The sequence below is a fragment of the Pezoporus wallicus genome, unplaced genomic scaffold (genome assembly GCF_028554395.1).
Source record: "Pezoporus wallicus isolate ANWC-B61680 ecotype Strahan unplaced genomic scaffold, APGP_CSIRO_Pwel_v1 scaffold_3294, whole genome shotgun sequence".
Taxonomy (NCBI): Eukaryota; Metazoa; Chordata; class Aves; order Psittaciformes; family Psittacidae; genus Pezoporus; species Pezoporus wallicus.
This window is the reverse complement of record NW_026635478.1, coordinates 8,213,432-8,285,520: the sequence shown is the minus strand read 5'-3', so window position 1 is coordinate 8,285,520 and position 72,089 is coordinate 8,213,432. Positions and strand designations below refer to the sequence as shown.

The 72,089-nt window shown below is 38.3% G+C and overlaps 2 protein-coding genes across 5 annotated transcripts; one reads left to right on the top strand and one right to left on the bottom strand.

Annotated features, from left to right (window-relative positions):
* Nucleotides 1–17,487: 17,487 nt before the first annotated feature.
* On the bottom strand, nt 17,488–51,328 carry SMC1B (structural maintenance of chromosomes 1B). Of its 2 annotated transcripts, XM_057426899.1 has the most exons (26): nt 51,114–51,328; nt 49,284–49,472; nt 48,642–48,754; nt 47,443–47,646; nt 46,849–47,087; nt 46,115–46,370; nt 44,595–44,735; nt 42,256–42,338; nt 41,050–41,257; nt 38,360–38,545; nt 36,214–36,393; nt 35,042–35,188; nt 34,295–34,432; nt 33,682–33,798; nt 31,324–31,430; nt 29,294–29,435; nt 27,722–27,867; nt 26,402–26,555; nt 24,879–24,977; nt 24,003–24,159; nt 23,118–23,272; nt 20,773–20,924; nt 20,452–20,521; nt 18,602–18,667; nt 18,145–18,255; nt 17,488–17,870 (listed from the first exon to the last, which is right to left on the bottom strand). In XM_057426899.1, the coding sequence occupies exons 1-26, from the start codon at nt 51,220–51,222 to the stop codon at nt 17,766–17,768; spliced, it is 3,774 nt and encodes a 1,257-aa protein (XP_057282882.1). In that variant the 5' UTR covers nt 51,223–51,328; the 3' UTR covers nt 17,488–17,765. The 2 variants fall into 2 exon arrangements, with proteins under 2 accessions (XP_057282882.1, XP_057282890.1); XM_057426907.1 differs by lacking the exon at nt 18,602–18,667.
* A 206-nt stretch (nt 51,329–51,534) lies between these two features.
* On the top strand, nt 51,535–69,305 carry RIBC2 (RIB43A domain with coiled-coils 2). Of its 3 annotated transcripts, none has more exons than XM_057426885.1 (7): nt 51,535–51,668; nt 55,436–55,559; nt 56,991–57,335; nt 57,986–58,104; nt 66,258–66,485; nt 68,036–68,202; nt 69,157–69,305. In XM_057426885.1, exons 3-7 carry the CDS (start codon nt 56,999–57,001, stop codon nt 69,236–69,238), a joined length of 933 nt encoding a protein of 310 aa, XP_057282868.1. In that variant the 5' UTR covers nt 51,535–51,668; nt 55,436–55,559; nt 56,991–56,998; the 3' UTR covers nt 69,239–69,305. The 3 variants fall into 3 exon arrangements, with proteins under 3 accessions (XP_057282868.1, XP_057282851.1, XP_057282859.1); XM_057426868.1 differs by having other exon boundaries at nt 51,541–51,668; nt 55,436–55,517; XM_057426876.1 differs by lacking the exon at nt 55,436–55,559 and having other exon boundaries at nt 51,541–51,668.
* The last annotated feature ends 2,784 nt before the right edge of the window (nt 69,306–72,089 follow it).

Genomic DNA, 72,089 nt, shown 5'->3' with positions numbered 1-72,089 from the left:
CATCACATGAAAACCATGGTCCGCTCAGGTGCATAAGTGTGCATTTTAGAGTCTGGAGAGAGGAAGGTGCGTTCTCTATTTCTGAGACTTACCCAGCATTCAGGTGAGGGAGATCCCAGTGCAGTGATCCGGACACGACAGACCCATGTAAGACCATGGTGCCCTCACCAACAGATGGAGCTAGCATGTTGACTGCTGGGGCTCTGTTTTGTGGGCTGGGATGCCTGGACCCTTGCCCTGGGTGGTGTGACTGCTGCCACAAAGCAGAGGTTTTTGCATTGCTGGTGATGAATATAACAAGGCCGGAGCATCTTAGCAGTTCTCTTTCTGCTTAAAACCTAGGCCCAAACTCTGCTGTCCAATGGCTTAGTCACTTAAAAACTGCCACAGTTAGAATATGTGACCTTGGTGAAAAAACTACAAAGCTGATGAAAAGAGAAGGCTTTCTCCCACAGATGGCAAACAGAAATAGGGCATAGCAAAGAAAAAAAAACTGAAGATAAGCCAACTAATTATTCTGGATAAGGAATGTATATGCAATAATATAAGGAAACCCTAATTTTCCATGAGGGGGTGAAACACTGGTACAGGTGTCCAGAGAGTTTGTGGATTCTCAGTCCTCGGACATATCCAAAACCTGACTGGTCAAAACCGTGAGCAGTCTGACATAGCTCTGCTTTGGATGATGGACTAGATCTCCAGAAGCTTCTTCCAACCTAAGTTTTATGATATCGCACTGTTTACATACCCATATATACACACCAGGAGCCAAGTGTGTTTTGCAACACAGAAATAAACTATTCACAAATGCACAGTTGTACAGTAAAAAATACATATAGGATAGAGTATATAAGCTATGCAGTAGAGTTGCCACACATATAAACTATAATACAAAGTACATCCTCCACACAAGTACTATCACAACATGGTAAGTTTTACTTTTCTCTGAAGACGATGTGACAGGTGCCTCAGCTGCAGGGTATTATGACAGGCAATGCTTAAACTGTCCTAGAAGTCAGAATGCACTTTGCACAGAGTTCATCTCTAAAGGGGCTTATTTCTGCTTGAGTACACAATTACACTTCCAAGGAACTATGAAGCGACACAAGGCATCAAGAGTTGACCCACTTGTGTGTATACTGTTCCTCTTATTTGCACTGTGTAACATTTAAGAGATCCCCTCTTGCAAAAAACAAGAACTCATTGTGCTATCTGGTCTGCAAACAGACAGCAAATCTTGCTGAGACTAGGATAGCCCAGTGCTGCTTTGTTTGCTACCACAGAATCTGTTCCACACAACAGAGAAAAGATTGAGATCCCATACATGGAGAAGACTGATTTTTGCTGTGCTTTTATATACCACGTTATTAGCATGAAATTAAATATCATAAAAGGAACATAGGATTCCATTTATATCATTCAAGATGCTTTATCCCAGGATGAAGAAGACATGTGCTTGAAGGTAAACATTTCTATCATACATGTTATTACTTCAAGCCCATATATTCCTTTTCTTTATTCCTCCGTTGTGTTTGAAACTTGAGGTATTGCACATACCTGGCACATTCCCAATGTTATGCACCGTTTTCTAAGAAATGGAATATTAACATCATTATTTCCACCTACACTGAGCACTGAATCATGTGTAACAGAACCACTGTATATTGTTTCAGTTACAATGCCCCCTGGGCAGTCATCCCACAAGTCCTGGACTTCTGCCTAGAGAAGCACTGGCTTCTGGGAGAATTTTAAAGCCACTTCTGAGCTGTTGGAAAACAGACAACCCAGTAAATCTATAAACGCATTTAATCAACAAGATAAAACACCAGGAGACATTTATGGTTTTCTTACTGTTAGTGTTCTAGTTTGACTTAGAATCATAGAATCATAGAACAGTTAGGGTTGGAAAGGACCTTAAGATCATCTAGTTCCAATCCCCCTGCTGTGGGCAGGGACACCTCACACTAAACCATGTCACTCAAGGCTCTTGTCCAACCTGGCCTTGAACACCACCAGGGATGGAGCATTCACAACTTTTCCCTGGGCAACCCATTCCAGTGCCTCACCACCCTTGCAGTAATGTTAATCATGTTAATTTTTAATTAATAAAATTGTTAATTTTCTCCTAGCCACAAGTCACATTATTGTCAAAATAACAATTTTCTCATAGTAAGTGAAATTATATAGAAATAAAGATACAATGAACTCTGGTAAAGTTCATTGAATATCTATAAGAAAGGTATAAAAATTATCAACATTGTAAAGAACTCATTGCCTCTCTATTAGCTGTTTCCAGTTAAAAAAGCCCTCCAAGAATGGGACAGTGATGTCTACTCCTCTCTTCCTCTTCAAAGAACTGCCACCCCTACTACACTGTGTTACACAAATGGTTTGTGTGGCTGCTTCAAACTGACAACTGGGAGCTGCCAGCAAAGGCTGAGGGGTGTTATTCAGGCTTCAGCCTAAAATACCCCAGTTCCTGCTGTTCCTGAGGCTAAAGAAAATCAAGGGATCAAGATGGAAAACTAACTTGGATCTGCCTTTCCTCCAGGAACAGCTAGGAAAGAAATGCAGGATTCATGGGATCATATGCTGTAGCCTAGTGTGGGGCATCTGTTTAAGAGTAAGAAGCCCTAAATACCCAGTGAGTTATATCTTGCATCAGCTCCATGTACTACCTGTATGTATTTTCAGTACATACTATGTATAATATTGATCATCTGAAAGTAGGAGTCAGGTAAAATATTTCACTGTTTCTTCTTGACTGAAGTTTCTTCACAAGTAATTTGGAATTTCTACCATGTCTCTACCCGGTGTGCTATCTCTTTTATAATAGCACTGACAATAACACACCTAGTTAAGTTTTCCCACCATTTTCTATTAAAGAAACCTGGTTTTAGCTACATTATGATCTTCCCAACATCCAACCATTCTGGCAGGCTTTTTGCAACAGACTAAAAAATTCTCGATGAAATAGACTTAAACACACGTTCCAAGATCAAGGCTAATGAAAATAGTTTGTTTTGTCCCATTTGTTTCTTCCTTCAGTGCCTGTGGCACAGGAGCTTGAAATTTCATGTTAGTGAGCAAGTGAAAAGACATAGCATATGTACAGAGCACAGATTACCTCAGGTTATTCTCCTCATAAAAGCAAACCATAACAAGCTAAACCATATTTTAATGTATTTCTATGTGGGAAGGGCTAAGCAAGCCCCCAGTAAGACCCAGCAATCTCCCATCCCATCATCCAACTCTGCTCTCACCTTTCAAGTGCCCCCTCTCCAAAATGGGGATAGAAGAGCCAGCTGGAGACACCAGAGGTGCACTATGGCTGTCACATATAGCGCTGGGCACAATAAATCCAGCAGCCCGGGGACTGAAGGTGAGATGGCTCCTCTATATGCCTCATGCCAGGCTGCTGCACGACCAGCTTCCACTTGATGGTCTTGGGGAAGCTATTTTTCTGGTGTTTCGGATAAAATACCAAAACACTTGTCTTTAAGAAGCAGGGGTGGAGAGCTCAGGGGCTGCAGAGGAGGCTGGTGGGCTGACAGGGACATCGATTCCTTCTCCCAAGATGGCGGCACTGTGGCTGCACAGGGGGAAGATGGCTCCTGCCATCAGGCTGGGGTGTGGGTGCTGATTTTCAGGCAGACCAGTACAGAAGCAGTGAAGGGACTAATCTCGTAAGAGAAAGGCACCAAGAGTAGTTACCAGCTGTGATGGGCAGCCAAGCTCCAAACCCACAGATTCTGCAGCGCTCAGTTCAGCTCCAGAGCCCCTGGCAGTGCCCCTGAGGGGCTGGCTGTTGCGGTGGGTAGCTCAGGACCACTATGCCCACACCTGCCTGTGGCCTCCAGCTGCGGACCAGCTGGAGGCCACATATCAAGAACATATCAAGACATATCAAGAACAGCTGAACCCTGCTGAGGTGAATGGTCCCTGCCAATACCTGGGCCAGGAGCTTAACTCCACCTTTATTTTTCAGCTTGACCACTTGAGGAAACAGGCCAGCTCCTCCAACAGCTCTTGGAGCTGTGGGGTACCTCCAGCCAGATTTGGGTGAAGCATGGTAATCTCAAAGCTAATTACGATTCCATTTAATTAGCAGCCATGGATGCAGTTGGGTAGAGGGAAGTGTTCTGATAGAGGGAAATTGTGTTTTGCCAGAAGCTGCTGTTGCTGTTGCTGTTGCTGTTGCTGTTGCTGTTGCTGTTGCTGTTGCTGTTGCTGTTGCTGTTGCTGTTGCTGTTGCTGTTGCTGTTGCTGTTGCTGTTGCTGTTGCTGGTCCCCTTAGCAGTAGAAGCAGCATGAACCTAGCTTTAAGCCAGTGGCTGTAACTACCCATTGGAAAGACACTTGTTAGTTGCGCTGATTAAAAAGTAATTTACTGCAATTTATTTTCATTTGGTTCCCAAAAGGATGGGGGAAAGAAGTAAGTATTCTTATAAAGAGGTGTCATAATGCAAGTCCATGGTGAAGCAAATCAGGGATGTACAGGCAATATTTGCCTTTATATTTTCTGGCTTCTTAGTGTTTGGGCTTAAACCTTACTGTATTGTTCTTCTAATCTTTATGCAAATTATTTATTTAAATTTGTTTGTATACAAACCTTGCAGTAGGTTTCTTCAAGTCTGTAATGCTCTTCCAGCCTCTAGTTAAATCATTTGTTCTCACTTTCAGTCACTTGAAAGAAATGACCCTTTTTATATTAACAATGAGGCTATTTACATAATGCTTTCATTGCAAAGCATTTACGTCGGAAAGCAAGTGCTATGCCCATCAGCGCAGCTCAGATTTCTACTACTTACTAATACAGCTAAAATACAGAACTGGACTTGTAAACCTACTATGTTCCTGTATAAAGTCATGGAATGGTTTAGGCGCACAGACAGGAGCTATTTAATTAAAACTACTGCAGGAAGCTAAACAGAACTAAACTATTAAAGGGATTTGACCACAAGTATTAATACTTGTGTCAGTTAAGTTTCTGTGTTACCGGGAGAATAGCACCATTTTTTTGTATTCCCTTGAATTTTATTTTAGTATGGGCAAAAAGAAGATCTTACTGACTTGCCTATTCTCCATATACTAATTGTTGTGTTTGAACCTGTTGCACAAATACCAGTTTCTGTAGTATAACAGGAACACAGCCCACAGCATGATGACTGCAGACTGAATTTGAGCTTTTGTGAATAACAGCCTTGCATTGCTACAACATATTCTGATGCCTTTCTGGGAAATATTTCTGGGAAGCCTCTTTGTAAATATTCTTTATATATGTTAACCAGACCGGTATTTGTGGAGTGTATACCCTTATATTGTCTGGTCTAGTGATAATACAGATTTTTTTTTTTGATTCTACAGATTTTCTGTTGTGGAGAAAGACTCAAAAGACTATGGGGTTTTGAGGTTTTTTTAGTTTGCTGAGAAGTTGAAGAGTGAAGTAGAGAAGACAATGGCTTTTTGTACTAAAACTCTTGAAAAGCTTTAATCACAATTCTGGTTCACTTCAAGACACCAAATCTTAGCTTAGCTTTTTATATAAGAGTGCCAGTGCACAGGATTTCTAGCTCTGGCATCTCCTGGTGTGGAGTATTTGCTGTAGCTAGCAGGTGAGGAGATACTGAGTGAAAATGAACAATGAGCCTGAATGAGATTGAAATCTTGGGACATTCCTGTTACTAAAACCTTTTAACTATCTTACCTCTCCACAAAAAAAGGGACTAACACCTAGGTGAAACTATCTGTAGGCATCTGCATTTTCTCACAAGGAAATTTTTCAGCCTGAAACACTCTGAGAGGTAAATTGGGTTTGATTTTTTTTTTTTATTTTTGTTTTAATTTTTTTTTCATCTCTATTGCTAAAGAGTCCCAGGAAGGGATATAGAAGGAGAAGGCAGCCATTTATTAGAAAGCTGACTCATAAAAAGTTACCTACAAACTAACTAGCAATTTCTATAATTAAGATTGCATTAGCAGAATAAACCCAGTTCAACTTGTCTCTTCATAAGAATGAGGAATTCCAGAGAGAGACATATTGCAAAGTGAGTCAGTACTGGAGTTGATAACTTGCACAATAAATCAAGTAAAACTGGAGATTCTGGAAACTCTTATGCCTCATCTAGTTAAACTTCAATGCACGTAATAAAATAACATTGAAAATTTCTTACAGAAATTTCCTATTGTAGTATATTCTAGTAAAATATTAAAACTAAAAAGTAACCATATAGCTTTTGTTTTTTCTCTGTAAATGCAGGACCTTCATAATATAACTTTTCAAGCATTTATGGGTTACACAGTATTCAAATAGTTAAAGCTGAGGCCTGAAGGCATTGCTATGATAATCCTACATGAATGTCTTCTTTCTTGTGAGTGTTCTGCATGAAGGCCCAAATTCCCGGATGAAAAAATACAAGGTAAGTGTTCTAATATTCCTGGGCCAGGATCTATAGTCTTTATTGGAATGATAGCATACATTATAGTGAAAAACTTTGTTACAACATGCGTTAAATAGGATCTGTAACTGAGATCTCACACCAAAAATCATATATGATATATAATATGGTTCTCATCTGTCGGTGATATTAATCCAAGCAAACATAATGTAAATGTTCTATAATGCCTCATTTCCTTTTAGGCATACTGCAGTATACAAGGCATAGCAGCTGGCTGGATAAAAAGAACATTGCTGCTTAAGTAAGATTTAATTTGGCTTACATCCCTGGACTTAAGTGCTACATTTGCAGCTTCCCTTGTAGACTTGATCCTGACTTCACATGAATTACAAATACACATAACCTCATCTATACCCCTGTCATGCTTTCACCCCAGCCAGCAGCTAAGTGCTGGGCAGCCACTGGCTTGATTCTCCACAGTGGGATGGGGAAGAGAATTGGGGAAAAAAGGTATATAATGTGAGTATTTGCAACTTCCTGTCTGGCTTCCTCTCTGCCCATTCTTTATAGTAATATGCTTGATTTAAATTCATTCCTTCCAGTCTTTATAATATTTCATTTAATTTTACCTTTTCTCTATTCTCTCTCTCCCTCCCCCCCCCTTTTCTTTCTACTGTCTTTTCTTTGGTTTTGTTTCTCTTCTTTCCTCCATTACAGTTCTGCCTCTCCTTCAAAATGGCTTATCTCCCTTTCACGCTGCTTCACACACTGTTGCTGTTCAGAACAGCAACAGAACAGGACCTTGTGACAGAGCTCCTTTGTTTTGTTGGGTTTTGGTTTCGATATTTTTTTGTCAGAGAGATGCAAAAGACAACTCCTTAGTTTTTCAGAGCAAACTCATATATTCAGACTTTGTTATAAACAGTTCAAACTAAATTCAAGGTCAGAAAGACTGCAGCTAACAGAGCTAATTTCCCACATCATTTAACCTTTTTAATACATATTTTTCCACATTTGCCTATACAGAAATGAATACACTCTTGCTGATGCTAATGTTACTTGGATTTTATTTATAAAACCATTTTATTTGTATGAACTTTTATTACAGGAAAATGAATTTTTATTACAGGAAAAGGGGGCTTATATTCATTTATGATTATTATTTCAATAATAATTTAATAACTGTTAATTATTGGAATAATTTATTGTGGGGAAAAGCAAAAAAGCCATGGTAAATGGATTGAACAGGTAGTATGCTTCCTTTTAGGGTTAAATACAATAATTTATAATCTGGCATTTTGTCCTGTGTTCTGTGTAGAGTAAAATCTGTTACTGAAACCTTTTAAATCTTGCTACTAAATATTATTTATTAAATAATATTTATTAATTATTAACTATTATACTATTAAATCTTATACTACTGTGCAAAAGAGACCTCAAAAAACTTCCTGAGAAGCTGTAGCTTATCATCCCTTCCCTGTGTCACTGACAGCAGCAAGAAATTGTACACACAGAAGAATACTGACTGCAATTCTGATGGTGTGGGAGGTGGCCACAAGGTAATGCAGAACTTGCCTGTAGTTAAAGCTCCTGTAAGTAGGGAGAGGCCTTGTTGGTATCTGTCACTGAAGATGTGCTTGTCATTTGGCCGTTTTAAAACTAATCTCTCTCTAGAGTACACCTGCAGTTACATACCAAATCATTTTACAGATCATGTCACTCTACAGGGCTTATACACAAACAGTACTGGAAGTCAAAGGTTGCCCTTGAAAATTAATCTCCACATTAATCATAGGTAAACTCTAAGTGAACTGACACTAGCCTTTGAAAACATACTTTAAATTTCTGATAGTATCTTTGTTCTTCAAGACATTTTATAAATTATTCTGTTTACAAAGATGACAAATTAGTAAGATCCAGTCAGCTCCAAGGTAGAAAAAAGTAATCACCTATCAAGGAGTAACTAGAAATTCCATTGTTCATGTAAAAGGAATTTCATCTCAATCAACAGTGGCAAATCAGCTTCCTGCTATGAAAAAAATGAAGATATGAGTTAGTATCTTTAAGATACCTTTCAGCAAGCTCAATAAACTTTCATTACAAGTTTTACTTGCTTTCTTTCAAACCAGCAGGTTCTGGCATAATGTAAACTAGGATTTACTTTATATTTACTTTATCATAACTTATTAAAAAGCAAGATGTGAAAAGTAAATCAACATCACATCTCAGTGCATAAAAGCACAGACTAATAAATCAGATGCGTTGCTCCTTCCAGCCAAAACCCACCAGCTGCATTTCTTATCCTGATTACATCACTTTGAGTAGTATTTCCAAAGTCTGCAAGAAAGCCCAAAATAAACAACCAAATTAACTTATTGTTTAGTATACTTAAGAGAAATATCTGAATTTTCTATAATGTGAAAGAGAAATCTCAGGTTGAATAAGTGGTAAGATTCTGTAATGATTATATTTTTCAGTGTAGCAACAATACTTGCCTTTCTTTATTCCTTCTTGAAAGAAACTCCTTCCTATTTCAAAGCTTACAGGTTTCAACACACTGCAGCATCCTCTTCTCCCTGCCACTTTTGCTACCAAACTTTATGCTGCTTTTCTTGTAATGGTTTTTGGTTGTCTCTGTCATATATATTTCAAACAATGACAAGGAAATATAATAGAAAATAATGTTGTTACCTCTTGTTGTATGTTTGGAAAAGCATGGCAAACCTCCTTTTTGATTGTATTTTATATGGTTACTTTTGTACCTTATTTGATTGGCAAGTGATGACAATCTTTGTCCTTAGTGACTTTCTTAACCCCTCAGAAAAGAATCCAGAGCTTATATAATTTATTATTGCTGGGGACACTGTTGGGGTTTTAAAATAATGGTTATTGTAGTCTAAGGATATGGAAGAAGCAAGACTTCCAGGAAAAGGTAATAACATTTAGCAGAGGAATTGATTCAGACTGAGAAATGGAAAAGCTTTCAAGGGCCTTTCCTCACAAATATTTCCTCTCATACTACTTCTAAAATCTGTGTGAAACAAGGAAGGGTATTAGGTACTGTAAATCTACAGGATGAGTCTGACCTTGAGTCTCAGGCTCAGCAAAATATTTAGCAAGTCTTTGTGACTCCTATCTACAGCTGAAAAAATATTATGAGTATTCAGTAAATTATTTAGTAATACATTCTAATGTTATTACAACACAGTGTCAAACGGCATTCCAAGCTGGATTTCACACATAGTTACTGGGGCTTAACTAGAAGAATATCATCTGCTGCTTCTAAAACATCTTTGACCTTCAGGTTTACCGCACCCTGAACGAAATACCTCGCTGACTGACTGGCAGGAGTGAAGGGTGCAAGGCAAAGAGCTAAAAGCATCGCAGAGCCTCGCTAGCTCAACCAGACTTCGGGTCTCAGGTGAGTTACGTTTTTTTTATCTCCTTTCCCATTCTCTCTAATCATATTCTTCATCTTCCTTATCACTATGAGTCTCCAAATCCTTATGAAGCGTTCTAAGGGACATGCAATATATTAATGTAAGAAAATATGACAAAATGAGAAGAGATGTCTAGGGAGTATTACACGGACAGTTCACAAGGACACAATGTTCATATGCAAATTGGAAGTTCGTGAAGTCAGTTCAGCCAGCACAACTATTCCTGCCAAAATTAATAGCGAATATGGAGTAAAAACAGCGGGGTTTTGTTTTCTCTGCAAAACTGGCCATCCTCACCAAAACTCTTCCTGAAACTATACCATTATATCGATAAAACACTAACATTTAATGAACAAAAGAGAGCAGTCAAATCTACCATTCAGGCATGCAAAACCTGTGAATCCTGATTGCATCCCAAAACAATTGAAGTAACTGACCAGAGAAAATAAGAAAATCTTTTAAGATCTATGTTTGGAAAGCTTAGAGATATGCAAAATCATATAAGGTTTTGGATTGGAAGGGATCTTAATATCATCTTGTTCCATCCCCTCTGCCATGGCAGTGACACCTTCCACTAGACCAGGTTACTCCAAGCCCTGTCCAACCTGGCCTTGAATGCTGCCAGGGATAGGTGCAGCCACAGCTTCTCTGGGCAACCTATTATGCCAATAAGAACTTCAAGTCCTCAAAAGTCTCTAAGATGGTACCATGAGTAGTTTTGAAAACCCCAGTTAAGAGAATGGCGCATTTTCAACACAGTTTTGCAATTGGAATTTGGGTGTAAGCAATTAGAAGAGATTAAAAACTAACAACCCTCCTCCCCCTCCCCCCCCTAAAAAAAAAACAACACCCAACCAACCCTCTCCCCCCCCCAAAAAAAAAAAAAAACCACAACAAAAAAACAACAAAAATCAACCAAACCAAAAAGACAAGCAGTTTGAAGTAGAAGAGAGCTTTGGCTATTGGCTCTCAAAAGTGAATTGCAAGTAAAGGGCTGCTCTACTGTCACTGCGAGTCACACCGTTAGCCCCCGATTACGCCTCTATAAATCCAGGCAACCAAGCCCAGCGTGCTGTAGAGCCACAGAAGGTAGCTGCAGTCTCTTTTTGCTGCTTATTTATCTTTTCATGTGAGCTTTGTTCTGCTTTCTCCTTACCCTAATAATAATTTGTCATCTTGAATGCTGTCAGCTGTAAGTTTTCACAGCACTAACACCACTGATCTTCAAGTTTATGGGTTCCCTTTCTCCTGGAGCTGAGAAGAGGTTCTTCTATTCCATACAGACTCCCAGCGGGCTCATTTGTATGAACAGATCAACGGGCGGGAACCGTTCCCGGGCGGACTCCAGCTTCGGGGCAGCTGTTTCCCAGCCAGCGGTAAAAGCTGTGGGGAGGGGATGCTCCCGCAGCGCCGGCAGCATCAGGTCTGGGTTGCTGGTACGGACCATCGGTGCCGCCGTCTGCTTCCAGAGAGCGTCCGGAGTGGGACAGATGGGGGAAAGTGGTTTTACCTTTGCTTGGCGCTTCCTTCGTATTCAACTTTCTGGGGTGTCTCCTTGTATTAAACTGCCTGGGAAAACCGTTTTATTCAGTCAAAGCGCTACCTTGACGTTTCAGTCAGTGAAAAGAGCTGTTATTTCATGGGTAGATGCTTAAACAAAATTTTCTTGGCCAGGAAGAAACATATGCAATTAGAATTTGGTCTGAACCCCCCTGTGTTTGGAGTACAGACCCAGCTCCCATTCAGTGCCTCCAGGCATTCCTGGATTACAGTGGGGACAGAGCCTTGGGTACCATGGTCTTGTGTGAGGCATCCGTGCCCATAGCAGGGGGGTTGGAAGTAGATATCTTAAGGTCCTTTCCAACCCAAACCATTCTGTGATTCTACGATTTCCAGGCTGCCACAAGAAAAGGTTCTTTGAAAAGCTAGTGCACACACCTTTTGTTAGCCCAGTGTGCCTTAAAAGGAAACCAGTGTTGAACGCTGGTGCCCCAGACCTATTTTTCTAGGCATGATCACTGAAGAAGTGTTTATTGTACCTAATAAGGGAATATTCAAGACGTCACAGTTGCTCAGTATTCAAAGGCATGGAGAGATTCGAACTTGATTATTTGTAGCCATTTAGCCAGTACTAAATGATATTTGCTGCCACTTATTTGCACAGCTTCTGCTTCCAAAAAGCAAGTTCATAACTTTTCCATATATAATCTTGTTCTCTAGATTTTGAAGTATTTTGCTCTAGATAGGTTATTGTTCTGAATTTTGAAAGCGCTGACATTCTTCAGATGATGGTGGAGCATCTTTGTAGGATGCTATCGGTGAAGGAAGGGAGCATGGAGAAGATGAGGAAAGATTTTTCTATTTGAGAAGACATGCTGGGTGCATCTGCAGAAGAGATCTGTTGTTTTCCTCAAAAAAAAACCCACATGCTGATGAACCTCTGTCATAGGGTGATTGTTTTGTTTCTCTCCAGTCTCCAACCATAGGCCTCTTGCTTCCAAACTAGCTTCTAGCATGTGAACCTGACAGTCGGTAAGTGGCCTTATAAACTGTAGGGTCTGGCAGAATGCTTATTTGAGGGATTAGGGTCTGGAGCCTGCAATGTCCACAACCACAAACTAAGATATGTTTCAAAGCCAAACAAAAAATACATCCTCATAAAAACTAATCCCAATAATTAATGTAATGAAACTTGGGGATTTCTAAGTAGCCAAACTTTGTAGCCAGGTTCTCTTGCCAAGATGCAGTCCTTCTTGTGCTTTAGACATAAGACAGTAGAGATGATACAGAAATAAAGTTTTACTTAAAATACTTGCAAATTAAAAACTCATGTGGTCAGGTGGAGCAGCCAGGTGGCTGCCACAGAGCCTGTCACCATCACGTGTTGCAGAAGTCTGTCTTCCACAAATGTGGTCGAATTAAAAATGAATTCAAGAAATGCATTCATTTGCTTAAAATTTTTAGTGAATATGACAAATTTTATCTTGAATAAAGACACAAGTATTTCTCAGCTACATGGATAACCTATCTTCATTAGCTTCAAAATGTCAATTGTCTGAGCTTAAATGGAGCTATTGTAGGTTTACACTCATACTTTTGTCAGCTTGGTTTCTGTTAGTGTTTCCCTTAACTGGGATATGACATACAAAGTCTCAATTTTAAAATACTTGATAAAAATAAGTAGAAAATGCCAACAGTAATATATCTGGGCTTAATTTTGGCCTTTTTTTAAGGTAGAAGCATTAAGAATTAGGCTTGTTTTACTTAGGGCTCAGCAATGGATTCATCAGAATGATCAACAATTGAAAGTGAACAGAAATCCAGGTAACTTATGTTACAAAGGTTATACAAAAGTGACTCTTAACGAAAATCTGAAAATACAGTGGAAATATATCCCTGAAAATTGGATACGAGATGAACATCATGCTTGAAAACTTGAACTAATCCCAGAAATAAGTTTCTCAACTGAGTGCTTCATACTTGGTTAAGCACTTTGTAAACTGAAACAGTTTATGCTGAATGTAGCAGGAGGGCATGGGGATTCTCAGCAATGTGTCCTGTGTAGGCATTAGCTAGCAACCTTATCTACATGTCTATTAATTGCTTTGGCTAAGGCTGTTTCATGTAAAACATTATGGTTTCAGCGGATTGTGAAATAAAAGGTGTTATTTCCATATTACATCCATATTACCAGATTAACAGGAATCAGAAATCTGTAAAGGTAGTTCTGCAAGTCAAGGGTGTTACTAAATCCTTGACTGTGTACAGTGTCATCACTGTATGATTTGAATGCATTTTCACTTATTTGCAAAGTAACCATAAAAGCCAGACTTTCTCAACACAACAGTTGTTGTGCTAGCTTGTGTGGTGAATACTGACGTAGAACCAAATACACCTCGGAGAGTCATCTGTGGTCAGTAACACCTGAACAGTGGGCAGGATGAACCCTTGATCAGAACAAGCACAAATGTTCTTATGGTTGTGTCTCCTAAAGTAAAAACAAATGAGAATAAATATTACTGCTTCTCCCAGAAAACCAGGAATTTGTTTCTTTGAAATACTGTAAATGTCTCTTTGAAACAGTTGTGCTTACTTTCCATCAGACATGTATTAGGTAAATGATTGGACAGTCCTGTTTTCAAAAATTCATTTGAAATGGTGTTTGGCAAGCCCAGTGGACTGACAATTAGTAATTGTCAAGTTACAGTTTTACATCTGCTGCTTAGAAAGTTTTGAGCTGAGAATTTCCATGGTTTTAAGTGGAATAAAAATTGTGCATTGTAGCCTTCTCTTTTTTAAAGCTGTAAATGTGTTGTGTATGTAAAGATTGAGAGTCACACACGTTGCTCTGTGGGCACTTCCACACTACTAAAACTGTTCCAGAAGCAGTTGCAAGTTTTCTCTACCTGTGCTTCAAGCCACTTGGACCAAGCTCTTCATGAAACCTCAACAGAGGTTAACATTTGAATCTGTCAGGAATTACTTGTGTCATACCCACAACTCTCCTCTAGTTTCCTCTAAAATGAAGGGCTTTCTGTTCTCATCAGCTGAACGGCAGTTAGGCAGTTGGAGGTTGAACTCCTCAGGGCTCTGTCAGCACAAGGCTGCTTACAAGCTTCGATGCAGCTTCCCAAGCCATCAGAAGTGTTGTGTCACAGTTACAGAACTCATGTCATGATAACTTGCGTATTTTACACCTTTACCATGAGTATTTGTTTGCATTTGTCAGCATGTTGAGATCATACAGGGAGAAAAGGATGCAATAGTAATGTACCAGCAAGGACACGACATACATATACACAAGGGCTGACTTGTTTGCAGTGGGTTTCTATGGAAATAGTTTAAACATTGTTTAAATCCAAATAGTATGCTGCCAATTCTCTCAGCAAGCAGATAATGGATAGTCTCAATGCAGCAGAATTAAACCCAGTTAGTATGTAAGTATGTATCTGGATACAATTTCTAGTATGCAAGTTTTACCTAATTTGAACTACTCCAATCATTGAGCACATTAACTCTTAGGGTTTTTTTGATGAGGTGGTGCTACTTCACCTACCACTGAATTGTCTCAGCCCTAAAATGATAAAATTACCAACCCAGTTGCCAGCACTGGCAATCATCTTGGATTTTCTAAGCTGCCTCTTACCTCAGTGTCTGCAAGAGAGCACCTTCAGGGCCATATTGTTTTGACACTGACACATTTGTATCTGGCAGTCCTGGAGGGTTGATTCAGTCAGGTATCTCTGCTTATGTTCCCCATGGATTTGATCTGTTATGCCTGCTGAGGTCACATCACAACACCAAAATGAGGACGTACAGGGAGTGGAAGTGGTGGGTCTGTCACATGACCTTGCTATCTGAATCATGGTATGCCAACTCTTTACTCCCAGGTCACAGAAACAGCTTCTGCTTGTTCTCTAGTATGTATGTGTACAGAATGAAGAGCTTAGAAGTAAGGTGCATGCTTCTTTCTGGACTAATTACTGAGATGGGTCAAGTTTTTGTGGTGTGTGGGGTTTTGTCCCTTAAGTAGATAAAGACCTGAAGACATTATGCCAAGAAAAGTGATCTGACATAGCGCATGAATGCTGTATTCCTCTCTCCTAAACCCATACTTGGCTTTTTATATGCGGTACAATTCCTAAGGATCTCAAGTATCAGTTCTCAAGGCTTGATCTGTTGGGTTTTTTTTAAAGGTAAAAATCAAAAGCAAGACCAGCCTGAATATAGACTACACTCATCCTTTCCCTTTGAGAGACTGTATTTATGCATACATTACTTCTGAAAGTTAAGTCTTTTAGTGGCAGCACTAAAAGACTCTCACCTCTACAATTTGCTTCTCTAGTCAACATGAATGTGTTTTTTTGAGAATTGATAGTCATGGTATTTTGGATGCTGATCGATCAGCTTAGAACACAAACTGTTGCTTCAAGTTGCAGCAAAATAAATCAGATGAGCTATTTATGACACTGATTACTGCAGTTATTTATGCCTATGTAACTCCTTATCCTGTGCCTGCAGTCAGATCCAGGGTAGGAAATCACATTCCCTTCTTTGGTGAGGGAAGCTTATGCCTAGCATTGGCAGTTCTGCTGTCCCTGCAGTCACTGCTGCACTGCAACTTGTACAATAGCTTCCCCTGACTCAAGTGCCACTTACTTGTATGCTGAAAAGTAGATGATGCATAAGTAAAGGGGTTATTTTAATTGCTAACATGCACCATAAGAAGGTAGAAGTGCCTGGTTTTGGTTTCCTCCCCCATCAAAGAATCTTAGGGATGGGACTGCTTTGTAGCTACCTTAGGGTTTGAAATACAGTCAAAAGGGACACCTTGAAACTTGGCTGTTCCATTTACCTGTTAAATTAAAGAGTAACTTATTCAAGGCCCCATTACTATTACCTGAGCACTGTGAAAGAGCTAACTTACAAAGTGGTATGTCAAACGATGTTTGCCAATTCTACCGGGGGTGGCTCTTTAAAAATAAGTATAAATGGAAGACATTTACTAAAAAAAACCCACTTGTTGACCATTTCTTGTCCTGTGTAATGATGGTGATAGGACATTTCTGATGATGGCATTCACTCCCTTAATAAAATACTTAAAGCTAAACAGACCACTGCTGTACGGTACCTAAAAGATGTACCTTTCACCATTCTTCAGACCATTCAATTCTTTGCTGTATTTTCCTATTTCAGCAAATAGTTAAATAAGCAAAAACCAACCCAAACTTCAGTATTTGAAATACAGCATCTGATGTAGCTCGAAGAGCTCTGAAATATCACTAGAGGCTGCTCTTCTGTTCATCCTTCCGACTACTATAAGTATTTCCACATCTGTCAGTGGAGCCTGAATTAAGGGACTGATGCTAATTCATGACTTAGAGAGTAAATTATTTTATTTAATAGACTATGGCAGTAACATTACTATTTGACATACATCTGTCTACAATATAAGTTGGCACACTTACATTGTTGAAACATTCCCAGAGGAACCTGTTATTACTGCTCACATCATTCCCTTCTATGCAGCAACCCCACCTGACCAGACACCAGTTGTGTGCAACAAGCACAGTATCAGGGGTACATTACAAAGTAGATGTCCGCTGTACTGCTTACACAAGGAAGCTAGTATATGAACATAAGATCTAATTATGAACAACCATAAACCAAATGAAGCTCTTCAGCATACACTGAGGTGAAACATAAGCCAGATGAAGTAATTCAGCCTCTCTCAGTGTTCCATAACCAACTTCATTAACTTGGCTCCCTGGATGAAGCATGGCCATCAAAATAAACTGGGCTTCACTGGGATAACTAGGTAATAACAGTCTTAACTGCAAACCAACAGACTTTTTTCTAAGGCTGTTTTATTTCTTCCACTTTTGGGTGGGGTGAAATATCTCACAGGTGAAATATCTCCAGGTTGCATAATGCTTATAGAGACGTATCGTGTGCTTTTGTAAAGTAACTAGTATTTTCATAAGGTTGCAGCGGAAGACTGAAGTCTTACTGGCCAGCACAGGAATCACCTGAGATAATGGGCAGATTCCAGTAACTTGTTTTAAGAAACAGAAAATAATCCTATCTGAAGGCAAATGGATGGAGCTGCAGTATAGAAAAGCCAGACTGCAAAAGGTCTGTGCGGTAGTGCGCGTCTAAGCAGTGCACTGGGGATACGGCTAAGCAGGTTACTGTTCATGAGAAAAGCCAGAGGCTTACCTGCACTTCAGGAACAACATCTGGCACTCTCTTGTTAACAGAACTGTATCAATGAATAAGTTACTTCAACATTCTAGAAAACTGCTTCATTTGAAAGGGAAACATTTGTCTAACAACCTCTAATGGCCACATGCAGATTCAGCTTTATAACAGGCACCTGTAAACACAGTTGCTGATGTTGTCACCTGGCCCCGCAATCATCCACACCTTATTCTGAACTGCGTTTGTGCGTCTCTGTTCTTTCCTGGTCATCAGTGTCTGAATACTCTGTAAGATCCAAAGTCAGGACTCGACTGAACATAATGTCATCACGCTAAAAGAAGGAAAGATTATACAATTGAAAACACTTCTGTCATTTGAAATAAGCATTTCATAAATTACTGTGAGATGCAATAACAAGCTTGAGTTACCAAAATGATCTTTTCGTCAAGCCAGCACCTGCACTTATTTCTGAACATAGGGTAGTTCAAATCCAGCAACACAATTACATACACGAATCACTGGAGTAACACTTAAAGTGTAAATCAGTACTTCAACAAACCCCAGTGTGTACTGTTTAACAGAAGTTGGTAATAATTAATTGTTACCTCTGGACACACTCCAATCAATGCGTCTGCTTTAGAATAAAACTCTTCCTTTAGAGAAATAACTATCATTTGTAACTGCTCATGTGCCTGCTCTCTAATGAAACTTGATACCTTTGGGAAGAAGCCAAATATTAGTTAGCTCTGGCAGACTTAAACCATGCTGTAATGAGGGAATGATGAGGGAAGAACTAAACTACATTAGCTCCAGAATTCAGTAACTCAGTTAGGAAGCAAGGATAAAATGAGAAATAAAATAGTCTTACGACAGACACTTTGCATGTTCCTAAGACAACCCCTCACACTTGCTTTGTGAAAATGCTCAAGAAAATAATCATTCACTCCAATGAGTAAAGGTACAGAAAAAGGCCAGTGTCAATGCAAAATATTGCACTTCAAAGAACAACAAAGAAAGGTGGAAATTCCCGAACAGGAAAAAAAAGCGTGAAAACATTGTTACTGGCAGTATACTAAGGTCCTCAAAATGTATTAGTTCACTGCAGAAAGCATCATTTTTTTCAATTACCTGCAAAATAAAGGACAAACATGAACTGATAAATTGGTGACTGAGTAAGGCAGTGTCCCACAATATAAATTAAATGCTGAATGAAGGAAAACCTGTACATTTTTAATGCAACTTTTGCCTGCCCTGTTTTATTGATGTGATATAGAAGTCATCTTCTTAATGGAAGCACTGTCTTTAGGGAGTTAAATGATTCACATTCATTTTACAGTGCAATTACAAGTAAATTATTGGAGATCTACTTCAACATAAATAGTAAGAATGGGCAGAAAAAGACTTGGGAAGTTGTGAATGCCCCATCCCTGGCAGTGTTCAGGACCAGGCTGGATGGGGTTTTGAGCCACCTGTGGCGGGGGGTTGGAACTGGATGATCTTCAAGGTCCTTTCCAACCCAAACCATTCTGTGATTCTGTGATTCAGAAAACCTGGATACCAGTGAGTACTAGCAACATATATACCATGCATCCTTTTTGCTCACTTGCAGTATTTAATTCCTCTGTCTGAAGGCTCTGGTACTTTCCACTAGCAACTGTATCTCAGAGATAAGGAACAAGATATGAAAGACTCTGGGTGCAGGGAAAAATTAATTATACCTGCAGATCATGGCAATTTTGCTTTTGCTCATTCCGCAATTTAAAACACTTTTCACACATGCTCAAATAATAACGTGACTCTCCTTATAAGAATCCCTAGATAAACATTGAAGCCAATTCAAGGAATTTTTTAGGAAACAGATGTTCTGTCAACATCTTCCTGCATTTCAAGGGCAGCTGCTCTCCAAGCACATTACACATTACCACCTGTATCGCACGCTGTTGATGGGAAAAGAGCAGCTCTGTTTGTCATTCTGCCCCAGTCCCTCTGCACTGCACCTGGCCAGGGCAGAGCAGGCAGGCAGAGGACTGCAGAAGGGCAGTAATCCAAGCACCACCCAGGGTGGTGCAGCTGATGTGCTGCAGCTTCATGGCAGACGAGCGGCTCTAGCCAGGATGATCACAGAACAGGCAAAAGCACAATTCAACTTGAAAGCAGGAAGCAGATTAGCTGGGCCCCAAGGACTCAATGAAAAGCGTAATACAGACAGTACTAAGGCAATTTCAGGGTTAACCTTGATATGTAATATAATCCAAGCTTAACTGCTTTTGGCCATGAAGTATTATTTATAGATGATAGTTTCCTAAATATACATTAGACCAGAACTTAAAATACTTAAAACTTCTGCATTGATGTTCTTTATTTCCTTGGATATACATCTTATAAACATACAACTTGCCAATGTACTGTTTCTATTCTATCATAATGCTTTGTTGCAGTGAATAGTTGTTAGCAAAAAGGGGAAGAGAAATTAAGAGGAGGACAGAAAGGTATTTTAATCAAGCAAGAATTCATGTGGCCAAACCAATGGGAATGATAGCCCCCCAGTGGTTTTAATGTGTAGTTGGCCAATTAGATAAGAGCAATACTCCAGTGATAGAATGACTCAATTCCAACAGGCACATGCACTCTTTAATACTTCTTAGAGGTAAGGGAACTCAAAGGCCTTAAAAATTCCAACTGAACCAACCCACCAGCACTTCACCAGTGACCTTCCTGTCAGACTGTACCACACATGGCACAGCATGGCATGCCTTCATGGATTTAAACAAACTCAGTATATTTTAAAACAGGTTAAGACAGCGTAACCAATCTCTTTATACCAACAACCTATAATGAAAAGTAGCCATCCTTATACAAAAAGATAGCACTATATTGTTGATAGAAAGATAAAGTGAAAGGGACCAACTTACTTTATCGATGTTTGTGTTATCCAGGGCAGCATCTATCTCATCTAAAATAAAGAAAGGTGCTGGCCGAAAACTGTAGAAAACAAGATAGTAGTTTGCATTTAGATGCAAAAACGTTAATGAACATTCTAAGTACTTTACAGATTTCTCTTACTTTATCATAACATTTTGGTAAGAAGTAATGACAAGTAAAGAATAAGGACTTTAATAATGTCTGACTACGCTATTAGCAGATTCTTTTCCCAACAGGTTTGTAAGTATAACACTATCTTCCTGCCACTTACTTAGCCACATACCTGGGTAAGAGCCTAGTAATACTTTTACCTGTGTATAGCAAACACAAGGGCCAGGGCTGCCACAGATTTTTCACCTCCTGACAAACTGTCCATTGGCATAAAGCGTTTTCCTGGAGCCACACAGTTAAAGCCAATGCCTTCCAGGTAAGGCTCCTCAGGATTTTCAGGACTAAGGAATGCCTGGAAACACAGGTATTTCATTATTAACAGTGACAGCTATACAATTATCAAGATGGGTATTTTTTAGGTTTAAATACTGATTGAGGTAGTGTTGGAACTACCAGTACGACAGTAGGAAACCCCTGTTCATCTATACTGGAGAGCAGCATTATAAAATTCCCCAGTGAATATGCCTTTTTCAATGAACCATGAGCCAGGAGGCTGATTAACAAGACCACCTTTGGAGCAACTCCATGTATCTGTTATTTACAAACTCTCAACCACTAAATAAGCTCAATTTTACTACCTTTCATATAAATGCTTTAATTTTTAAATTACTAAAAATTTAGACTTCCAAAAGAGTTTTCTTTTTTGTTTGGATGTAAATCTACTTCCAAAATTACACTTTTTTTTTGTGAAAATTAGTTTTACAAAATCTTCCTTTGAGGTGGAGAAAGATTTTAATATAGGTAGGCTTTCTCTCCTCTTTGTATCCTTGTTCCCAGGTTCAAAAACTAAAAGCATTATCTTAAAGGAATGGCCATTTTTATGAAACCATTAAAAAGGATGATGGATAAGTCTGTTGTTACATGGTTTATGTTTCCCATTTAACAGAAGAAACGAGAATAATTCAGTCTCTTCCCTTCTGCACAAGCGGATACAGATAAAATTTCCGTAAGAGACACTCATTTCAAATGACTCTTCTCATATTTACAGTGGAAGAAAAACAAACAAAAAAACCCCACACCACTACACATACTTCAGTTTGAAACAATTTCTGTGGTAAAAAGTGGTGGAAGCAAGATACAGTGCTTGCAGGATCTTTGTTTTGTTTGATGTACACTTATATTCCCCTCTTTCTCTGCTGAGAGAATGCCTATCATTGAAATAACACTGCTTTTCAGACTGTAAGCATGTCAAATATTTTGCAACACATCTCCCAGTTCTGTGCCACTGCATCTATCTATGCAAGAGGAAGTTTTCAGATGTATGGACACTACTAGCAAAAAATCATTTTATAGCTTACTAGGGTACATATATTTTTGCTCATCAAGATATGAAAGGAAAGACATTTCTCCCTCCACAGAAGCGGAATGGAAGAGAACTGGTGTCGAACCCAGGAGTGAATCTGTCTATGTGCAATTTCTCAGGCTGTAGTTTCTTTTGAATTATGCCTAGCACACAATGTGCTGATGAAATAAATTCTACTGAGCAATATATTCAGTGCATGAATGCTCTAAGTCCAGAATCTCTGGAAGTTAAATTAATCGATCAAAGCTTCTCTTTTGTAGACTGGACAGTAAATCATTATTAATAAATGTTATTAATATATTAAGAAATATTAAAGGCAATTTCCTGTTAATAGTTGTTAAGGTTCCTTAAAAAGCATCTGTTCAAGCTGCAACCTAGCCCACCTCCTCTGATGGCAAAACTCAGAGCTAATCCTTTCTTTATCTAACCAGAGCATACAGAGCAATCACTTCTCTCCCAGCGCAATCAGATCGGCTTCCTTCAGGTGCTATGTTTGTATCTAGTAGGCAGTTTTAGCTTCCCAGCTAATCACAGGGTAATCTCTTGACCACGTTGCCACTATGGCTCAACTCAAGGCACAGCATCCCAAACCTCAGAAAGCAAGCACCCAACTAATTATTTTTGGCAATGCATCTGGAAAATACTCATTGTTTCAGAGTCATGCAAAGTCAAGATCTGACTGGTGTTCAGTCCAGGGGAGAAGGTATGTGCCCAGTAATCAAGAAGAAGGAAATGCTTTATTATCCTGTCCAACCTACATGTAGAAAGGATATACTTAAAGATACTTAAGATGTTCATTGAGTATCTGACTTTGACAGGAGAACACAAAATCTCGTTTAAGACAGAAAAGAGTTCAAGCCTGAGTTTTTAAACATTCAACCACCTACATGATTTGATGTAACCAAAACATTTGGGAGTTTCCTCTTTATTTCCAGCAGTAATACTGGAACACTTCCAAAGATTAAAAAGTTGTGAATGCTTTATCTTTTTTAACTATTTAAGTAGGGTATAAGGAGCTGCAAATGCAGCTATTACTTCTCTGACCCTAAAATTCTAAGTCTGTATTTGGGTAATTTTCTTCTTCAGGACTGAAAATGTCACTGGAAACCAAAAGTGTTGCTAATTCTCTTATTCTAGATAGCAAAACATCAAGTCGACTTTGAAGCCAAGCCCATGACACACCTGAGCACTACTGTTCCTACAAAGTTTCTTGTAGATCTGGTCGATAGCTACAGAGGCATGCTCGAAGCACCGGCTGAACAGCTCGTACCTCCTTCTTTTCACTTGTTCAAATTCTTGCTTGCATGTTCTAGCTTCCTTCCTGCTGGTCTCAAAAGCTATGAAAAAGGATGACTGAAATTACTCCACAGTAAGCCTCTGAGCAAATACATAGAAGGAATATATGTTGTGTACCATAATAAGCATCAAGGAAAATACTTATTGAAGAAAAAGATTCTAATGCAGATACAAGGAATATACCAACATTCTGAATTTCCTTCTAGATTTCAAATGGAGGCCCCAAAAACTGAACAGCTGGGATGTATTAAATCTGCTTTATGTCTGGAGCAATGAATAAAATTCTTCTCCCAATTCCTTCTGTAAGCTGGGCACCCTTAAGCAGCACCAGCATTTGCTTTTTGCAGCTTCAGAACTCCTTGGTTTTCTTAATATGTAATGTCTGCAATACTCTTTTAGGGAAACAGTAACTGCAGCAATGCTCATATCTGACTTCTGGACAACATGTATGTGTTCCTTCAATGATTTAAGAAAAAAAAAATAATTTTATGATTAAAGTGAGTACTATTTAGAAAATAAGTAAAAATATTTTATGTCATTTAGCAAACAAAATACCTTTCCAATCATTCAAACCGTATTTCAATAAACTACTGCAGTGTTAAGAGTATGTTAATAAACAGTTTACGTATAATGACAACTGAGGATGAACACTTGAGCATAAAAGGTATCTTAATACCTGAAAGAAGCAAAGGCAGCAGGACCAACCCCGGAAAGAGGAATTTCAGTTAGAGTAAAAACTCTCATGGGTTAATAAGAAAGACTCAGCATTACCATATATTGATTCTTGGAACTTGTCCCGAGCTATCTGTAATTTCTCTACTGCTCTCAGGTTTGGAGCAGCTGTCTTCATTAAAGTACTCTCTTTAGATTTTATTTCTTGTTGCATCTGGTTCAGATGATCCTGTATATCTTTATCAGTTTCTAGGTCCTAATGGAAAAAAGTAAAAACACCAAAGCAGTAAAATCTGCTTTTACTTCAAGAAGTTTCAACATACACAGCAAGCATCCATGGTTTCTGGAAGAATTCCCCCTCCCACTCAATAGCTTTAACTAAAAAACACAATAAGCATGAAACTCCACTCTGAGCCTTAGTTCTCAGAATAAATTTACAAGGTCTTAAGTATTGTTCCACAAAGACCTTTAGAAACAGACACAAATTCCCTTCAGCCTAGAAGTCTAGGTTAAAATATAACACAGGAGGAGGATTAGCTGGCTTCACTACTTTATTTGTGAAGAAAACGTCTTGATTAATTCATTACAAATCTGTCTTCAAACAAGTTCCAGTGGTGACAGATTCTTCCCTTGCTCTGTAACCAGCCTCTGACACAAATAGAGTCTTGCAACTTAATGCAGAAGGAGGAAGAAAAAAAAATCAGAGTTATATTTACTTTTTATCATTCTATTTTTTATGGTTTAGAAAAGCTTTAAATTAAATTTAGTTATATGGGAAATTGATTTATCCAGAAATCCCATACAGTTAGTACTATGTATGATTGCAAAAGCAAAATGCAAATACACAGGCACTTAAGCTTAACAGTGGTTTTAGTAACAGTGATTTAGAGACTAGGTTGAAGAATAAATAATTTCAACAAATAAAGTATTTTAAATAAAAACTCAATCTCTAATAACTTCAAACAAAGAGACTACCTTCAGGTCTTCTGCTAAGCTGCTGTAGTCGATCTGAATTGCCTCTTCCCTTTCATAGATACTGGATGTAGCCTGAGTGTCTTCTGTTTCAGGTCCCAGCTATAAATAGGAAGGACATTCCAGTTGATAAATATGACAAATATAAATTTAATTTTAATATAATAATATATATAATAAATATAATTTTAAACCATTAAAGCAATACATTAAAAGGATATAAAACAAAGAGACAGTGGTAACATAGTATGAGGTAAACTTACTCCATAGCTCCTCCCCTAGCCAAAATTGAATTAACAGCAGAGTCTAATTAAAAACCATACCTTTGAAATGAAGATGAAAACATCTGCTAATTTATTTCAGTCTGAAGCTTAGAGGAATGCAGCAGTAATTTATTTATAATACATTTATAACAATGTGCATACTTTAAATCTTCTGATTGGAAAGGTTTACATTTCCATGATAATTCAAGCCCCTTTAAGTAAAGCCTCTGAAGTGTGTAAGTCAAGTCTGAGTTGGCTTTAGAAGCAATGAGTAGCATCAATTCTGTACAGCATAAGCAGAATATCGCCTGGACACTGTACACCTGGATTTCAAGCAACTGCTTTCCGCTGAATGGAACACGTGCTGCCTGTTGTAGTCAGTCCCTTTCCCCACCAAGACTCTTTCTCAGAACCAGATCTCAGTGGTTTTCTCAGGGATATTCATTAGGAATCTAAGCTGCTATTCCTACTGCCCATCTCCTCAGTTTCATCTCTTCCTTACTGATTAACATCAAGAGCTCAGCTGTCTACATACTCTGATGATTGGCAGTCCTTTCCCTTCAGAGACTGCCCATCTCTGCATTCATTTTGTCTTCTGACCCACTCATTCACACCTATCCTCCAGAAAAGCTACTTTTCTAAGGAGTGGTATCAGCAAGACTCCTTTCAAATTCACAGACTAGCTACAAGTCCTTCAAAACCCCTAGCTATTTTATTTTGAAACAATGGCGAAAGTTTAACTTCCTCTCATAGAAGATATGCTGGAAAAAGCGGGAAGACTGAGAAAAATAATGAGGGTCAATCCCTTGATGGCAGAGCATTTCTATTTAAGCCTACCCCCAGTTGCTGTGAATATTTGTATCTACTGAAGACAAAAGGACAATTTTAGACAGCATTTATATTATGGATGATTAACCAAAGATTATGCCAATTCATGTACACACCATATTTATTTACATTTCTGAAGTGACCCCTGTGTGTCCCTTTACATTTAGTAAATTAAGTATTTATCTCAAATACTCCTTCATACTGATTTTCTTTTACCACAGCAATTTTACATATTTCACAGGAACACATTTCAAGCAAAAGTAAAAAATACTTGCAACGATATTTCTGTCTACAAAAATAAATAAAAAAAAATCCTTGAAAATAATATTACTGTCCAAGATAAACATGCCTGTAAGGAAAAACTAAGTATCTCTAAATTCAATACTGAATAATTGCTCGTCCATGATATACATCTTTTATAAACATTTTATGTACCTCAACTTCACTGATATCATCCAGTAATCCAGATAGGAACTTTATTTTCAAGTCCTGCACCTTGCATTCGAGAAGCATATTATGTCGTCTCAATCTTTTCTCTTCCAGAGCAGTTTCTATAGTTGCAGCTTCTTTTTGTAATTTTGTAGCTTCTCTACACAGACAAAAGATACAGAACAATTAAAGAGCAGAAGCCACTAACATCCACAGCCACACAGCATGAGAAACAGTTACCGAGTTTCCTCTATAATCCCATCAAACATAAAGGAAAACTGTACTTAACTTCTTCCAATCCCTTCATTCTCCAAAATCACTCAAGAGACACCTTGGAACCACAAGCTATTCCAGCAGGCAAAGTTACCACTCTGCTGTTCTGTATTAGCTTTCACTATTGCAAGCACAGACTTAGTTTCAGCATATTGCCAAGTTCTCACTACAGCACGTTCAAATATCCACCCTTCCTAATTGCAAATGAACTCTCTTTTGTTCAGCTCTGCAGAATATGCATGGAAATTTGACCCTTTGGAAATTTAATCAAGTATCTTTTATCATTACCCTGTTTGAAATACATGACTCTTTGCAATGAATACCTTTGATAGCATCAAGTTGCTAAGTAAGGCAGAGACACAACTGCCTTATTGTGTAAAAATGACACACTATAAAATTAATTACTAGGCACATAATCTGAAAGCTTGTGTAAAATTCCAGAAGTTTCCCTAGCCATACTGTGCCAACATGTCTGTCTTTAAACACAGGCTCCTGATTAAGAGACATGAAACACATCAATAATAAAGCACTTGGTTTAGAAAAACAGTAAGGACAAAACAGTGACCTAAAATTAGTATTAGTTTAAGGTATCCAACACTTGAAAGGCCTGGAGAAAATGAGAATGCTGAAATTGGACCAAAAAAAAAAGATAATTTCTCAATAACTGAACCAATCGTACTACTCAAAGAAAAATATGAAACTAACAGTAAACTTAATATGCCCCCCCCCCCCCCCCCCCCAAGTTGTAAGCTACTTATCGGAAGTCACTACATATTTATCAGAAATCACAACAAGACCTACCATGAGGTAGATAATAATGTTCTTCTATACAGTTTATGGAATGGTTCTCATTAAATAATCTCATTCACAACACTTTTGGGAACTAAATGCTGAATTGGAAACTCTCTTTAATGCATACTGTAAACGCAAATTACCATGTCTCTAATTAATCTTTCATAAGAAAACAGAACAAGAGAAATTAAAACATCTGATCACTACAACTCTTCTAAATATTACATTTATCATTTTCCTAGGAGCAGAATTAGCAATTACCTATTAAGAGTTAATAATGTCTTTCTGAACTCTTCAACTTCATTTTGGGCTTTTGTAACCTCGGATTTATGAGCACTTAATCTATCCTTAAATTGTTGCCACTCCTCCACAATTTCATTCACTTTTTTTAGAAGCTTTTCCTCATCCTGCATAGAAATATTTACAATTTTAACCTTTCACCAAAAATCTTGATATGGAGCTTTGATTATACAGAAAGAAAGAGTTAAAGTTCAAACCTGTTAAAATACATTCAAATGTGTTACAACACAAAATCTGAAAGGTCTGGGAAAACTGCCCATCTTATACATAGGAATATCCAGATGTTTTGTATACACAGGGACAGCCAGCTCCGGATTTGTGGCTGTACTAGAGTAAACTATGCAGCCATCAAACAAAGCACGGATCCTAGGATGCCTGAAATCTGTAGGCTACTCCTTTTTCCTTAGTCCCTTATCCCCGCAAGAAGGATCCCACCTGCCATACATTTACAAAGTATTCAGCAATACCTAAGGTAACCTGAAATCTGAAATCGTTTAAAAAGTATTGTTCATTAAAGAGAAATCACGAGGCAACCTGAAGAAAACAATCTCTGCAGGTACTATAGAAGGGTCTTCCCCTATATAACGCAAATTGCTAAATTGCTAGAGATTAGGTGCTAGACTATGGTAAATCTAATGCCACATGCATGAAGACATGGTCCTAGAGACTATGAGACTAGCTAAGAGGCTAGTATTATGGCAATCTAAACAAGACTTCACTGCTCTTGCAGTATCCGAAGTACCTTCAGAATTTAATACCAATAATCCTTCTCCAGGACAAAACCATCTGAATTTGTTCAAAGTCATATTTCAGAAGAATTATGCACACAGGCATGAAGTCAGACATGTTTCTGTGCATGACTAAAGGTCTATTGTTTTTCCTCAGTATCAGAAATACATATCTTCTAATGTTAAAAAATACAGCGTTCAAATGATGCATGTGGGGTTTTTTGCCCACTTTGGGGGAGTTTCACATTTCACTTTTGTTCTTTATGAAAGCACTATTACATATCTTTTCTCCCTCACTTTCCAGTGCACCACAAGCAACATCAACATAACAAAAAATTATTTACAAGTAAAGAACGCTATAAAGGAGGAATCCATACAAATTACTTTAACTAAAAATCTAAATTAGTTTTCACAGATTTATTTTAAGTCTATTAAGGCTGTGAAGTACTTCACATCTATAAAGGCTGTGAAGTACCTTAAAAGATGCAAAGCACTGGACTTGTTTACTATTACTCCTAGAATCTTCTAAAGAATCTCAGCCACTGCTGCTAGTCATATGGTATGTTTCCATATAAACTAAGCACAGGATAACACTACATACTAGTAATTTGTAAGTCCCCTAATATGACAGGTAATCCAAGGTTAAAATGACAATATGCAACTGCATTTTTTCTAAATTTACAAAGTCAGTACTAAATTAAACCCTAGAAAAATTACTCAATAGCATTAACTATGTTTATTCAAGATTATTAATTCAATGCACTCTTTCCTCAGTTCCAGGTAGAGAGATGTCCGTTACAGTTACCTTCTGTAGCCTGGTAATCTCGGCTTCATCTTTATGAACAGTCTCCCTCAACTTGCTGACAGTGTTTGTTAACTTTTGTAGATGATCACGATTATATTCCAGCTGAATATTTAGTCGTGTCTTCTGATTTTCAAATTCCAGTCTAGTCAAAGTACATTATTTCAAAACAGGCTGACAACTAAGTCTATTTAAAGTTATTATAAGACAGATTTTCATTTTGACTATTTAGATAGCATTTTTATATCTTCTATATGAACACAAAAAATTTGCATGCATCTGCATCATTGATTCCACTACACCACATCCTGTGGATATACTGAAAGCCACAAAAATACAGTGATAACAGTTTAAAAAAAAAATACAACATACAGTATGGCCACGTTTAATATGGAAAGTGACACTAAAAGTTCAAGTATCTCAGCATGAATGATATACCTGTAAATAATGTAGATATGAACTGGGCAAAAGCTACACTGATGCTGCGTATTTACCCAATGCCTGTGCTCCCTGTTCAGCCACTGCAAGCTTCCTGGTCAGCTGGCATGTATGTTTATCTGAGTATTGGAAAAAAACTATCTCAAGTTAATAGATGGCAATTAAGAAGCATGAGACCAGAGTTTTTCAAGCCATGTTGAGCCTTGCTTGTTATCTCTCAATGGAGATCTGTATTTGCTTATAGGGGTACAACAGCAGAAACTTCTTCATGTCTTGCTATGAGAAAGGACTGAAGGAAGCAGCTATTTACAGAAGGGTCTTCTCTCAGCTGTTACTGTCTGCCTCTGAGCTTACCAAATGATTAACTACTGGTGCTGCATCTGCTGTTCAAGCAAAAGGGTTGGCCCAAAACCAGCTCCAGGCTCTTTAAACCTGGACAAGAAGGCAACACCATAGCAGAGGCTTACAGGTCTAATGTTGGCAAGGTAGGGCAGCAGCAAGGCCAATGCAGCATAGCATAAGGGCATGTAGTGATAGAACAAGGAGAATAGTTTTAAACTGAAAGAGGGTAGACTTAGATTAGACATTAGGAAAAAATTCTTCACTGTGAGAGTGGTGAGACACTGGCACAGGTTGCCCAGAAAAGCTGTGGCTGCCCTATCCCTGGCTGAATGGGGCTTTGAGCAACTTACTCTAAAGGAAGTTGTCCCTGCCCATGGCAGACAGGTTGAAACTAGATGAACTTGAAGGTCCCTTCCAACCCAAAGCACTCTGTCTAAGACAAGGCCATGCAAAATTTTCCTCTTTTCACTGTTCTATTACTAGCTTCATACACTTCACCAGACTTCAGTTCTTGCAAACATAAGTAAATGACCAAATCACTTCAGCCAGCAGGTGCTTTAACTGGAACTAAACGTACTGCATTACTACCTCACTGCAGCCCTAACCAAACACATGTTTGGACTACTTTCTGAAAACCAGTCAGTGAATCTCTTAGCAGCTGAAGAGATAGCTGAAAAGAAAATGGAGTTCAGTACTACCCATTATACTAGTCATGTTGAAAAGGCGTATTTCCTATAAATGACACCTGTAGTACAAAGAAATAGTTCATTTTAACGTTCTCATTCTTTAAATTTGTTGGCCTGTGACATATGCCTGTCAGAGGGGAACACCAGTTGAGGTTGCCTGTGAGAAAATATCCTAATTTCCTTAATAGTATATTCTTCTACCAAATCACTTCATCTCACACCCAGCTCTCCTTTAAGCTTTTTAATATACAAGTGAGCCTCAACACCATCCTTTTCTATGCCATTTTTCTATGTGGATTTTATTAAAATACTTTTTGCTTTATTTTCCTACAACAGGGTTACCAAAATAGCAAATGTTACCTTTCCAGGTTGTTGCAAACTATCACTGACTTTAACTGTCAGATAAACCCAAACCATTGCAGTGCTACTGCTCACTAATCCTTGCAGTGCTAATACAACCTTTTACAATCTTTTAGGTTTTTGTGGTATTTCCTGTGATGGGGGGAATTTGCCGGTGTGCCCAATCTAATACAAATAACTTTTTAACATTTCAGTTACAGATACCACCTTTTCTTATCAATCTCCTCTTGTTGTCTCACATGTTCTTGTTCATACACACGAATATTTTCTATACCAATTTCTTCACAGAATTCCCGGAAAACAGAATCTTCAACCTTCAAACAAAAAGAAATGGAGCAAAAATTTTTCATGCTATCCTGCAACCAAACATCTAGACAATCACTTCAGTTTACTGTTTCTGTCTGTTGTTCTCCGTCCAATGAGGAAGAGAAAGCTGAATGGTATACAGGACACTAATCAGATACATCAGGTTTCTCAGTGTAGCTCGGTTCTATGTTCCAGTCCTTTCAAGTGATTCATAAATGTTAATTACTATGTTCCATTTATAGCAAAGCCACAGCAAAAGACCTGCTACGGAATCTCTTATTTCTTAATTATACAGCAAATACTAACAAAAGCTTCAGCCAAAACCAATCTTAAAATTTTAATGAAAGACTTCAGCAGTTAAAGAGTAGGTACAGTGTATACGGCAAGACTGAACAAAGAAACAGCAACAGCCTACAGCATTTGAAAGATAACCCAATGGACTGAACAAAATTTTAAGTTAACTTCATAGGTCAAAACCCAAGTATTATTTATATTGTTTTGATATGCAGGCAGGTTTAACCAGGTATCAAACAAGCATACAACAATCTTCAAAACAAAACAAAACAAACCCCAAAACCACAAACAACAATGACGATCAAAAAAGACACCCCCCCCCCCCCAAAAAAAAAAAAAAAAAAAAAAAGCCAAGAAAAACCAAACCCCAAACCCCCAACACCCAAAAAAGCCCCAAAACACCCCTCCTTCCTCAAAACTTCTTCCTCCTCAAACAAAACCCCAAAACCCAATGAAATAAGGAATTTCTTTACAATCATCATGCATACCACTCTCTCAGAATAGTAAGAGTGCACAGAAAATAAAGCACAGATATTGGCTGCTTCTCAAGAAAGGAATCCTCACTCTGTGCTGCTCTTTATCTACTTTTCTAGTATACACTGGCATAACAGGTCATCATCTAGACATGACATCCATAGAATTCAGAACAAAGCGCTCTAGCAGTGCCGAGAACTGTTCTCAGCTCTAGAAAGCTGACACAGAGCTCTCTTCCTAATGGCATGAGCATGCCTGATCTATTTTGCATGTGGGTTGCAGACCTGATGGATCTTCCAATTAAAAGAGATTAATAGAGGATTTCCATTAAGACACTGAATGGGACCTGCCATGACTGCAGTGAGAATGCTTTTCAGGAGGACAGTCACATATGCAAGGACTGTCTAACTGGTGGATGTACTGATTACTGAGAGATCTGCAACTCTTCTGGGTGCTTACAGAGTTTAGTGTACATACATGCTGTCACAGATCCACATCCGCCAGGAAGACTTCACAACAAAGGAAAATTACAGTTCAGTCAAGCAATCATGCTGCGTAAATATCTCTCCACAAAAAGGAGAGGTCCTGTGACTACAGTTTCTTACAAAGAATTTGGTTGTTAGGAGTCTGAGAAAGAATAAACTGGTATCAAAATTTACCCCAAAACCTAGAGAGTAATTTGCTGGGATTTAATCTACAGCTGAAGCTTGAACTTAGAGCCTGTGCCGGCTCAACAGTAAGAAGTGTAAATCATATTTATTAGCAGACCAGGAGAAGGTGGGGGAAAACCAACCAAACTTCTTGAAACTCAAAAATTTTCTCCTATGTCAAATGAAATGAAATTATAGTTTATACATTAAGCATATAAAGCTTAATTTAATAATCTAATATTCAAGAAGTACATGATTTGGGTGGTTTGTGTTTGGCACGTAACAGTCACAGAATTTTGATTTTAAGGAAACTGATTTGCAAAGCTTTGATGCATACATACTAAGATCCAACTGCACCTCTGTTCACAGTTACCTTGATAAGAAAGGCAAAGAATGTAGGAAGATTGTTGGAGTAACTTATAACCCTTTCACAGAATCACAGAATCACAGAATCAACCAGGTTGGAAAAGACCTTCAAGATCACCAAGTCCAACCACTCCCCAGCACTGCCAAGGCCACCACTAACCCATGGCACTAAAGGCCTCATTTGCAGTCTGTGAACACCTCCAGGGATGGTGATACTTGTCTCAGTTTGAGCTGCCAATGAGATCTCTCACTACCCTGGTGTTTGCTGCTACTCTGGTTGGGCAAGGGACAGCAAGGCAGGGGGGTGGGAAACAGCTGCAAACACTGCACATCAAGCTAAGCAAGTCACAAATTTTACATATACATCTTGTTTACAAAGTTAAAAGTTGCTCACTTTCTAAAAGTCAGCAGTAACAGAAGGAAGCTTCTGCAGTACAACAGCATAAGCTGTCATGACTAGGACAGGAAGCATTACCTCATCAATTTTTTTCTGAAATTCTTCTATTTTTTCTTTTCTTTGTGCTACTGCTTCCTTCAGCATATCATGCTGAGACTCAATATTTACCAGTTCACTTTCCAGTTTTGATTTCTCCTAGATAAAAAGAAAGGAAAAAGATGGTAATTTTTCTTAATAGGATGGTCAACCTTCTGGAAAATAAGCGAAGGTTCTGTTCCAGAATAACTGTATTTTTCTGATTAAAAACATTGAATACTTTCTTCTACAATGCCACTTACCCACTATTATTGCCAATCTGCATGCAACCATTACAGTTTTCATGAGCAGAAAAACAAGTTACCCAAGTATCATTTAAAGTGCGTTTTGACTTACAGACTAAATGATAAACCAATCTTATCAGAAATTCAAATTTAAAACCTAAAAGAGAACAAGCCTCACGTAAATTACTTTGTAATCTTGGTGGAGGTTTTTTGTATTTTATTAATTCCTCAGTCATAACTGCTGTATGTAGAACTTGAATACTACTTCCTTAAGTAGCTTTTTCTAATTCCTTTTATTTCACTAGTAATTACAGCTTAGGCAAAAAAATGCAATTATTAAACACAAAAATTATAAAGGCTTAGTACTATACCGTGTAGAGATTAGCAAGATGTTTCTTTTTAATAAGCTCTAATTCACTCTGTGAGTATTTAAGTCGTGTCTGCGTTCCATGGCATTGAGCATACAACTGCTTCAAGTCAGCCTCCTTACGTTTGATCTTCATTAAGTCCTAGAAAAATATTACAACATGAGAAAAAGCATTTGAAACAAACCATGACTTATTTGGAAATTACTCTTTTTCAGACTTATGCACTACGTAAAGCTAGCCTCACTGACATAGGCCCCATTCAAGGCAAATGCTGAGAACATTTGTAATATTAGATACCAATTTTGTAACAGATTTATTTCTCAGAAGAAAGCAAACATTTACAAATTCCTGAATTCTTGCTCTATCCCTCTTCCAAAATACCTCAAGTATGATAAATCATGTTACACTGACAGGTTTTGGTTTGTGCAAATATTTTTACATTGACAGCATCTAGCATCTTCTTCACTAAAAGTTTTCAGGTACTCTGAACAACAGCTTTTTTCCCTTGAAACTTTTCTCAGTGTTGTCCTGGCTCTCCATCTCTGTCATACATGAACCAACCCCCTAGGAAAGAACAGAGACCCACAGTTGATTATTATTAACTAGAAGAGGATAAACAACTATTACGTCCTGTCTGCATCTTCTAGAAGTTTTGAAAATTACCTTTTAGAAAATCATCTTCCCATAGCTGAATTAAATGATTTAAATCCTTTATGCTTTTTGCAGTTAAGTGCTTTTTAAGAGACCTACCTTTAGCTCATTAATCAAGCTATCTCTTCTTTCTTTCATTGTATTAATTTCTTTATCATCCCAATATCTAGCTTTAAATCTTAAATCACTTGATCCTCCAGAAATCACTCCAGACTTCAAGAATAAAGTTCCATCAAGAGCCACTGTCTGGAAGACAAAAGAAAAATAAAATTAAAATCAAATACATCTGAATACAAAGCAGCCAAAACATGCCATGAACTAGTGCCCCAGATAGGGTGGTTAAGCAAGCATCAACCACATTTTAGTGGGACTCCAACATTCTTTCCTGTTCCAAACCTGCTAACATGAGATACATGAAGCTACAAAAAAAATCCATTGTTTCTTGGCACTAGTCACATTTTGGTGTTACTGCTACTAATCAGAAAAGGAAATTAAATGGTATAACTTCATTTTATTTAGGAAATTAATATGAGACATTTGTGTATACAGTGACAACTTCGAAGGCTATGTCTGGCTTAGTAGAGTAAAAAAATCAATGTGATAATGGAGTAGAGGAAAGCAGCTCATCTGTAAACAGAAAGGAGAAATTTTAGTAAAGAACATAGGTGGTTTTGTGACTTGATTCCAAGTAAAAATGATTTCACAGTCACCTTTGACTTAAGACTGTTGTAATGAAGATTTTAAAAGGTTTACCAAGTGCATAAAAGGTTTCTACAGACTACCTACAGCAACAGAGATAAGCGTAAGAAGAAAGAAGTGCAGGAAAAATCAGAGAAGCTTCAGCCCACACAACACAGTCTGCATTTACAACTAATACATTCTGTCAAAGATTTTAAATAATTTTTGAAAGAGTTCCTTCATAAAAAAGCTAGTAAGATTGTTTGTATTGTTAAATCAGACAGTTTAAAGAACAGAATTACTCCTCCTTCTCCTCCTTTTCACCCCGAGGACCATACCAAGAAACGTATTTGGACACTATCTAATTTGCCTCCTTTTCCCAGGAAATCACTAAAACCTACTATCATACAGAGGAAAACATAACCATGTGAAATATCTGGGGGGGGGGGGGGGGGCTTATTTATGTGGGAATAGACTAGACAGCATAGTATAATTCTGCAATACTTTGTGGGATGTTTATAGAAGAATTATTTAAATGGCATCAAATACATAACTGCAGTGAAAAACATATGAAACAAAATTCAGCTTCTTACTTTCAACCTCACTGGTCCATCAAATGCTATTTGTTTTGCTTCTTTAACTGTTTCACAGACCAAGCCATTCCCACTCACAAACTGAATCACTTTTTTCAGTGGAGCAAATGGAGTCTGTACAACATCCACCATCATTTTAGCTCCTTTTATCTCTCTTAACTTTTCGTTGATTGGTTTAACCTGTAAAGCAAGTAAGCAATATTTAGATAGACAACTATAACAATGTTGTTATAGCAAAGCATGTCCAAATCTGAGTGGTCTAGGGACAGGATGTACAGATCAATAGAATGTGGTTCTGTAAAACTAGATACAGATCTTGTTTTCATATTCTATGTATACTGTAGTCCTTAAATCTGTAAAACTTATTTTGCTGTGCATGAAATGCAAGTACATGTAGAATGGAAAATAAACAATATGAGTTAAAACATTTGTGAGATAACAGCTGGAACGCACAGAGCTCTGCCTGGGGAAAGATGATGAACTGAGAGCTCATAGGTGATGACTGAAGAAACACCTGGTAAAAATTGTAGTGAGTGTCTGCTACAGGTTGCCTATCAGGATCATAGGATCAGATTGGTTTGGATTAGAGAGGACCTTCAAGATCATCTAGTTCCACCCTCCCTGCCACAGGCAGGGACACCTTCCATTTGACCAGGCTGCTCAACGCCCCATTCAGCCTGGCTCTGAACACTGCCAGGGATGGGGCAACCTGTGCCAGTGTCTCACCACCCTCAGAGCGAAGAATCTTTTTCTTAATAGGTAATGCAAATCTCCCCTCTGTCAGTTTAAAGCCATTCCCCTTTGTCCTGTCGCTACATGCCCTTGCAAAAAGTCCCTCTCCAGATTTCTTCTAGGCCTCCTTTAGGCACTGAAAGCTGTTCTAAGGTCTCCCCAGAGCCTTCTCTTCTCCAGGCTGAGTAAGCCCAACTCTTTCAGCCTGTCTTCACAGGAGAGGTGCTAAAGCATTCAGGTCCTCTTTGTGGCCCTCCTCTGGACTCTCTCCAACAGCTCCACATCCTTCTTATGTTAAGGTACCCATAGCTGGACACAGGACTGCAGGTGGGGTCTCAGAAGTGAGGTGTAGAATCACCTCCCTCGATCTGCTGGCCACACTCCTCTTCCTGCAGCCCGACATAAAGTTGGTTTCTGGGCTGCAAGCACACACTGCAAGCTGATGTTTTTTGTTAGCCAACACCCCCAAGTCCTTCTTCTCAATCCAGTCCCTGCCCAGCCTGTTATTTGTGCTTGGAATGAGTAGAGTGGATGAGGCCTACAGGCAGTCAGAAGCAGTGTCATATCTGGTATCTAAAGAAACATATTAGTATTCCTCAGTTGCATGGCTACTCAATAGTCTTTGAATGATCATAGCAAGTGAAATAGGTGCCTAAGGAGCGGAAAATTTAAGTGTCACTTCTGTGTTCAAAAAGGGGCAAGAAAGAGGACCCAAGGGACTACAGGATAGTCAGTCTTACCGTGATTCCTGGGAAGATGATAGAGCATCTAACCCTAGAAACCATTTCCAGGAACATAACAAAAGTCTTGGAGGACTATTCAGCATGGATTCACCAAGTTGGTTATGTGTGACCAACCTGATGGCCTTCTATGAAATGACTGGCCTGGCAGATGAGGGGAGAGCAGCAGATACTGTCTACCTAAACTTCAGGAAGTCTTCCAGCACCGTCTCCTGCATGATCGTCATAGGGAAGCTGACGGAATATGAACTGGCTGACAAACAGTGTGGTGGACTGAAAACTGGCTTGGACAGACAGATCCACAGGGTGGTAATTGGTGGCATAAAGTCCAGTTGGAGGCCAGTAACTTGCCACATCAGAACTAGGACCAATCCTGTTTAACATCTTTACTATCTGAATGATGATGGAGAACCACATTTGGGCAAGTTTGCTGATGGCAAAAAACTAGAGGGAATAGCTTACACACTAGGGGCTCATGCAGCCACCCAGAGGGACCTCAGTAGGCTGGAGAAATGGGTCAACAGAAACCTCATGAAGTTCACCTCCTAAGTGCTTTCCCCTAACAGTTAAGACTATTTTAGTTATGCTTAAATGAGCCAAGATAAAGATTTACAAGTGTATTAACTTGCTCATGACAGAAGAAAAAAAAAAATAATCAAAAAAAAAGTACTTACATCGAGGTAATCCAGAGCAAGAAAAGTTTCAGGTTCAGCTCGTTCTTGTTTTAGGAAGCGAATGCAATCTTTTGCTGTTTTTTCAGTGGCAACAACAATAGCAGTCATATATTTGCCAAATACCTTGGTAACAGCAAGTTGGTACTTTTTATGAATAGGATGACACAGGTCAATCAGTCTTCCAAACTGAAGATAAAAATACAGAGAAATATTAGTATGCTACTTTAGATATCAAATAATATTTCTGCATGCAAGATGCTGAAGTATTAAGAGGAAAATGTCACATATCTATGAGCTGCACTCTCCTACAATAGCTGCACATCAGAAAAAACAAATTGTAGTAGTCATCTATCCAAACTGCAAAGTATGCCTTCAAATCTGAAGGGAGGGTTTTAACTTTTTTCCTCAAGATTAACGTTACGCACCTCAATGTTTTACTCAACTTAGCACACAAAAGCATGACAGTGACAACAGCGAAGTCGGCCAAGTTTCTTTTCTGGAGAGGAAGAGAAGTATCTAACAGACACTAAGATCTTTGAATGACAATAAGGTCTTAAATAAATAGAACTATTAGCTGGAAAATGGTAGCAACAGAGACACTGTTCCAGTTTTAACCCAAAAAAGCATCTTCTTTCTTTAGTAGCATGAAAAGAATAAGAATTGCTTTTCTTTTACTGCATAGTCCAAAGTATCAAACCTGTTTTGCCATATATTGATATACCACCACCACAGATAAAACGACTTGGTTCTTTGCTATACATGCTCTCACTGAAGGTGTTTTGTTCCATTTCTGTAATTATAGGTATAGTTGAACTTTCCCTGAATAATTAAAGGTATATTCTGAACATTTTAACATATAAATTTGATTTTTAAGACATTCAAAACTATACAGAGGATCTATATACTTTCAGACACAGGCATTTAAATCCAGCTGGAATGCCATATTTACATGAAAACATCTGCCTGAGCTGCAGATAGAAACATCCAAGTAGATGGGCTGACAGCCCAACTGAATCTGTAACAATCACAACCTTACAATTAAAACTACCAATGTAGGAATGCCATTCTGAAACTTAAATTGTAAAAAAAAGTAATCCGCTACAAAAGTCACTTTGTTCATCAGAAAAATCCATGAAAATGCACGTCACTCATACATGTGGAATCCCAGAAACGGCTGTTTCAGTACCTGGATCGTTCACCAACCATTACAAGATTATTTTATCAGAACGGAAGCTTTAAGATGGACATAAAATCTAGGTATTTTAAAGCAGTATGCCATTTTTCACCAATGAAATCCAGAAGACAGACACCAAGATTTCCTCCAGTTCTGCCTGAGTATTTAGTTCAGTAAACCTGAGCCTAAGGAGCAGCTCACAAGACATCATCACTTTATATGCTGGTGTTGGGAAAACTATTGCAGGAACAAGGGTAATTGAAGCAAGTATTGTTTAGACTTTCTCTAATCAGATAGATTATATAACCAATTTTACTCATCTATTTTTTACATATTAGAAGCCATCATATCTGTAAGTACTTTTAAATTTGCAGCTCCTGAAGGAAAAATAAGAAAACATCCTAAATACCAGCTGTCCTTCAAGCCAGCAAGGTATTACCAATCTGATCCAGCTCTTTTCAGATAGGGTACAATACAAAAAGCGAGCAAAAAGACACATATCAAAATCATATTTTTTTTTAACATCTCATTAACATGGATTAAAAGGTTCTGAAGAACAGCTGAAAAGTTTTGTTGTTCTTCACTCCTTGGTCTTTTGTAAAACCTCAGAATCTGGTTTCTGATCCTGTTGTTTTTTCAAGAGGTTAAGGATTTGCTTTTCAGCTCTGTAAAGAAGTGGATCAGACTGCTGACACCTTGCTGGCTTAAAGGAGAGCTGGTGTTCAGAATATTCTCTTTCATTTTCATTTATGTTCTTATGGCAGCACTAGGAAGCAAATATGTAACCTTTAAAACGAGAAGAGGGGGGACCTTCCCAGCTTGTACAGCTCAACTACATATATCAGAAAGGATTGATTATACTGACATACTCAGAGACCAACTATTCAATTGATTCATTAAAAAATTCTTATTTAGGATCGCTGCCTACATTGGAGAAAATACTTTTTTAAGCGTCAATAAAAAGGTATAAATATGCCTCACAATCAGTGTCTGCTCATGATTCACAAAATCAATACACAGAACACTTTATGGCATTACTAAGGACTAATTTAAGTAAAATATGGTAACTGATAAGCAAAGACAGACCATTTGGTAAAATAAAAATTTCATGCACCTATGCAACATTGTCCTTTGGAAGAAGCATTCCTTATAGAATAAATGGTCTCTCAGATAACCCTCCCATTCATTTGTTCAAAATAAGTCAGTCAAAAATATGTGTGAAGACAGAACAATATAAAACCAGAAAGAAAAAGGAAACAAATGGCACAAAAATCACACAAGAGATCAAAATTATTCTTTGATGAAATCAGTAATATATTCTGGTAATTGTGAAAAATAATGACAGTTTATGGTGCTATTCTTTCAGCAATACTATTTCACCAAGTACACCTAACAAGCATAAAGTTTAAAAGAATATTCAAGACAGTCTCATTTACTCTAGCTGCTTATTCAGTCTAAGGTAGAACTCTCAAATCTTGCTTCTAAAATAAGGCTTTAAATGAGGCCATTCAATTACCACAGAATCCGGATATAGTCTTTTGAGACTTTCCAGGATCTCTGCTCTCATTTGCTGACGCCTTCCTTCATGGTAATCCATTCTGGCATTCTGCAGCTCACCAACTATTTTGTTCAATTCTTCATTCACTTCAGCCATTCGTATTGTTGCATTTTCGATTTCCTTAGTTAGTACTTCCTCTTGCTGCTTTTTTTCTGCTAATGATTCACTTCGAAAGGAAGCAAAAAAAGGAAAACAATTTACTATTTCATTTATACAAGCTTTTATGTTATGAAAGTAAAGGCATTCTATGGTCACAAACTACAAAAATCATTAAAAACCTGAAGTATCTGTATGAAGTTACTTATACAAGTTGCATTCTGAAGTATAAGCTATTTTTAAGGTTTCAAAATTGAGTTCAAGTGAGAGGTTTTGCCTGTGTAATATACAACCGTATCATTTTACCCTGCATCAATAAAAGGTCTGGTATTGGAAAAACTAGAAGGATTGAGAATTCTCATGCAAAATTATTACTCACCTTACACACTTGCCAAAATCACTAAGACTTTACTGCACTCTACTACAAGTACTTAATTAAAATAATTTTTACATCACACCAATCACAGTGGGTCTGCTGCTCTGAGTCCATGACAGAACTTTGTTCAGTACACAGACAGCATTAAGCCAAAGCACACATTCCAGATGCACAGAAAAAGATTGGCTGGGGGAAAAAAAAAATAAATAATCTCTGCAGATCACCTACTCTGACCTCCTGCACAAAACACAGGCTACCATCAAAAGTCACCAGGTTGCTCAGACAGTAAAAATCAAGTCAAAGGCAAGACCCAGGAACGGAGACCTGAGCTGCTAATATGCAACATAAATATTAATGCTTTCCAGAGCAGCACCACTGCAGTGTTACTCTGCCCTCTTACTCAAAATTTGTAAACAAATAGCCCCACAGTGATGCAATTTACACACCTACAAGAAATTTGAAGCAATTATAAAAACTAGTTTCAAACAAAATATGGATAAGGCATCAGACCTCCTGCTTTATTTTAACAGGAAAAGTAACTGAAATATTAATCAGAACTACGATGAATTCTCATTTGGATTAAAATTTTAAAGCACAGAAAAGAATTAAGAAATAATAAGAAACCTGTTATGTCAATCTGAGAATATGTAATATGCCAGAATTCTAATTAGCTTTTCATTTTTTAAACATACGTGCATATCTTGGCATATTCTTCCAACTTCTCTATCCGTTTTTTATGCTCTTCTACCTGTTCCACAGTCTGGTTTATGTTTTCCTATGCAATCACAAACAGATGTGTTAAAAACAAACCAGAGGAAAATGACAGTTTTACAGCAAGGCAAAACTGTGAACTCAGAACAAATACTGAGACAGTTTTTTTTCTCACTTGTTCGTATTTCATGCTGAAGCAGTAACACCTCTTTTCAACAGTAAATGCCATATTGCACTATGAATAATTATTTTCTCAATGTCGTTGGATTTTTCATGTTTGGCTACAGTTCAGAGAAAGTCTCTTCAGCACAAAGAATCATGACAGAATCAAATAAAACAACTTTAAACATACTGTTAGTAAATTACAGGTGTTAAAAAAAAGAAAGGTACTTTTCTTGGCACAAGATTAACAGAAGCTTCTTCCTAAGGACACATTAAAAATTTGACGTAGAGGTTCCAACCTGATACAACAGCACTGTACTAAAATACTAAGAATGAAACAAGTATTCTCAGTTACTCAAATTGAATAAAAATACATTAACTAAAGCATGTAAAAGAAAAAAAATAGTTACCTACACATTTTAATAAGCCTTAATTCTGAAATCCTTGTGACATTTGGAGAGTCCATAGCCTCTTTGTGTACCCACTTCAATGTTTGACTGCCCTCAATATGAAATAGTTTACCGTATAGCTATTCAGAATTCTAAGCTGTGCCTGTTGTCCCCCATCTTATCACTATAGGTACCACTCTAGTAAGAGCGTGACACTCTCTTATTCATACCCTCCCATTAAGTAGCTGCAGACAGTAATAAGGTCTCCCTTTCACCTTTTCTTCTCCAGGTGAAACAGAACCAGTTCTCTCAGCCTCTATTTATAAGCCAGGTGCTCCAGCCCCAGCCAGCTTGGGGGCTCTCTGCCAGACTCAATCCAGAACGTCATTATCCTTCCTGTACTGGGGAGCCCCCAGTCGGACTGAGCATGTTAGATGTGGTCACACATACTGCATTGTGAGGAGTGATCACCAAGTGCCAGTAGTACAGATAATTAATGTCAACTCTGAATGGTCAGGCATGCATTTTATGAACTCTCAATTATTCCTTGTTTCCTTCTCAACACGGATTTGCCAAGTTTTAGACACACAAGCAATAGAGTTTATTTCACTTCTAGATACTAATCAGGTTTTCCTGCTAAGTAGTACTTCAAAAAGTAGAATTTTATCAAGATAAAAAGGATGTACAATCATTAACTTAGATATCATGGCAAGAATGACTTTACATCCTCACAGATACACAGTAAAATATAGACTTTTCCATACAAACAAGTTTATATCTACAAGAATGAGGTGTTAGAAACTCTCAGAAATTATAAAGTCTCATCTGATGGATTTGTAAATTTTCTCAACATAAAGAGACTCCTCTAAACCTTGACTCTACAATTAAACATGTTCCTCTCTGACTTCTTAGTAGATGACAAAACTGCAAAGTTAGCACAGTCTGGAGGGGAAAAAAAAAAAAGGTGGGGGAGAGGGGGAAGAAAGAACCCCCAGAACCCTGAATATGGCAGAGTTTTCAGCAAAAGGCAGATTATCAACTGAGTTTCTATCCTTTTCAGCAAAAGGCAGATTATCAACTGAGTTTCTATCCTTTCTACTTCTATCAGAAGCCCCATGCAAAGTTGAACTATGAGTTGGGAAATAATTTTTTTCTAAGAAGAGAACTTCAGGCATGGTGACCAAGTCACAGTCAAAAATGTAGGTATTTTATTGTCACGTGTGGATCTGCAATGATAAAAGAAATCAGAGACAAAATGACAGCAATGATATGTGTTCACACCAAAAACCCTGCCTCTGAAGGGCAACAGAGGAGTGGACAAGAAGGAGGTTTTTCCAAGTACAACACACTGGTATGCACAACTGACCTTAAAAACATTTCCATCAAAAAGGCAGCTGTGATCAAAATACGCATCTAAATGGTGTGAGTATCATACAGAGGTCCAACAGTGGCAGAGCGTCTCAAAAAATATACTTACAAAACCAGGAACTGATTAGAGTCAAGCATATATTCTGCATAACTATATGAGATTAGAGACAAAGCTTTCAAAACAAAATCCTCAGTGCAGACTCACACAGCCATTCTGAGAACAAATTTAGAAGCCATTTTGCTAAGCCTGTTGCAACATGAAAACTAAACTGACATTTGCAATGTAACTCCTTCACTGAGGATGTGTTCATGACAAAGCATTTATACAGACATTTATACCAGAGGGAAAGGTAGAGAAACATTTTTCTCCTTAACACATAATTTTAACTTGATGCAAATACCTCAACTTCTTTTTTCTTCCTCCAATTAAGTTTCAGCCTTTCTTCATCTGCTTTTTGCTCCCAACGAAGCTTTTCCAGCTGCTGGTTTAGCGTAGCTACTTTCTTTCTTACTATTTCCTTTAGCTCTTTGTAACGCTCCAACTGGACAAACAGAATAAACAAATAAATTCATTCCACTGAAAGTGGGAAGGTTCAAGTTCAGTTATACTCTCAATTAATAACTGCCTCCTTTATCATAATTAAGAGTATGAAAACCACCCAATTCTCCAGAAAACCTATCTACTAATTGTGTTATAAAAAGTTATACTTTATGAGAGATTCAATACAAAACTTGCACTTAATAGTTCTTGCCTACAGTCTTGTTTTAGGCTTCTAATGACTTATTTTTCAGGGAAGTTTATATTTTACAATACTTCACAGTAAATCTTAAGACTAACACCAAGTTTCTGCACAACCCAAAATCAGTGCAAATTTGCTGTTTGGTATTATAAATACCAATTTTCATGTTGTATCTATCTATCTGTATATATACTTTTTTCTTTTAAGGTAACCATAAATAGTTTAAACAATCCTGCAAAGATATTTCTAGATGACCAAATGTCTCTAAAGTTCAAAGTGAGAAGACTAACAAACTAAAACAACCCTGTTGGGTTCTCCCTTGATTGATCAGAAACAATCTTAAGGAAGAGGCAGTGGAGAAAAGCTAGCACTCAGTTTTAAAAGTGTTTCTGGCCACATGGTTGCAAAAATAGCTTTTTCAAACATGAATGTAGGGCAAAGTGATGCAGTCCTTTTCTTCTAAAGTAACTTAAAATAGCTCACTTCCAGATTCTAACCCAGAGTAGATGCTACGCACACTACAAAGTCTTGTTTACAATTTCAGTGTCTTCTTTTTCCCTAATTGAAGGCGTATTTCTGTACCCCAGATGACAAGCCATTACTCAAATATTACATCAAATATTACTCTGAAGAAGGGGAAAACAAACCAGACCAAACAACCTAACCATGGATAACCACATGTAGCTACAACCCAAATATACAGATGACAGTTCCCGCGTACAACCCTTCTGAAATTTCCATCAAACCCTTCTCAACTTCCTGTTCACCAAGAATTCACTACTTCACTATTCATACAATATGGTATCTTCTCACATTGTTTAGCAGACATTCTTCGCACCCTAGGAGAGGTGCTTATCATTTGCAATCTCACAATGGTGAATTTCTAAATATCTATGCATCTTAGATTTACTTCCCAGAAGTGTTCCAGATTTGGAACTTCTGTGAGATCTGACTTCGCCCCCAAAAGGGGACAGCCCACTCCCCTAACAGGCTGCATCATCATTTCTCTTCTGCTGATGAAACAGTCCCTAAATAAAAGTTGTAATTTTCTTTTTGTTTGAGCTTAACAACAAAAGGATCATTAGAAATTACAGGTTACTGGTCAAACAACAGTTTCTCTGTCTTAAGTAGAGATTTTTGAGCTTCACTAGTAAACAGCACTTTTTGGTTTCCCAATTCACCTGACTTTCTCCTAGCTCAGTATCTGCTGCTCTCTGCAATATTTCTTCAGCTTTCTTCTCAAATGTTCTCCATGCCTTCTCAATATCATTTAATTCTGTCTCTAGTTCTTTTATGTTCTGCTTTTCCTTATCACAGGATTTCTCCTTGTCCCTTAGCAATTTTTTTGACATTTCTACTTTCTTGATTTGGTAGGAAGTGTTTTCCTTTGCTTTTATATAGAGGGGTCTCTGCTGAATCAGCGATGCTTCCAGAGTCCTAAAAAACCAAACAAACAACAAAACCAACAACCAAACCACAAAACCAGAATTAAAAAAAAACAGTTAACTACCACAAACCACATCCAAACCAACAAAAGCGCAACAAAAAAGAAATGGAATAACCCCCTTCCAACCACACATACAAACAAATTATCAGTTGTCACTGCAGTCATATACCCACAGTTGATTTTTTTTCAATATCCACTGAAAATAGAAATTTAATGAAATAAAACCTTCTAAAAATTCAATAGAAAACAAGTATTTATATGATGACATTACTGACAACCTGGGCATGGTGGTGGAATTAAAAAATTAAATCACTGTCTAGATATTACTTTAGTAAACTGCTACAAACTGAATTCCATAACATGGGATATCACCCAACTGCTGTAACAGGAAATGCATGCTTGTCAAACAATTCCCACTGCAAATTATGCTTTAGCTCAACTGTCAAAGAATGTGATCAGAAAACCTACTTCAGTTCTCTTTCCATGTTCTGCTGGTCTCTGTTTAGTACACCAAGCATTTTCTTCTTGGCTCTAAATGCATCCTCTGCTGTAGAAAGAGACTCTTTTTTGAGACTAGCCTCCATGCTCTTTTCATGCAAACTCTTTTTCAGAAAGTAAATGTTTTTTTCATTGTGATAAAGCCTGAAAAGCTGCAACTCTATCTTTTCTTCGTCCAGTTCCTTGATAAGTGTCTGATAATGCTCTGCCTACCAACATAAAAATTTTATTTGCGGTTTATAAATAGGATTTTTAATCATTAGCAGTTTAATTTCGAGTCCAAAGTAATATAAGATGATGTACCAGTAACTGTATTCCACTAATGTGCACTAATCATAAAAATTACGTAAGTGAACTTAATTAGACTGGAAAACCTACACTTTCATTTACTTCATATTTTATATTAATTATATTACCGGACCCTTTCATACTTATTATACCATACCGAAACAAATACTAGCTGAAAAACAACACAAGATTTTTGTTTTTAAGAAAACCTATATTTACGTTCATAAAAAGATGTAAAATCCAATAACATGTAAAAAGGGAACAACTTTGAGCTACCTCCTGTTTCTCTATCTTTGCTTGCTTGCGTTCTGCTGCAATGCTTTTCTTCTTGTTGTAATTAAACTGTGCATCCTCTTCTGCTTGCTGCATTTTTTTCTTTTTTCGTTCATAGTCTTCAGCATATTCCCATGAATTACTGATCTGTTCAAAAAGTTGAGTTCTCTCCCGCGGCTTCTTCATCGCAATCGATTCTACTGTTCCCTAAAACCAAATTGAAAAAAAAAAAAAAAAAAAGCAGCATTGTTTAAAACTAAATGTTTTACAATGTCACTAGAAGTCTTAGAAGAGACGCTTTAGAAGGTCTATGAAAAACACCTTCAAACTAAATCAACCTAACATATGAATATGCAGAACGACAAGATTAAATCTTCTTAGACTCTTTCAAAGAACTGGATCTCATTTTAAATGAAAAATTAACTAACACCCTCCCAGTATTTCAAAAGCCAGCTGAAATTAATGCACTACAAGATTACATAACTGTCAAAGTTATAGCACAGATTTCCCCATGCATGAGCTACTCAAATCTTCACTGATCTGAAGGAGTTACTATTTTCAATGAAGTACAGGAAATAGGGTTTGTGACTTTTTTCTGTTTCTACAGTGGGCAAATGCCCTCATTATAAAAACCATTCTCACAGTAGGAATCCATATAGAGGGTTTCTGTAAAAGCAAAAAAACTCAGTTCTTCCTTGGGAATTTTCCTCAGCAACTATAAGGAAGACAATCATGTGAAATATATTAATTTAAAGTATATGGCATTTCTGACATATATTGTTAAATACTTGTGAACTAACCCAGCAGGATTTTCAATCCTTACAAAAATTACTATAAATTTTCATTATCTTAACTAACAGGAGTGGTTTAAGATACAATTATCTTTTCTTATTTATAATACTCTGAAAATTTAATATACTAAACATTTATAAATAGAGCACCACATTTTCTTATGTAGTCTCGATAACATAAGTACTTAATTTCTTCCAGACTGGCTTCTTTCTTACCAGTGTGCTCATGTACACACAAACCCCCATTATTTCCATTTTGTAGTCATGTAATCTTGGCCAAGGTCAGGAAAAAATGTATTGGCTTGAAATTATCTAAGGCTGCCCTCTTTTCTGTCAAAGAGGTAACTAGGTATTCCTATGAAATAATCTTGGAAGATCTTCTTTTCTTTACAAAGTACCTTAAATGCTTACCTGGAAAATCAGGCAATTCCTAGCTTTGACAAGTATGCCTATTTTTTCAAGTTCAGATATGTAAGCAGATCGGCTGATAGACTTATTATTGAAAAGAAATTCAGAACAATTACCTAAAGATGGAAAGAAAAAAGAAATTACTAAAAAATGAATACAACATAAAATCCATAGGAAATGAAATAAACTAGTAAACAATTTAGCTATACAATTTCCTTAAAGAATAAAAGAGATTTCAGTTACTCTCTTAATCATGTCAATAAAAATTCTGGTTGCATACTTCCAAAAGGTATGAACAGATGCTTAAGTGCTTATGCCTCCAGCAAGGTGTCAGATCCCATTTTTTAGAGCCTATACCATCTACATATTTCAAGTGAGTATCAACAGATCAAAGTATGGAGCAAAGAACTTGTATTAATCACTTGTTTAATTTTTTAATTTTGCCTCAGTACGTTTTTTCAATTATAACACTTGGCTATCAAAATGCTACTGAAGGACTATAAGAAGTATCATGATACTCATGGGCTTAATCAACCCAAATACACAACAATATTAGGCATCTGAACTTCGAAGTTGAATATTCTTGGTCTCCATTTTTCATACATCAGACAAAAGAAAGTATGTGCAACAGAATCTACTACCTACCACGGATAACTCTTGAAAATGTTTTTTCTTCCCCATCTTCTTCACAATATACCATCTGCACACTAGCAGTAGAAGAAACTGGTCTTCCAACATGCGCTCCATGAATAAGTTCTCGAACACTTTTAACTCGCAAATTAGACGTCTTCTCGCATATCACAAAACTAACAGCATCCATTATGTTAGATTTACCTAAAAATAATAATAATAAAAGAAATGCTTTGACATGACAGAAATTAAAGGAGACATTTAACAATCAACTAAAAATCACATACATAAATGCAAAAGTCTTTACTAATTAATGTAATATTAATATAACACATAATAAAGAAATAATACACTGGCAGCAGATAAGCCTGTCTGTAATAAAAATAATCACAAAACTGATCTGTTGAACAAAGTTTTCTTACACAGTCATCCATCCCTAGAGGTTTTTACTTAAACTGAGCGATCAACATCGTAATCCTGATTTTCTGTTTTCCGTTATGTAATGCAGCTACTGAAGCGTGCTGCATAAACTATCACATAACAACTTTTCCAACATAACCCCAGTGTTCTAGAGAACACAAATACTTTCCCAGATCAATTCACCACAGCAACAAAGTTCTCTGATGATATTCCTTGGCAAAAAATTCTCTTCATTTAATTCTCTGTTTTCCCCCTTTAGTCTTGAGCATTTCTGCTGAGAGCTTGATTATTTTGTTACTTGATAATGTTGCTACTTGGCAACATTTTGATTTAATTCTCCAAAATGTCATAAATGGAAGCATACTAAGGGGAAAATACGTGCATAAAATACACAATTCAGGGATAGCACAACATTCATAATTTTTCACCCAGATTAATCTATGAAACGTATTTAGATTTACCAGGAAGTGTACCTGGAAAAGTATCTATAATTTTGAGACTTTCCAGTATGGAACAGTGAGGACAGGATGATAAACAATATAAGAATTCTAAATAACAGTTACATTTATAGGTCTGACTTAAGTAGGCAAGTGAAAAAACAACAGTATCTAGATACCTAACTCATAAAATAACATTTCATTAACAGACTGGAGAAAGTAAGACCAAATGCTAATCCCATTTTGGCTCTCTGTTACGACAATGTTCACCTCCTACCATACTGCTCTCTGGCAAACATAATATAAAACCCCGTAACGATCTGGAATCGCATGTAAAAACTATGGCTTTTGTGGGTTAAACTACAAAGCAGCTACCATATTACAAAGCTACTATCGCTTTCCCAGAGGCATTTACTCACATGGCAAAACCCAGCAGCACCTTTCCACTGCTACAGTTTACAACCTAAAGTATTGAAGTAAACCATCTTTAAGTGGCCTTAGTAAGTCAAACTACAATTTGGAGTGGCAAAGCCATGCGGCACTGTTTCAAAACAGCTCATTCTACAAGGGGTGAAAAGAGAAGGCAACTAAAACCTAAAATTCCTTTAATCAAGCTCCTTTAACCACTCCACCTCTGTCCCTCCATGCTGGAAAAAAATCTGTAATTGCAGTTGAAGAAGTAATGGCAGATCAAAAGCCTTCAAAATTTTGATTGGGCTGCCATCCCCTTGGGTGCATGTAAAGGGATTTTAAGCAGGCCCATGAGCTTTTACTTCTCCTTCACCAAGCCCTGCAACTCTATTCCTCAACAAGCTAGCTGTAACCACCTCCGCCATTCAGTGCAGCCATGCTGGCCCTATTCCTGTGCCTGCAGCTGAACTCCTACTGTTTCCTCCCCATGAGGCCTGTGGTAAGAGCCCCCGACTGAAACCTCAATCCTTATGGCTACACTGGAGAAACAGCCCCCCGCACAGACACACGCTGCTACCTGATCCATTTGGCCCGATAATGCAGCTGAACTTCATGAAGGGGCCGATAACCTGCTGCCCCCGCCACGACTTGAAATCCTTCATCACCAGCAGCTTGAGGTAACCCATCCCTGCAACAGCAAGTAGTGGCGAGGAGCTGAAACCCTTAGCTCCAGCACTTTTCCACACCAACCCCAAGACTTAAACACTCAACCAGTGTATTTTACTGGGGTATCTTCCGGGAGAAGGAAAACCCCCTCCGCGTGCACTCTGCCCTCAATTCCCCCATACCCCCACACGCCTCCCCTCAGCCGCCACCACCGACGCCGCGCCCCCAACGCCTCGTGCTCGCAGCCTCGAGGGGGCGGAGCCGCCGTTCCCATCGCGACCCCGTGTGTTGTTCTCCCGGCCGCGCTTCGCTGCTGGCCGTGCGGGGACACGCGCGCACTCTCGGCACCATGAGCAAGCTGGTGCTGCAGCAAGAGCGGCAGGAGGCCGCTGCCCTAGAGCGGCGGCGGCAGCTGGAGCTGCAGCGGCAGAGCCGCATCTTCAACGCTCGAGTCCGGACCATAGGGGTGAGGGCTGGGTCCCGACCGCGGCACCGCGGGGAGGGATGGTTCTGAGGAGAGCGGTCTAAGGCGGGGGTAAACCCTAGGGCAGGGCAAAGGAGGGGGCAGCAGAGGGAGTGGGGGCCCCGGCTCCGGGCGAGGGAGGAGAGTGGTCGCCCGGACAGGTGGCGGGAGCGCGCGCCTCCTCAGCGCCTCAGAAGCGTCCCCGAGCACGCGTGGTGCCAGATAGGGAGGAAAACGGGGAGCAAACGCCTCTTTGCGACTTTTAGAGGGCTGAGGCTCTTGTAAAAAAGTCGCTGGTGAAATCGAGTTGTTGTCGTCTAGGTATCGTCGGCAGTTATTTTTGGCAGCTGTCGCTGTGTGTGTGAGAGAGAGTGCCTGTCTGAATGTCTGAAGACAGACCTGGATGAAGGGCTAAAGTTTGCTGATCATAACAAAGCCGGGGGAAGTGGCTGATAGACCTGAAGGCTGTGCTGCCATTTAGCGGGACCTTGATAGGCTGGAGAATTGGGCAGAGAGAAACCTAAGAGGTTCAACAAGGGCAGGTGTAGGGTGCTGCACCTGGGGAGGAAGAACCCCAAGAACCACTACAGGTTGGGGGCTGACCTACTGGAGAGCAGTTCAGCTGAGAAGGACCTGGGAGTATTGGTGGATGATGATAAATTGACTCTAAGTCAGCAGTGTGCCCATGCAGCCAGGAGGGACAATAATATCCTGGGATGCACTGGGAGGAGTGTGGCAGTAGGTCGAGGGAGCTGATCCTCCCCCTCTGCTTGACCCTGGTGATGCTACATCGGGAGTGCTGTCCAGTGCTAGGCTCCTCAGTACATGAAAGACAAGGAGCTACTGATGAGGGTCCAGTGGAGGACCACAAGGATGATCAGGGGTCTGGAGCATCTCTTCTGAGGAGAGATTGTGGAAGCTGGGCCTGTTTAGTCTAGAGAAGAGCAGACTGAGAGGGAGTCTCATTAGTGCAGATCAATATCTCAAAGGTGGGTGCCAGGAGGACGGTGCCAGACTCTTTTTCAGTGGTGCCCAGTGATAGGGTGAGGAGCAACAGCCATAAACTAAACCACCAGAAGTTTCTCCTCAACATGAGGAAGAGCTTTATGTTGAGGGTAGCAGAGCACTGGAACAGGCTCCCCAGGAGGGTTGTCTACTTCTCTGGAGACATTCAGAACCCACCTGGATACATTCGTGTGTAACTTGTTCTAGGTGACCCTGCCTTGGCAGAGCTGTTGGACTAGATGCTCTCCAGAGATCCCTTCCAACCCTAATGATTCTGTGATTCTGTCTGTAGAATTAAGTAGCATAGGACGAAATGTAGAACTGGTAAAAATTAGTCTGTTGACTTCTTTGGACTGGTAGAATTGCAGCAGATGTCATTTTGATCCATCTTGTCTCAGGTATGGAAATGTGTCTCAAGTCAGTGGAAAGATATCTTCACTTTATCTCTGACAGCACCTTGGATTTGTACTTGTCATGCTTGTGCTAGGATCATCGTAGTTGCAGAGCAATATAGCAGTTACCAGTTAAAGAACAGGACACAGCCACCTGGTACAGCATCCTGACACACGCATATCAACAATAAATGGAAGGAGCTAATAACCTTTTTTCAAGTAATGTGAGATGAGTATAGTAAGATCGTTTGAATTTCATCATCAGGAAACACATTTCTGGTATTTCTGTTTTTACTAGAGCTTTAAAAACTAAATATAAACCATAAATTCTTAGCTAATGGAATAGCTGAAAAAGAAATAGTGTATCTTGGTGTATTGAGCAATACTGAAGTACACCATCTGAAGACTTTCCTAAAGGTTTTCACAGAGCTAACATATCAGACAGGTTTTGATATATCCGTTTACATGATACAAACATCTGAAATCAAGGAGAGCCCATTGGAAAAATTTAGTAAATATTTTTATTAACATCATTTGATGTACCTTATTCATTGGCTGAAAAATGACTGCTGACAGAAGAAGTGCTTTGAAGTTGGGCCAAGTCCAAAGTATGAAAAGTCAACAAGTTTATCTGGAGACACGCTGTTATTATTTCCAGTGTGGTTTTAGCTTCTTTGCTTTCTCTTTCTCACAAGTTTAGCTGGGCGGCTGTCTCTGACAAAATTAAAAAATCAAAACAATAGTTGACTTAGACACCACAAATCCGTAAGCAAAGATTGAGTAGATTAAAAGCATGAGATGATACACTGACTGGAAAAGAGAATGGGAACCAGGATATTAGGGTTTTTTTTCTTGATTATTGCTAGTTTTATTATTACCTTGACATCTGTATCTGTTTCCTCATCTGATAATTGTAAAAGTAAGGTGCCACCCTCTTCACTTACAGATTTAATAATTTATCCTCAATCTCTCACTCATTTCCCCAAAGAGTTCAGATAAGTAGTCTAAGTGAAAATTTATTTTCCATTTATAGATGAACTGTTATGCATAAATACAAGTACCCTAGAAATTAGCTGCTTCAATCTGTTTGTAGTAAGGGATTAGTTATTTTAATGTTTAAAAGTTAAACCTGCAGATTTATGTGACTAGGAATAGTTGGTTTAGGGTTGTGTTCTTACTAAGTGAAAGCTGTTCAAATGGGAGAGAGCTGACAGCATAGCTAAACTTGCACACGGAAGTGAATACATTGAATTCCTGCACATTGCCAGAAACTACTAATGAAGTCATATTGAATTTCTCTTCACAATGTTCCCTATAGTTATACTGAAAGCTTAGTTTCTGAAATTAGACCTCTAAATGAGTTGATACTTAATACCTACTACACCATTGGTTTTGGACAATGATACTCTGTAGAATTCTTTTCCTAATTGGTATCATCAGTAGTCCTTTACAGCATTAACAATGTGCATTTTCAGCCATAATCTGGTTAGGCCTTACTGTCTTGATCTCAACAATTTTAGGCAAAGACTATCAAAATATTCTTGGAGAATTGTCATTGTTTGTTGACAAAAGGTGACTTGACCAGTTTAGAAAAAAAAAAAAAAAAGAAGAAATAAAATCCAGGTTTCTGCTTATTAATTTACCACCTTTGTCAACAAATACAGATACTGATTCTTTTGCCTAAAATGTAGATGGCTGCTACCGTTTGATGGTACGATTTAGGGTATTATGCTTTGTTCCAGGTACAGCTGTCCAGGGATGTGAATATTCCGTACCCCACCTATTGGGTCATTGTAGATGCCTGCATGTATCTGAAATGGCACCCGGTGTTGTGTTTTGGCAACTACAGGAAACTACATGGCAGCTCTATCAAATTAGAAAATTTCTTTTCTGTTCCCCATTATTTTTCCAAAGTGCTTTTAGTGAACCACCTGTATTTTTTTCAGATCTGAACTATTACACCTTCCTGTCATCTTGACTGTCAAAATGCTTACCCGCTTTATAATCAAAAGAACAAGAAGAAGAAGTAAAAATGCCAGTTATAATGGGGAAAACATATTCTCAGTAATGCAGCTTAAAATGCTTATAGATCTATATATCATGTAAATATGGTATTTAATTCTCATTTGGTGCAAGAATATGCCTGTCATTATTAAAGTGGAGCAAGCAAACAGGAATATTACTGCTTCTGTGTTTTCTTTTTATGTCACTCACATTAAATAGTGTTGTGTATACGCTCCGTTGGTAGTGCCTTTGTATCTATCTTGTGCAACTGTGAATCAGTGTAGCTTGACAGTGCCTGTAATTGTTCAATCCTAGCATCTCTTTCAGAGCTGCTTTTTTTTTTTTTTTTTTTTTTTTTCATTTTAATAGGTTGATAAAGATGCACTGGATACCCAGGTTAAGGAGAGGAAAATTCAAGAAGCAGCTGAAAAAGCACGAAATGAAGAACTTGGTATATTCATAGATACAGTGATATTTCTGTGAATTGATAAATGTAATATAACATCTGTTTCCTGCTTTCTTTTTGCCTTCATATATTTCCAGCTGCCATATTTATTTCCAAATGGAGCCTCTCTCCTTGAATCTTGCTATATCAATCAAGATACATATATAGGTAGATAGATATATATATAAAAAAAGGCAAATTTGTGGGCTTTTCTCTAAATTCAGACATACAAAGGGAATTCTGTAATGTGTAGTCCTATTTAAGTTCATATATTTGTATTGGTAAAGCATGTGTTTTCCTCAGTATCTTGAAATTTATATTGAGATGATTAAACTGGTATACGTTTCCTCATAGGCTGGAATTTTCAGTGTTTTCTTTTAAAACACTAGTGATTGTCAAATACATTGTTTAGAGACCTGAAGATATGGGAGGATTAAAAAAACAACTTACTACTGTTCTCAGAACAGTAGTGGCAAATTTGTTTGATTGCTTTCTTGTAGAGTAAGTCTGTGTTCTGTCTGCCCATTCTTCAGTAGAATATACAGACTGTATAGAATTCTCTATAGATTATTCTTACTAGAAGTCATGTACAACAAGGCTGTACGTAGGAGTCTTTGTTAATTCAGAACACACAGATATGCAAATATTTCATACGTGTCCCCTGACCTCAAAACCCTTTGGGGCCCTCTGTGTTTGGAATGCTTTCCTGGGATATCATGTGAAAAGGTCCCACAGACTGAGGTCTCTGTGGGTTCCAAGAAGAGCTAGAATGGAGCTGCCAATTTCCATGCTGTACTTCAAGGGCTGCTTGTGATTTTCCTGGCAGAATACCTGTCAGACAGGCTCCTAGGAAACTGCCGGAACCAATGCGTAGTCTGTCAACAGAGGAAATGATCTTTTCTTGTGAATTATATTTAAATGGCTAAAATGGCTAGCATGAGGTTGTTTTTCTTTCAAACTAAATTATGTAGGTTAAATGAGCAAGAGCTATTAAGCCGTTCAAAAACTGTTGGTGCCTGCTAATTATTTTAGTGCGATGTTAGAAAAATGATTTGAACTATGAAACAACTATCTGTATTCCTTTTATTTGGAGCCCAAAAGTATTATCTCAGTTGTGACCATAAACAAAGTAAATGGGAAGAATTACTATACAGTCCATTTCATGAGTTAACTACAAGTTTTATTCAAATGAAACCTCACAGTTCTAGAAGTTCTTACTGTTGTCTTTGCTTCACAAGCATATATTTCATTGTAGCATTAATAAGAGAATTGATACCTAAAAAAATGAAAGTATGTTAAAAGTAGATGTTAACTAGCATTGGAGTGTTTGCTGGGCTGGTACTCATGGATGAAGTACTTTTTCCTAAGGTATAAAAGTTTGAAGACTTAGATACTATTTATTCCTCTTCAAAATTTTATTTTCCGTTTTACATGTACAATTCTAAGAGTTGTGTTTTCATTGGGTTTGTTTTTCTCTAGCTAATGAAATGAAGCAAAATTACAAGATCATGTGTATGTTAGAAAAACGACATAAAAATGATATCAGAAACATAAATAAGGCTGTCAGTGAGTTTCAGAAGAATTTGCAGAAGCCAGAAACAAGGCGTGAATTTGACCTGAATGATCCGCAAGCCCTAAAGAAGGACAGACCTGCTCGAGTTTCAGACGATGATCCTCGATGTACTGTATCTGGCTTGCAGAAGTTTTTGGGTGAAGATTTAAACTATGATCAGAGGATGAAATTTCAAAAGGAGCAGTTAAGAGAGTGGTCTCTTCAGCAACAGAAAGACTTAAAGAATGCATTAGCTGATCAAAAATTTGCAGGTAACAAAGGAAGATAATGAGGTTTTAATCTCCTTTTTCTGAAATTCTGATGTATCTGACAAAAATATGGTTTAGCCCATTGTGTCAGTCTGACATAGCAGTATTTTAGTGTATTCAGTATTTAACTTTTAGAAATACTGCAGCAGTTTTTACTTCACAAGCTGTAATGTATTCAGTTATCACACTTAAGAAGTCTATATTTAATAACATGTGATTGTAATATTTCATTTCTGTTTCATGCCTCAAATGATGTATTGGAGCATGCTGAAAAATCATCTGTATTTTGCATGCCAGATGGTATGTTTACTTCATCAGACCAAATTGTCCAGTTTTTACTGTTCTATAGCAGACCAAATAGTACCAAATTTTCTAGCTTGTCGTGAAACATTTTTTTCTGCAGTACTTATCGTACTTTTTCATTTTAACTCCTATACTGTTAAGACAAGATGGGTTACATAATGACTTAATGAGTCATCTGAAATTCCAAGATGGAAAGCTTTGGTGGTAGGATTTGGAAATCCTATGTAATTCAGCCTACAATGCCTGGAACTCCCCTGTCTGTCTGTCTCCCTCTCTCTCTTATATTGGCTTACTTCTCTAGCACATTATGTCCAAGAATATTGACTAAATTTAATTCTAATCTAATTTAGATGATCTTCATGACAAATACAGGATTGCACTTGATCAAAAGACTATGGAGCAACAACAGAAAGAAGAAGAAAACAGGCGTGCTGTTTGTGCAGCTACTAAATATTTCAACAGAAGCCAGGTAAATTAGTGTTGGGTTGGTTGGTTTGTTTTGTTGTGGTTTTTTTTTTAAGTGGAGACAGAAGTAAACTAAGATGTGCAAGAGTACAATGAGTAATGGTATTTTCACAAAGGTTCTTAGCAGCTAACTACCAAGGTTGCTTTGTCCCCTCCAAGGATCTAGCTATTGTCTGGCTACTTACCCTCTGTCAAAATTCTCCAAGTTCTCAGCTTCCTGACTAGAAGGCAGCAATAGCTCCCCAGTCTTTCAGGGACTTCCAGTCTGTAAACTGAGCAAAATAGCGAAAGCCTCCCATCCTTCCTTCTTGTTTTTTATCAGTTGTCAGATTATCTTAGCTGTGTCTGCCTGCTTTTCTTTCTGCTTGGACCCATTGCTACCAGTAGGGTTTTTTGTCTTTATTGAAGTTAATTCCCCTCAGCCACTGTTTTTGGCACTTATTCCTTGATATTTGTGCATGTCTCTTGCTTGTTTACCAAGCATGTTTTGGAACCTGTTGAAACAGGACATGAATCTTTATCTGTCTTAGTACCATTACCTGTCATGCCTCAGTTCTTTACCTTACTGCAAAGATTTATTTCATTTTTTTTATGTGCAGATTATATGCACAGCTCAGAGGGCTACATGGAGGCTTTTAATTTGGTTAAACTGTATTTGGTGTGACTTAGCTTTAAATTTATTTGGTCACGTCAAAATAAGCCATATTAAAATTACCCACATCAACTACAGTGTCTTTTTGTTTAAGTATATACGCATGCAAGTGTAAGTGTTGCTTGAGCCTTTTAGGGAACATTTGGCATATGGTAATTGAAAAGGCTTTTGCTGCTTGAAGTCGTGGCTACTGAACAGTATTTTATATGAATAGCTGCAAAAGTACCCTAAGTGGCTGGTACATGTAGGGTAGCAGTAGTATCCCAAATAATTGTTGTCACATAAATTGATTCCATGGAAAAATTCCTGAATTTGTGATATGGTTTGGGGATAGGGTGGTAGGTTTGTGTGTGGTATGTGTTTTAATGTATGGGCATATACATTCTACACAACTGGTGTGCATTTTAAATATATTCAGAAGTCTTGGTCTGTTTTTTTCTAGTATAAGGGTGTGATAGTAGAGGTTAGGGCAACAGTCTCCTGTTGCTTCTTATTGAAACATAGTAACCAGAGGTTTCAGGTTGCCAGGCCTTTCAGTGATGTTGACTTTAAGAGAAAGCTATGTTACGAAGGGATTTTCTATGCATCTTTTTCGCATGACAGGAAACTAAGGCATTCAGCCTGAGGATGCGCTCCACAGGATAAATCTCTGTATCTGACCTCAAGTGTATTGAATGGGAGTCTCCAGCAGTTTCAGCATTCTGAGCAGCCAGTTTGAAGACCTTAACCTCTTGAGGGTGCAGTCTCAGACTGTATTTTGCTATACACATATCTTCCTTAGCTGTTGGTGGCTGCCAAGAGAGGAACTCCTTTTTCCTGTTCTCTGAGTTTCATTCATTTTTTTTCTTCTCTGTCTCTTCCAGTTGATCTGCTTCAGGATTATGATTATGAAGCTTCAGGATGTGTTGGATCATTTCTCAAATCCAAAAGAAAATTAACTGGTCTAGAATGTGTGACTGCTAGATCTGACTGGGAGGTGTGAATGCACAGTCTGAGGTGACAGTATAGGAGGGGAGAAAGTAACACTACCCTTTCTAAGGCAGTCTTCAGTTATTGTAATTTGGATAAAGTCTAGTATGGGAGTGCATCTTCAGAGAGGAAGAAATTTCCTAGAATTTGGCTTTGGATCAGCCACTGTCTCCATGGCCATCCTCTGTAGACCTTACAGTTGCCAGTATCTTTAGGGGGTGTAAAGAATAAAATATTTAAAAATAAATAAAAAAACCCACAACACAACAAACCCAACCAAGCAACCAAAAAAAAAAAAAAAAGGCAAAACAAACAAAACATAAAACACAGCAAGTGATGTACACCAGGAGAAACATGGTTTAGCCAATCTGCTAGTCAATTAGTGAAAAATCCCAGCAGATGGGTGAAGGTATCTCAGTTCTTCACAGCCTGCTTCAGTACAAGATTTGATGTTGCTGCCCCCTGTGACAGTGGTTCAGCTTCCATACATAGTACCACTGCCAGTGACTTTTTTGCTAAGAAGCTTATCTTAATGGTTCTTTTTGTTCTTCTTGAATTAGTTAGTAGGACAATTAATTGATATGTTTGGTGCCATATTTCCCAGTAGTGAAGGACCCTGTACTGTGAACATTTTAAATGTGTGTGGTTTCTAGAAAATTAATGTTATCCTTCTTCTCAGCTTTTCTGTCATCTAAGTATATATTAACCAGGACACCAATAATGCTTTTGTCCTTGGTATAAGAGAAGACTTCTACTAGCTTAAGCTGTCAGTTATTCCTGCTGAAATTATTCATAAGAAGTAGTAATCATTTTAATTTGGGAAGCTAGGTAACGGAAAGGAAGACTACCTGAAGTCCTGACTAGAATGTGTATTTTTCACTGCCTTTGATGTGATTCCATAGCAGAATCTTACCGTTGCAGAAAGGGTTTCTTCAGAAAGGATAATAACACTTGGAAATGCCCAGTTTAGCAGTACAGTGATAGATACACTGATTGTGTTCTTGAAATCAGAGTCATTTTGCTTTATATAGCACAGAATTTGAATCCTTTCCAAGACACTTTGTAGATAATGCTAAGAAAATGAGAGGATATTATTACAGAGGATCTCTTAATGACATTGTATTTATAGACTTCTTAGACCATATGTCCTTAGAATTTATTCCTGGGCATACCACAATAGCTTAATAACTTTATGATAATGTTGTTATTACAGACATTTGATGGTATTATTCTGGTTCCATATATACTCAACATTACACTGTTATTAACACATTAAAAGCCAGCAGCCACTTCAGGGAAACAATTGTTTTGGGTTTTTTTTTTCAGGCTTTGAGTAAATTATGTATTTGCATTAACTCTAGAGCATTTTTTTCAGTTGAAATGAAATATTTGAATGCCTAAACACAGAATAAGAATGGGAACTTCTTGTCATTCTTTGAAGTGTGGTGTGCAAATATCTTTTATCACTTTTATCCTATTCTTCATAGTCACTGTCTAGAATCATCATTATTTCAACTTTTATCACATTTTCAGGCATGAGGGAACATAGTGCACATACTGATTTTTTTAACAGACCTTGCTAAGCAAAATTCCTAGGTTGGATGTGCAATTCGCTGCTATGAGATAAGTATCTCATGTAATATGTCTATGTCATGTATAGTATGTCATGTCTATGTATAGTAAATACAAAGGAATTGTATTTACTACACAGATTAATAATACTCTTTCACAAGTTCCTAAGATCCTGGAGAGGTCACTCTGGTCATCTGTGATCTTTGTACTTTTCCTTTCTGGAGAAATTCAAAACATGCCTGGACACCTTCCTGTGTGACCCGCTCTAGGTGGCCCTGCCTTGGCAGGGGGCTTGGACTGGATGGTCAGTCTCCTGAGGTCCCTTCCAACCCTAATGATTCTGTGAAAAGCACTTCAGAAGCCGTGTGTTCCTTTAGTCCAGTGTTGGCAGCAGTTAATTCCTCACACAACTGAGACTGAGGTTGGGCAGAGAAGAGATTCAGAGCAGCCCTGTGGAGAAGGACTTGGGCGTGTTGGTTGATGAGAAACTTAACATGAGCTGGCAGTGTGCGCTCACAGCCCACAAAGCCAGCCGCATCCTGGGCCGCATCAAAAGGAGCGTGACCAGCAGGTTGAAAGAGGTGATCCTGCCCCTCTACTCTGCTCTCGTGAGTCCTCACTTGGAGTATTGTGTGCAGTTCTGGTGTCCTCAACATAAAAAGCACATGGAACTGTTGGAACAAGTCCAGAGGAGGGCCACGAGGATGACTGGGGACTGAAGCACCTCTGTATGAAGGCAGGCTGAGAAAGTTGGGGCTGTTCAGCCTGGAGAAGAGAAGGCTGTGTGGAGACCTCATAGCAGCCTTCCAGTATCTGAAGGGGGCCTAAAAGGATGCTGGGCAGGGAATCTTCAGTAGGAACTGTAGTGACAGGACAAGGGCTAACAGGTTAAAATTTAAACAGCGGGAGTTTAGATTGGGTATAGGGAAGAAGTTCTTTGCTATGAGGGTGGTGAGGCACTGGAATGGGTTGCCCAAGAAGTTGTGAATGGTCCATCCCTGGCAGTGTTCAAGGCCAGGTTGGACAGAACCTTGGGTGAAATGGTTTAGTGTGAGGTGTCCCTGCCCATGGCAGGGGTGTTGGAACTAGATGATCTTAAGGTCATTTCCAACCCTAACTATTCTATAATTCTATGGCTTGGTGTTGTTATAAGCATGTGAATTCCTGTTAATTCTTCTATGTGCATTTCTTCTTTATGACTTGAATCTAACAGCAAAAGGAAGCGTTTAGTAGTAGGGAAGATATATAATGTTGGATCATAAATTAAAATAAATGAGTGTGTATTTGTGCATCTCTTTGGTTTTGTTTTCTTTCCATACTACGCCAGTGGATTATATTTTATTAGGGATTCCACTTGAAAAGTGAAATCTGATGCATTTTCTGAGTTTAAAATCTTTTGTTTGTGGTGTCATGGCTATGTGTACAGCTGAGAGTTTCCTCCAGTAAGATTTCCAGGCAGTTCAGAAATTTTAGGCTTTTCCTCTTACTGAGAAGGTTAGGGTTACAATGTTTAAATGCTTTTTTTTGATCTATTGCTAGATCAAAGTGCATTAAAATGATCTAAATAAAAATTACACATTTTAAGTTTCAGGGTCAGTAATTCTGTAAGGTCTATCCAAAATTACTTTAAGTGTCATTTACTCTGGAATGTTTTCAGAACTAAAAATAATTGCTTGTTTCATAGTATTAATAAGCTGCAAGTACATACCCATATGTTCTGGTTCCATGTTCCCAAAATATTGGATGATTGAAAATCTTTGAGGGTTTTGTTTTTTTCTTAGAAGCTGTAATGTTGTAGTTCCTCTCAAGTTATTATCGACTCTTCTGGAGGAAAAACCCAACTTCAGGGAAACACATTTTGGTTTAAAAGTATAGCTTTAAAGTTCTGGTAAAAAAATGTACTCACTGACTTCATTGAGACGAAAACATGGCCTTTAGTTTCCAAGGTATTATTCCATGTTATGATGGCAGAGCCAGTAATTATTAGATCTGAAGTTGATGCTTTGCCACTTGAAATTTTGCTTGTTTTTCCACTTGTCTAAAAGTAGACATTTTATTTTCCTGCTCCAAAGTGTATGTTCCTATTAGATGGCTGTTAAGTATTTTTAAGTATGAGGTTTTCTGCATCATTGAAGTTGCAGTTGTGGCTTAGGTAATTTATACTTCTAAAAATAATAGATGTATCTTTTATTAGTTTCTTTGTGCATCAGATACTTTTGTTATTTTAATGGAAACCACAAGGCTGTTTTCAGCCATCAAATTTATTAATCTAGGATACAGTTCTCGGTGTTATTTGTTATTTCTTCTTCTGAATGGTCCCTGACAGGTTGTGCATGTTGGCATGGAACAAATAGAAGTCACACTTTGACTATTCAGGCTCGATGCCTGGGACAACTCCTGTCATCCAAACTCAAAGTCTGTAAATATAAATGTAGAGAGAAGGCCAGGTCAGCAGTCTCCTCTGGTGGCATAGATCAGTGTGCTTGCTGAGGGTTCTACTCCATAATGTTTGTTTATCTCTTCTAGTTACTCTGCCTACTGTTTTTCAACTTCACCTATATGCCACAGAACGCTATTTTTACCTCCTGTGACTTCTTGATGCCTAAGCCTTAATTTTTCATTTGTCCTCATCCATTTCCTAAGTGTGTATGCCAAACAGTGAACTGCTAATTGGCAAGAAAAGTGGACAGCTGTTGTATTTAACTCATACAGTGAGTATTCTCAAGCCAGTGATTTTTTTTTTAACAGAGCATGAGATAATCTTGGGCAAACTTGGAGAGAGAGGTATTCACTGATCTGTTGCAGTCAAGGTAAATGTATAAAACTACGTATGTGAGACACAGGTCTGGTAACCTGTGCTTTTTGAGCCCTGGCAAAGAGGAGATTAGCTGTCTGCTGTCCAGATGGAAGCCAGCACCATACATTTTTCCAGATGGTTTACCTCATGCATTACAGAAGAATGAGACATGATTAGAAATGGATGATGCATATATATTGTCACTGTACTTCAAATCAGTTTACTTAATCGAATTCTTCTTTGGAAGGTAATTTAAAGTAAAATCACCATATTTGGTTTCTGGAGTTTTGCCAAGGGGAAAACTTCCTCTGAATAGGAGGCTATGAACTCATAGTGGTCATTAGGGACAGTGTTTTCCATAGGAAGTGCATATTGTGATTTCTGGTACTACAGATCATCATTCAAGTTTGCATTTTCTGTCGGCAAAGAGAACAGATTCAAGGCTGCCTCTTCAGGCTTCACATAGACATCACTTTTCTGTTTGGATGTTGTGAGTGCTTAACCATACTCTTCACATAGATTTAATATCTAATATAGAATCATAGAATAGTTAGGGTTGGAAAGGACCTTAAGATCATCTAGTTTCAATCCCCCTGTCATGGGCAGGGACACCGCCAGGGATGGAGCATTCAAAAATTCTTGGGCAACCCATTCCAGTGCCTCACCACCCTCACAGTAAAGAACTTCTTCCTTATATCCAATCTAAACTCCCGCTGTTTAAATTTTAACCTGTTAGCCCTTGTCCTGTCACTACAGTTCCTACTGAAGATTCCCTGCCCAGCATCCTTTTAGGCCCCCTTCAGATACTGGAAGGCTGCTATGAGATCTCCACACAGCCTTCTCCAGGCTGAACAGCCCCAGCTTTCTCAGCCTGTCTTCATACAGAGGTGCTTCAGTCCCCAGTCATCCTCGTGGCCCTCCTCTGGACTTGTTCCAACAGTTCCATGTGCATGTTGAGGACACCAGAACTGCACACAATACTCCAAGTGAGGACTCACGAGAGCAGAGTAGAGGGGCAGGATCACCTCTTTCGACCTGCTGGTCACGCTCCTTTTGATGCACCCCAGGATGCGGTTGGCTTTGTGGGCTGTGTGCACACGCTGCCGGCTCCTGTTAAGTTTCTCATCAACCCACACCCCCAAGTCCTTCTCCGCAGGGCTGCTCTGAATCTCTTCTTTGCCCAACCTGTAGCTGTGCCTGGGATTGCTCCGACCCAGGTGTAGGACCTTGCACTTGGCATGGTTAAACTTCATGAAGTTGGCATCAGCCCACCTCACAAGCATGTCAAGGTCCCTGTGGATGGCATTCCTTCCCTCCAGGGTATCAACTGAACCACACAGCTTGGTGTCATCGGCAAACTTGCTGAGGGCGCACTCAATCCCACTGTCCATGTCAGCGACAAAGATGTTGAACAAGACCGGTCCCAACACCGATCCCTGAGGGACACCACTCGTTACTGGTCTCCAGCCGGACATTGAGCCATTGACCACAACTCTTTGCGTGTGGCTATCCAGCCAGTTCTTTATCCACCGAGTGGTCCACCTATCAAATTAATCTCTCTCCGATTTAGAGCCAAGGATGTCGTGTGGGACAGTGTCAAACACTTTGCACAAGTCCAGGTAGATGACATCAGCTGCTCTACCCCTGTCCATCAGTTCTGTAGCCCCGTCATAGAAGGCCACCAATTTGGTCAGGCAGGATTTCCCCCATGCTGGCTGTTACCTAGCACCTTGTTGTTTTTCATGTGCCTTAGCATGCCCTTCAGGAAAATCTGCTCCAAGATTTTGCCAGGCACAGAGGTGAAACTTTCAAGGCCACTGATTCAAGTTTGTGAACTTTTATCATAAATTTTTTCCATATTGTGTCTGGCCTCCAAATATCCAAACTGGTATTTGCTTGTCGGTAAATGTGAAATTATTTTTTATTAATCCTGTCTTTTCTTAAAAACCAAAATTATTTCTCCCCAAATTACTTGCTATATGTGATATGACAATACAGAAGAAATATATGCCATTAGATTTTTTGATCTTAGCCAGTAGTACCATAATCATAGTGATGCTATTGACAACTGTATGCAAGTTGGAAAGAAACCTGTTATGAAGTGCTGACTTTGTTGATGCCTTTGTTTCCTTCTTGGAAAAACTCTTACTTCTGTCACTCACTTTAGGCTGCTGAACTAGCTGAGAAAAAGAAGTTGGAAAAGTATCAAAAAATGAAAGATGACATGAATGAAATTTCCAGCCTCCTTCAAGGAGACCTACTTTCTGAAAATCCTGACCAAGCAATCAGTTCCTTTGGCACACATCGTGTGATCACAGATCGATGGAAGGGAATGAATCAGGATCAGCTGAGGGCAATCCGTGATACTCAACAGCAACAAGTTCTGGAGAAACTGGTATTTAAGCTTACTTGCACATTCTGTATTCCTGGTTGTAATAATAGACAATGTTTGTAGAAGAAAATATTATTGCTTGCCCTGTGTGTCCCATTGTAAGACTATTTTCCTTTGAGCTGAATTTTACCCAAATGAAACTGAACACAGTGTCTCTGAAGCGGCTGGGAAATGTCATGGAGTATCAGAAGTGGGCTGGAGCCCTGGAGTTGTGCTGGGAGGAAGGTTGCTGTGCAGCCCAGAGTGAAGGGACCTGGGGATCTTAGGACATGTTCTGTGGTGGCTTAGCTGAGGAGAAAATTCTTGCACAGCCCGAGACTAGGCTTCATGGTGCAGCTCAGGAGTGGACTTGAGACTGCATGAGCTGCCTACAAGGAATGAGAGGAGTGGGCTGCTCCATAGGTGAAGAGCCATGAGCAGTGGCTGAAGGCAGGGCAGACCAGAGCAGTGTTCTCATGCTCAGGGGCTCAGGGGTGCTCAAGCAAGACAAATAGAGCAGGTCCAATGATACTGCTCATGCACTTTTCACAGTCTTAAAAGTTCATAAATGTGAAAGAATTTCTTTTTTACTGTCCCACACGACTGTGAGCCATGCTCTGGGATAGAATTACAAGAGAAAAACTAAATACTGCCAAAAAATTGCTGCTCTAAAGGTGAATGGAAGCAGGCAGTCAAAATGAAGAAACCTATTGTTCCTGTGCAGACATGAGCATACAGGCCTAGGTATTGTGAAGTAGGAAGCTACTGCTAGATAAGACATTGAGTGCAGAGGCTGGATTCATAACAGCTAATATGTAGCTGTTGATTTTTGATTTCTTAATCCCTAAAGTGCCCTATGCTGCACTATGTCTTATCTAGTGCTGTAATTAACGATGAAGATAAGGGAGTTGTTTTCCTGGCTTTCCTGTGACCCTAAAGTAAGCCCATTCAAGCAGTTAAGGTAGCAGAAAATGAGCCCCTCCAAGAAAAGGGAGTTTTTTGCAGCCTGGTTTCTCGAATCAGTTCAGTATGATGTCAGACAAGAAGTGAGGAAGTGATAGTGTAACAGGGGCAGAGGAAAACAATTTGGGTCTACTCATCTGGCATCGGTGGCTCAGTTATTACACCACGTTAGCTGTATTACAAACCATACTGATGTCTACTAACTTCTGACCTCAGGAAGTTACAACTCTTGCTAATAAAAACTTTAAAAAAACCACAAACCAACCTGTCTTGCTGCTCTGGGTTTTTTGAGAGACGTCATACATTAGAGAGGAATACTGATTGATTAACTTCTGCTAGGCAGCAAACCCTAATTTTCTTGTGCAGAGGTAGGAGTCTGTCTTGCTCCCTAGAAAAGGATGGCTTTCTCATCTGCAGTATCCTACTTCCACATAATGCATGAGCTCCCACCTAGCTTGCAAGTGCTTACTTTTTCTTCCTATTTCAAATGCTACCCCTAGTGTTCAGTAAAGGCAAGCAAGTTTGTGAGGAATTTACCAATCAGCCTTTATATATACTGTTTCGTCTTTGAACAAAGAGAAAATTAAGCACTTTTTTTTTCATTCCTGAAGAGACGAAACCAGGAGGAACGCCGAGTTGATGCTGAATGGGACAGACAAAGAATACACACTGCAAGAGCGCAGCTGATTTTAGAGCGGCATCTACAACGACAGAATCGGGAACGGCGCCGAGCTTTAGATAACATGAATGCAGACATGTCTCAGGAGCAGAAATCAAAGTAAGTACCAGAGGAGTTTTCTTCTTTTCAAATAAAATTCTTTACCATTAACACAGTACCTTGGCTTTCAAAGAGCTTTTTCACTTGTATTGATTGTAACTTTTTTAATACTCTTGTTACAACTTTATACTTGAAAGAAAAAAAAGAACAATTCAGCTTAAGTGTGGTTTTCAGTACTATTTAAATAATCTTCAAAGAGTAGCTTATGATTTTTACTGACTTACATGTATGAATTAATAGTTGGAATTCTTAAAAGTGTTCCACTGACAACAGATGGTTTATGTAGATAGCAAAATAGAGAATAAATACAGTTATCTATGTAGGAAATTATATTTATCAGGTGTAAAACAGTATGTATTTCTTAAATTTGCCTTAGTTTTCTGAAACAAAAAAGCATGGTCATCAGTAGAACTGCCAGTTTTTGATAGCCCGGAACAAAATGGAGCTTTTCCATTTGTGTATGACAAAACTGTGCGATTCTTTAGCTAAGACCTGGACATGCCTTGGTGGACAGGTCTTGCGTCTGCTGTAATGGGAAAGGAGGAAGATAATATGTGAAGGAAAAAAACTCCAGGTGATTCAGTCTTCTCTGGTTTTGATTTTGTTTGGTTGTTTCTTTTTTCCCCAAAATGCATGCATACATTGGTTTTACAAAATAATTTCCAGTACCTGCTGCTTTCTTCTTATGAAAGCAAAATTCGTAATTGTGTTAATTTATTTTTTCACTGTGAGATTTTTCAAAGGTTATTTTAGGATTGAAAGAAGTTTCCTATATTGAAATGTGGCATACATTTTGGAGGGAAAGACCTAGTTTATTGAATTCCATTATTAGTTCTGAATTTTATGAGCATTTATGAGTGTTTATGCATAACATCTCCAAGTTTCTCAGGTTACTTCTATATATCATAATGAGAAAAAATTTACTAACTGCATTTTTTTTTAATTTATTGCCAGGAACATTTATCTCAAAGAAGAAGAATATTCAAATTATCCAACAGACGAGTATTTCGCACAGTTTAATACAACTAGCCGATGACATTCTGGGTAAATCAACCTGAAATACAGAGAAATATGTAGACGTATTAAAACTGTTATTTGAGCAATCCCATGTTTTTTTATTTTTAGCTGTTTCCTACCTTGTGCAAACAGTGCACTCAAATTAAAGGAGAGTCTGCTAGGCCACATGTGTTCTAAGAAGAGGAAAACACTCCTAATTTTTAAACTTGACTGTTTTTCTAATGAAGTGCTAATAGTTCAGTAGTAGGTTGTTTGACTGTTGTGTCTCAGGCTTAACTGTGAGGTTTACATTATCCATGCCTTTGGAAATCCATTTCTGTAAAGGAATCCCAGTTTAAAATGTGATGCTACTTTATGCACTTGGGCAGAGGGGAATGCTGCCTGACATGGATCACAAGTGGTGCACACTTAGCAGATTCTATGGGAGGGAAGAAAGATGACCTAGGCAGAAAGTTTTGGGGTTGTTTGCTTGGGGGCTTTTTGTTTTGATTTTCTTTTTAGGTTTTGGTGTTGTTTTTTTTGTTTGTTTTTGGTTGGTTGGTTCATTTGGTTTGGGTTTTGGATTTGTTTGGGGTTTTTTTTAAGTAAAAAAAAATCCAGCCAGACACAAAAGCAAGCAAAGAGAAAGAAATGGAGAAGTTGGTCAAAAATACTGCTTTTATTTCCTGAATATTAGGAGTAAGAAGAGAAGATTTTGACAGTTACCCTGGTGGTTATAGCAGGGGCATGACACAGAAATGGAATGTGAGTAATAGTAAGTAGGGAAAAGAATGAGGGAAAGTATTGCTGCATACACTGCCACTCATTAGAAAGAACAGAGAATATTTAAGGGCAGTGTGCCTCCGAGGGAAAGTGTAGGAAGAGTTTACAGATGTGATGGAAGGTGGACAGGAAAGGAATCAGGCATGCACCAAACAAAATCAATGAGAAAAATCTCGGCTTGTGCACAATACTTCAGGGAAAGAGTTTCCTCCCTAGCTTCATGGTTACAGAATTTATTTAGCAATGGAAGAGGCAGTCAATGGTATTTGAAAAATAAGCAGATAAAGCCCATGGGAAGAAAATACGGAGAAGCAATGTAAGAAACTAACTGCACAAGAGAAATGGATGATGAAGATAACCAAAAAATGAAATCCAGAAAGGAAAGCGATGACGTACAGGTGACTGGAAAAAAGATTAGAAGACTTAGTGATCTAAAACAGGAAAAAGAATGAGAGAGAGATGAGAGATTCAGCTAAACATCCAGAACCTCTAGGACTGTCAACCCTTAATAAAAATAGAGAGGCCATATATGAGAATAAATCTTAAAGTAAGTCTGTGTAGCTTTCCAGAATCTGGAATGTAAACATGGGGTAAAAACATCCTGTTGACATTGGCATACAGTCTGCTGGCTTTTCTTTTCATCAGGATAAGTGGTAACTGAATCCTGGTGAAACAGGTTGAAGATGACTATGCCAAGCTAAGTAGAAAAGGCATTTAAAAAAACAGAGGCTGAGGTAAACTCTAATGAGTTATTCTCATCTTTGTAAAAATAATGAAGACTGTATGGTTCTCAAGATTATTAGGAGGATTTTGAGATGTTTGAAGGAAGAATTCTTTGAAAGGGGACTGTTTAAACAGGTCTGTTTACTTTCCTTGAAAGGGAGCTCTTTCAAAAGAGGTCTGCTTGCTCAGCTGAAATAGTGGCCCTGTGGGATCAGGCTGATAAGCCTAATTACCATTCTGAACCAGGTGATAACAACAGGAGTTTGGAAAAGACCATCATTAATTCCTCTAAATGGAGAGGAGAAAGAAAATCAAGGAAAACATGAAAAGGGATAAAAAAGTGTCTTGGGACAGGATAATCTATAGCAAAAAGATATGTCCCAATTTTACTATATTAATACAACTGGAACTAATTGCAGTATAGATAGAAATAGGTAGAAAAGCAGCATTGCTGGAGAACAGGAGCTGAAGAATGGGCTATTCAGAAAAGCTGGAAGATAAAGCTGAGAGAGGATCACACTTGCATTGTTAATGATGAGCCAGACTACAAAGAAGTAAGAAGAGATCGTATTCAAGAGATTCTCATGTGTTAGCATTTGGAGATCCAGTTATTTGTCAGACTGGGATTCACACATGGCTGGATGTCTTTGTAGTATTAACAAATACTGTATTGAATTGGTAATCTCAGTTCAACCACAAGTTGGTTTGTATCTGCATTGAGTATTTCAGGCTCTGATTTTTAATTTTTTTTTTTTTTAACTAACAGAAAAAGTAATAAAGTGTTGAAAAATTCATGAAGTTGTCTTCTTTTGTCCACCTTTATACGAGTATGTGTTTACAGCTGTACAGTTTTAACATACTGATGGACCTAGTCAGATGACATTTTTATTCCTTAAGGAAGGACTGTATGATTAAAGCCTTTTTATATTTACCTACTTGCTAGCATAAAAACTTTTTATGTGAATTTACAAAAATGATAGATTTCTCAGTTAAACTATGAATAGGCCTTAGATAGAAATTCAAGTAAGGAGACTCTGCCAATTCAGTAATTGGGTAGGATCAGCCATCACTAAATTCCATGGAAAACTTTTAGCATAATCAGTCATATTTGCAAGAGCAACCATGCTACATTCTATTTGTTTCAGAATGCAAAACCTGAAATTTATTTTGAATGTTAACAAAAAAGCACAGTCAAGTTGTAGAAAACATGCCTAAAATAAAGTGAAAAAGGTCAGATTGTTGTTGATATTTTATGCCAACTTGTTTTATTTTGCATGGAAACAATTCATATTTTCAGTAGACGTATCTCAACATAGTAGGTGACTTCTCAAACTTATTTGGTTCTATAACAATAAAGATGTGGACTGGTATTTTCAGCTTTTGAA

Coding starts and splice junctions, on each gene's coding strand:
- SMC1B (XM_057426899.1), bottom strand. CDS start 51,222: ATGGGTTACCTCAAGCTGCTGGTGATGAAGGATTTCAAGTCGTGGCGG. Junction 47,088..47,442: donor CAAAGATAGAGAAACAGGAG/GTAGCTCAAAGT, acceptor TTATGTTGGTAG/GCAGAGCATTATCAGACACT. Junction 20,925..23,117: donor GTAGGAACAGTAGTGCTCAG/GTGTGTCATGGG, acceptor CTGTGTTTCCAG/GCATTCCTTAGTCCTGAAAA.
- RIBC2 (XM_057426868.1), top strand. CDS start 51,552: ATGAGCAAGCTGGTGCTGCAGCAAGAGCGGCAGGAGGCCGCTGCCCTA. Junction 57,336..57,985: donor AGCTGATCAAAAATTTGCAG/GTAACAAAGGAA, acceptor AATCTAATTTAG/ATGATCTTCATGACAAATAC. Junction 66,486..68,035: donor AACAAGTTCTGGAGAAACTG/GTATTTAAGCTT, acceptor TCATTCCTGAAG/AGACGAAACCAGGAGGAACG.